The following is a 72,089-nucleotide window of genomic DNA, read 5'->3' on the forward strand; positions in this document are numbered from 1 at the left end:
GGTTAGGGGACTAGTGTATCACACCTAGCCGATCTCGACTAGCATACCAATACATATCACCCTTCACCGACACATTGTATCGGCAAAGGCTGGGGGACTGGTGTACCGGATCTGGTCAACTTAACCATATACTGAATAAAAGCTAAAGTAACAACAAAGCGGCCAACCTAGGACAGTGTGCGGCCAAGGACGACATCCGACAAGTCTGGAAGTAAACGGATCTTACCGCCATTAAAAGACTTAGTAAAATGGAAGCCCCCGCGTTCAATAGGCCTTAAGGGCCTGGATTAGGGCCTAAGCCCACTCACAGCCCAAGATAGAGCCCAAAGTCAAGACCCGACCCACAGGATAACCAGACATCATTAATGCTCTATAAATACGCATGGACCCCACGAATTAAAGGTACGCATTCATTAATAACATATTTGACCTTTTTGAGAGTTTTGACTCATTTGAGCTTCGGAGTCCCTTCTGCATGTAACCCCTTCTGGGTCCAATCCGACATGTATCAACCAGGAAGAGGCCAACTGAGGAGATAGCGGACTACATGGGTAAGGTGACTCTTGTGCCTAACTTATCTTGTTTGTTCTCTGCAGGAACAGTTAGTAAAATAAAATAATACAAATATAAGTAAAAGATAAAAAGATATAAAAAGCAAAGATAAGAAAAATTGATCAATTTCACTGCTTATTCAAAATAGATCCATCATCAGTTATCTAAATACTATTGCTCAATTAATTATTCTTGTAGATTTACAAATTAATCAATGTAAATTCTCAATTAATTTGTTGGCGTTCTCACTATTAACAAAAGTACATTCTCAATTAAAGTAAGAACTTTGTAGATTAATCATAGTAAATTTAACCAAAGTACACTCTCAATTAAATATTACTATGTCTAATCATGTCTATTATTTTACCTCTAATATCAAGTAAAAAGCTAATTAACCAAGGTACATTCTTGATTAATTCTTGTTAAAGTTTTCCCATTTAATCAAATATCTTTTAAGATAAATATCATTTATCTTTATAATGATTATGAATACCTAAAAATATTTGGAGAGATATAGTCAATTTTTAAAATTATTTGACAAATATAGTTAGTTTATAATTTCTGATATAATTAAATAAATTAACTACTTAAAGATATATAATAAATTATCACCAATTAATATTTGCATTAATTTTCCAAATTAACCCTTTGCAATCTCCTTCCATTATCTTCTAAAATAATCCAATATCTTCAAGATATGTTTGTTTTTTGTAGAGATCTAAAATGATTTAAAAAGATTTTGTCATATTTAAAAAGATTTGGTAGTTATTATCTTTCGATATTTTAGATATAATTAAATAAGATAATTATTTAAAAATATCAAATAAAATATCTAAAGATATATTTTTCCCAAATTATCTTTTATCATAAATATTTATGAATTAGCAGCTCAACTTAGTTGCAACTACACTAAAAAGTTATTTTTAACATATTTTTGTATATCATGCTCAATAAAATCAATTATAAGAAATCCAAATTAAACCAATCTTTTAAGAACAAAATTCAATTAAAAATCTAAAATTAAACATTAAATGAAGGCATAAATATGAACTCATCACAAGTCATGATATCTTACTTGATTCTAGGTCCAAAAAATTAAAGAGACTTTAGTCCTCTATATTTATTATTCCATGGGAGCAAAGTCCATGGAAATGTTAGATAGTATGACAGGTATAGAATATTTGAGTCAAATACACATGTCTTCAAATATAGAGTCGAATGTCTAAGTCTTGAGAGCCATGAAAGGTGAAACAATGGGTTGAGATTATATTCAGTGAGGGCATATGTTGTGTAAAAATTTGTACTTAATACCAAATTTGTAATACTTTAATTAATAGTGTAATTATACTAATTTAGGATGTTACATTAACCATTGAGTTTTAAACACCTTACACATACATCTTTCAAGATATATCATTAAAATAGTCAAAATAGAAAAAACAGGTATAGGGTTAATTCCTCTTGTGTAGAAAATAAAGATAAGGTACTATATTTATAATAAAAAATAATACTGGAAAATATTGACTAAGCCCAAATACACGTAATATTAAGTGAGATGGCCAACATACCCCTGACTCTTTAAGTAAAAGCTTAATGTATGATACTCAAGTCTTGTAATTAGAATTAATGACATCTAATTTGTTAATAAGTAGATGCGCATTACCATAATTAGTATAGACGATCAGACTAGATAAAGTATTAGCAGTAGAGGTAGAAGAGGAGGCCATTGAGGAAGAAAATGAGGTCATAGATGAAAAGGAGAGGGAAAACCCTAAAAATTAAGTTAAAGGAAACAAATCTAGAACGACGAGAAAACGATGATCACATGGTAAGTGGTGGCTGGTGGAGACAAGCTGGGACGTATCGCCATGCGTGGTAGAAAAGGAGACAAACATGTGACTTTGAGTGACACAAGAGAGTGTGTGGGAGCTTGATGACAACGATCTGATTAGGGTTGGCGATCTAAATAGTGGCCCTAATAGGAACAACAATGGCGTCGACGTGTGTGATTGTGGTGATCTGATTGGTGTGACGTGACAACAAATGTGGTTGCGATGGTGACAAAAAAAATGCACATAGGTTACTAATAAACCTCAACTCTTATACCATGTGAAAATAGTAAAAACTTAGATATAGAATTAATTTTCCTTTTGTAAAAAATACACACAAAGTACTATATTTATAATAAACAATAATATTAAAAAATATGGACCAAGTCCAAATACACATAATATAATAAGATATTATAACTAACTATATCTAACAAAAATGATGAAAAAAATTGTAAGTATAATTCGAGAAAATATTTTACTCCAAAAATTATCTAATACATGTACTGATTTAAAAATAAAAAGTATATTTTACCTTTAATAACTATGCTTTTAAAACTTTTTAAATATGTTGTTTTCCCTATCAATATGTATACATGAGAAGAGATTAAATTATTCTAGTAACCTTAATAAAGTTGTTCTTCATCCTCACAGATACATTATCATGTATTTGGATGAAGAATTTTTAAAATTCTAAAAATTTAAAGCACTTTGATTTAAAATCCCTACATGTTCAAAATTTAAATTCTTAAATTTCAAATGAGATAATTTAATATCTACTACAAAATCAATACCTTTCTATTAAGTAAATTTTGCAAATCCAACATATAAGTTATAAATATCATCATGAATATGCAAAGTTTTGTTAAAATTTAAAAATAATAAAAGGTGATTAAATCACTTATATTCTAGTACATTTTGAAAATAATATATATTGCACTTTTGTTATATATGAATTAGACAATAATTTTACACTATTAACGCCCTAGCGCTAGTAGAGCTAGTGACACCTCGAACAAACGAAAAGAGATGAGAAAATTTGAAATTCTATAATTTGATACATATGATCAAGTTTTTGATTTTTAATTTCTTTTAAACTTTCTATACAATTAACATTTGTCGTAATACATTATTAATTCTCTATAAAATGAATTAAAAGTGGACATTAAATTTATGAGAAATAAGTGCACAGGATAATATTATCATTTCCCACTTGAACTTCCTTCCTGTCAAAACCAAAACCATATCAGAGATCAAGAAACAACACAAGCAGTTCATGCCAAGTCAAAATTAAGCACAGTTCAATTCAACAACTGTTCGGGAATATCTTTCTGTTTTTGTTCTCTGATTTTGTCTCAGTTCTGTTTTGTATACGTGTTGCATGTTCTGTTATATAGCTTTGTGCGTTCTGTTAGGAATGGATGACGCATGTTATATATATATATATATATATATATATATATATATATATATATATATATATATATATATATATATATATATATATATATATATATATATATATATATATATATATATATATATATATATGTGTGTGTGTGTGTGTATATATACCCCACGAACTTTTTCTTTGTGGGCAATAAAAATGATAGACAATACTTTCAGAATATATTTTATTTCTAGATTTAATATTCAACAAGGTATCGTTGAATTCTTTTTCGAGATCCTGTCGTTATTTTTTTGTTGCTATCTTTGTTTCATGGGGACTATTTCCGAACCCAAGTCTACACTATTAGAGAAGCTCTCAGACACCAATTTCCTCCTCTTGAAACAGCTGGTTGAATCAGTCATCAAAGCCTACCATCCCCGCCGCAAGGTGGTAAATCATTAGATTCTCCTTCAGTTTCTGTCATCTTATCGCAAATCTGCAATTGAAAATCTTGAGTTCGGTGCTTGGGAGACTCAAGACCAACTACTCTTGTTGTTGCAGTCGTTTTCATCGGTTGCCTTCTTAACTTGTGTTATTGGATGCAAACACTCCTTTCAACTCTGGGACAAAATTCATTCTCATTTTAACTCACAAACCAGAGCCAAAGCTCGACAATTGAGAAATGAGTTGCGCACCTTGAAGAAAGGAGAAAAATCGATTAATGCGTTTCCCCTCCACATTAAAACTCTTGTCAATACCCTCAACTCCATCGGTGATCCTGTCCTTGAATATGAACAACTGCATACTCCATCTTTGAAGGTCTCCCGTTGAATACGAGTCTTTCATCTCATTCATCAACAACAAACTAGAATTTCATCCCTCTATTTATTTTGTTAAATCCTAGGCTGATCATTTTGTTTTATTAAAAGGCTCTCTTGGTTCACCTCTCCTTCCTCACTTTACCTAGTTGTCTCTCCTCAGTTGTCTCTCCTAAGTCGTCAATTCTACAATGTCTTGATTTCAATGACAAACATTTTATCTCCAAAGATGTTTTATTTGAGGAAAATACCTTTCCTTTGGTTTACAACACAGTTTCCTCCACACCATTGGTATCTCATTCTCGCTCCATTCCACTTGTAATGCTTCCTTCTATTAATGATCATTCTCCCATTTAATGATCACTCTCCCATTTAGCATGCTACCCCTTCATCTACTATTGTTTTACCTCTTGTCTCATCTCTTCCAACTGATACTACAGGTTCTTGGTCCACTCAATTTATTCACCAAGTTGAACATCCTTTTCCATCTACTTTTTCCACTCATACCATGCAAACTCGTTCCACATTTTGGGATTGTTAAGCCTAAACAATTTCCTACCCTTCCTGAACCAACTAACTATCAAGAAGTCTTGTTCTCTCCTATTTGGTGGCAAGCCATGCACGATAAGAATGATGCATAGATGGCTAATAACCTCACTTCTCTTCCTCCTGGCCACACATATATTGGGTGCAAAAGGATCTTTCATGTTAAAATAAATGTTGATGGTACTTACAATAAATATACATAAGAAATTTGGCTGTGATTATTTAGAGACATTTTCTCCCGTTACATCATTCTCACTCTTTACAAATCAGTGGTATATTCAACAAATTGATGTTAATAATGCCTTCTTGAATGGTATTGTCCAAGAAGAGTCTACATGGATTTGCCCCCTGGCTTTGAGAACCCAGATTCCAGTTTAGTGTGCAAACTTCATAAAACCATTTATGGTTTGAAACAGGTTTCGAGAGTCTGGTATGAGTGACTCACTTCCACTCTTATGGTTTGGATTTGTTCAAAGCAAATGTGATGATTACTGGTCTTTAACTCTGTTGAAAGATGTATCTATGTTCTTATATACGTTGATGATATCATTTTGACATGTTCTTCTTCTCTGCTACAAACTTTGCAAATTGTACTTTGTGTTTGCTCTAAAACAACTTGGTGATATTGATTATTTCCTTGGCACTGAGGTCAAATGGTTCTTAATGGCTTCTAATTTTATCTCAAGAAAAATATATCTGGGACCTTCTTGATAAAGTTGGCATGATTGGTGCAAAAGGTATATCTACTCCTTTTCAAGGAGGACTTAAACTGTCTAAACTTGGTTCTGGTTACATGGATGATCTTGTTCTTTATCGTTCCCTTGTTAGTGCTTTACAATATGTGGCTATTACAAGGACTGGAATCAGTTACAGTGTGAACAAGGTCCATCAATTCATGGCTCAACCTTTCTTAGAACACTAGAAAGTGGTCAAACGTATACTCCGCTGCTTAAAAGGCTCTTTCTCATGGTCTACAACTTCGCCCTGCAACTCTCTAATGGTTGTTACATTTTACATGCATACGGTGATATTGATTGGGCTTTGGATATAGATGATCATCGGTCCACCTCTGATTCTTTGTATTTTTTTAGACCTAATTTGGTTTCCTAGTGGTCTAGAAAGGAAACTTTGGTTGCTCGTTCCAATGTTTGAGGCTGAATACAGAAGTTTTGCTCTGAAATTCTTAGGCTGCATTCACTTCTCAAGGAACTCCACATCAGTTGTACTACACTAGTAATTCTCTTTGATAAGCAAAGCATTGTTGCTCTCAGCCATAATCCTTTTTGCATTGTCGCACAAAGTATATGGAGCTTGAGGACTTCTTTGTTCGTGAGAAAGTCCATAATCAGTATTTAATTGTCCCTCACATCCCTGCTATTGATCAAGTTGTTGATCACCTCACCAAACTCTCTCAAAGTTGTTTTTGTCCTCTGCGTGACAAACTCAATGTTTTCCATAACCTTAAGTTTGAGGGGAACTGTTAGGGAATATCAAGGAATATATTTTTGTTCTGATTCTCTGATTTTATCTGTTTTATTTTGTTTACGTGTTGCATTTTTTGTTATATTATTTTGTGCATTCTATTAGGAATGGCTGACACATTTTGTATGCATGACACCTAGCTAGTGCTCTGTTATATATATATATATACACACATGGTTATCAAACTTTAATTCCTTAAATGTGTGAGTTTATGTTTTTACTAATAACTTCTTTTTTAACTCGAAAGCAAACTCATTTTTTCTGTAAACTCAGTAGACTCAAGATTGAACTCGATGAATTCGCACAAACTTTAATTTGTTAACTCATCAATAAATGATTTTTTTAAAGTGAACTCTTTAGAGTTTACAATCCGAGTTTGTTAAACTCTCTCGAGTATGACAACCTTGAATATATATATATATATATATATATATATATATATATATATATATACCTCCTCTTTGTGGACAGTAAAAAATGATGAACAATACTTTTCAGAATTTATTTTTGGTTTAAATGTGTTTGTAATTCCTAAACTTGGATATGAAATTGAAATTTCTCATCTTAAATCTTGGATACATTTGGTCTTCATACTTAAAAAACGAATGGATATAATCCTCTTAACACAATGACGTTGATTGTTTAGAGTGGTAAGCGGTGTTCCAAGTTGACATTTGAGTTAAAAAGTATCAAATGGTGTAAACAGCTCAAATGCTAACTTGAAATGTTGTTTGACATGCCCAAAAAACTTAACACAGTTTGTTCAGGAGGACTAACTATTCATTTTAAAATTTTGGAAATCAAATTCTATCAAAGTTTAAGACAAGAATGACTTCGAATTTTGCATCAAAATTTAGGATCTAAAAACATATTTAACGTTATATTTTGTTTATGGTTTTCCATATTCAACAATAACTAAAGAAATTGAAAACTCTACAATCTTACCATGGAGGGTGAATTCGGATCACATTCCCAACTACAAGGTCAACATTGTTGCAAACCCTTGGGCTAAAGATAATGGTTCTTTGGCTGCTTTTGCTGCCACCAAACCCCATTCCTTCAGAATTATCTTGTAACAGAAAATTCTGCAAAAATAATCAATCACCTTCGATCAATTTTCTGATCAGCATTAAATATTGGATATGTCTGAAATGCAGGTTATCATTCCATTTCAAATAAAGTGATCCTGTCACATTATGTGCTCAAGTGAAGCAAAATAAATCAAATAGAATAACAGCTAATTCTAGCTTTTCCAAGAGCACATTGTCATATTCTACCTCTACAAGTAACATGTTTTTTTTACGTAACAGCAACAACGAAATCCTTATCCCACCAGGATTTGAATCCAACGAATATAGACGTTGGGAGTTTTTCCACCATACAAACTATTCATAAATGGCAGGAATTAGTGAGGCAGTCATTACCATCTTTTTTCTTAATTACCTTAATGAAATAAAATAGATTGACAATCAGGAAATCATTCAGGCACAGCTACTTGAAATTTTAAACAATTAATAAATGTAATTAATAAAACTAAAAATCTAAATGCCAACAAGTATTTAAAGAAAAATGAAGTTTTTTAAATGCAAATATCTATTAATAAAATTATCAGATTGGTCACCCTTTTAGGACATCCAAACCTTATACTGAGAATAAAGTATAAACTTTAGTGGATATATGTTAGACTCAAGAGATTGCATATACAAATAGGATAATTTTATCAATAACAATTCTGGATTGAAATATAACTAGAGCACAATCCCATAAACACTGGCCTTAGCCTAACAGAGTCCCTTTTTAAACATACATGCAAATTCTTACACAAAGACATACAAATATCAACTATCTAATTGTTGAGAATAAAGAAAATAGAATTTGAGATTAATCTCCCTTGTGTATAAAGCACACATAGGGTAATCTATTTATAGTAGAAAGAGGTACAGTTAAAAAAGAGTAACTGAAAATAAATCAGTAAATAGAAGATATTGTTTGATATTGTGATTAACAATATCTAACAATATCTTAATAATATCAAACAATATTTAAACAATATCTAACACTAATAAAGTAACTGCCAAATAATATTAAACGGCTACTGCACTCTTCTGACACTAAGTAATAAGTGCACATGTAGAAATGACGGGTTACTGTGGCATGTAAAAACAGAACTGTCTTGTAATAAATTATAACTGCATTCTATCTTGTTATCTGACATAAACTCATATGTCGCGGACTCCTATAACAAAGGTTTTATGAGAGAAAAAATAAGGGAAATGGAAATAGAGCTTTTGATGTAGTTACAAATATTAGGAATTAGTTATTGTTCCAATTCAAAGTTTAGGCCTCAAACTAGAGCATTCAAGTGTCCATGACTTTTGGACTATTCTCGTATTTACAATATTTGGTTTGTAGATTAAATCAGTTGATATTGAGAATACTGAAAAACTGACTTAATCATCTTTTATCTCCAAATTTTCGGTTATAATATAACAAGACTATCTTTTTTAATATTTTCCAAGATTATCGTATCAATCTATAATTGACAATAAGAGATTTGTGTAAAAATACCCCTGGGGGAGAGAAACGGGGGCATGAGAAAATATATGATGGCAGGATTGATCCGTTGAAGAACTAGGGTTATTCGTTTATGTAATATCTTCCACTTTGGAAATATACATTGTTTAGCCTTTCTGTAAACTTAGCTACAGCTATTAGTTATACAATCTCCCCTTTAACAATTGTCCACCGAGAATCGAACTCATGACCTTGGCTCTGATATCAATTGTTGGATCAAGAGCTTACCACTAGGCTAAAAGCTATAACTATTAGTTATGATACAACTCTTTTTACTTAAAGGTGTAACAGCTCAAACACCACGATTGGATTGTGATTCAGCCCAATTGGCCTTCGTCGCAGAACAATTGATGCCACATGTAACAATTACTAGAAAGAATTAATATAAAAGAAATAAGACTTTTATTCAATTGGTTGATTTGAAACAATACATTAGTCTCTATATATAACAACTCTAACCCTAAAGTAATAATTACAAGGAGATTTCTAGAATCTTCTATTAGCTTCTCATAATACATTTAATATTCCACCAACTTCTAGTAATACATTTAATAGCCTACTTAAAACACTTCCCCTCAAGCTGGTGAATGGATATCTATCATTCCTAGCTTGCATGTGAGATCATGAAATCGTTCAAGTAGGAAGACCCTATGTAAACAAATCTGCTAGTTGAAGCCCAAAAGGGACATAAGAAGTAATGATAAGACCACTATACAGTTTCCCTTTAATAAAGTGTCGGCCTATATCTATGTGTTTGGTCCTTTTATGCTAAATTGGATTTTGAGCAATGCTAATAGCTGACTTATTATCACAATAATGGATCATAGGTTCTTCACACACCCCTTATGCAATAACTCAAAACTCAGCCTCTGCATAGACCTTGTAACAACATTTTGTTTCTTACTTCTCCAAGTCATCAAATTTCCACCCAAGAACATGCAATATCATGTGGTAGATTTCCTATATGTGACAAACCCAGCGTAATCTGCATTAGTATACACTTCCATTTTTAATTTTACATTTCTCTTGAACAATAATCCCCTTCCCAGACTTGTCTTCAAATATTGAATGATTTTGTTTACAGCTTGTAAATATCTCTCCTTTGGATCATGCATGAACTGAATGACGACACTCACTGCATAGGCTATATCTGATCTAGTGTAAGCTAAGTAAATGAGCTTCCAACAAGTCTTTGATATTGGCCTTTATTAACAGAAAAACTTCCTTCCTCACTCCCAATTTTATGGTTTTGTTCTATAGGAACTTCAGTGGTCTTGCAATCAATCATACATATTTCTTTGAGAAGATCAAGAACATACTTTCTTTGGGAGATAAAGATGTCTTTCTTAGAGTAAGCTACTTCTATCTTGAGGAAGTACTTCAACTTTCCTGGATCTTTCATTTCAAATTGAGCAACAAGTTTTTCTTTCAATGTTTGTTTCTATTGTTCATCATCTCCTCCAACAATCATATCATCAACCTAGACTTAAAGTAGTGTAAGTTTACCTTTTAGGGAATGCTTGATGAACAAGGTATGGTCACCCTAACTATGACGATAGCCCATGAAGATCACAACATGAGTGAGTCAACCAAACCAAGTACAAGGTGACTGCTTTAGTCCATACAAGCCTTTCTTCAACTTACATACTTTACTCCCTTCTTCAATAGGCCTAAAACTTGGAGGAATTTCTATATAGAAATCTTAGTCTAATTGTCCATGCAAGAAATCATTTTTCACACAAAATTGTTGTAATTCCCAACCAAAGTAAGCAACCAACGAGAGAATGATTCTAATTGTATTCATCTTTGTCACTAGAGCAAATGTCTCATAATCAACACCATAAGCCTAAGTAAATCCTTTATCTACTAACCTTGCTTTGTAATGTTTTAATGTACCATCAGATTTATACTTTACATTATAAACCCATCTACATTCTACTGCATTTTTATCCAGTGGCCTGTTAACAATTTCTCATGTTTGGTTCTTTTCTAAGGCATTCATATGCATTTTTATGCAGTTGCCTATTAACAATTTCCCATGTTTGGTTTATTTCTAAGGCACTTATCTCTTCATTCACGGCTAGAACCCAATTCTCATCCTTTATGTTGTGTTTGGATTGGGGTGTGGATTTGAGAGAGTGGATTTGCATTGATTTGAAGGTGAGGATGAGGGTGTTTGGATTAAGGGAGAGATAGTGTGATTTAAGTGGATGTGAGTGGAAAGTTTGTGAGAATTTATGTATGATGTTATTGATAAAACTTAATAAATTTTTATTTTTGATAGATTAAATTGTATGATTACTACTTTACCCTTCATAATAAATATAATGTAAATAAAAAAAATGATGTTTAAATAAAATTAAAATTATTATTTAGAATTAGAAAAATATAACTTATTAATAGTATCATTAATAACTTGAAACACTTTATAAATATTTTCAATGATAACTTGAAATAATTTATAATATACACTATTTAATTTAACAAACAAAAAATATCTCTACTTCTATTTAAATTTATTTGATTTTATATATTTAATTCATTTAAAAAACTTTACATATAACATATTACAAAACCACAATTATTTTAATTTGTTTTTCTCACTAATAATAATAATAATAATATTATTATTATCATTATTATTATTATTAAAAAAAAAAGTTATATATATTAATCATATGTATATTATAATAATAATTTTATATATATATATATATATATATATATATATATATAACAATTATATATTAATTATATGTATTTTATAATAATTATTATTATATAATATATATATATATAATTATTATTATTATAACATACATATAATTAATATTTAACTATTATATATATTTACAATAAAACGAAATAATTATTATACATATAATGAATAGATTCGGTTATATATATATATATATAATGAATCGATTTGTTTTTATACATTATCTTACAATAATGTTTAAGTTATATTTAAAATTACAAAAATATAATTAGTTATTATTTTTATTATCTTGTAATTATATTATTTTTGTGTAAATAATAATAATTGTTTTTTTTTATTTTATTATATTATACTATTTTATTAGTTATATTTATTTTATATTTATGGATATTATGTGAAATAAGTTTATCCTGCTGCAAACAAAGTAGAAATATGGTAATTGTAAATTTTTATTAACATTTTATTATATTTCAGCAAGTTTCTTTGCGAATCTTTGCTATTATTGTGAAAAAAGTTAGCAAAGAAAATTATGTCTCATTTTTCGTTTTTCATTACCTTTTTGTTCATCGCTTTTCGTGCATTCTCTTCATTTCTTGGCTTTGCATCCATCTGCACAAATCCATCTCATGCACCAAAAACAACATTAATGTTTCCTCAACTGAAGTAGGGACTCTAATTGTATCAATGGCAGAGAGGAAACTTTGGTGCTGCATAGATAGGTTTTTAGTAGTCACAAAATGAGAAATTAGATACTTGGTACAAGACCGAGCTCCTTTTCTCAAGGCAAGGGCAAGTCATCAAAGTCAGGTTCACAATTAATATTCAAGGAGTTTAGACATGTCATGATTTACATATTCCCACCCATAATTAGAGCATAAACGTTTAATTGACATCCCATTTGGAAAATAAGGAAGGGAACATGAACGTTAGAACGGGAAAGGAGGGATGTCCTAGCGACAATGGAGAAGCCAAATTTGAGAGGACTCAAAAGTAGTGCAAGATTGGAGACAAGAGGTACCTGTATGGGCAGTAATACTATCTTTAGTTCCCAAGTTGTTAAAACAATACAACCCCCCTATTCCTTATCAGTTCCAATCGTCCTCCCCATGACAAGATCCTGGAAAACAAAATGAGTGGGAAAGAAGGTTATAAAACACTTTAGGTCATGGGTAAGTTTATTAACAGAAATAAGATTATTAGAAATGTTTGGAACATAAAGAACATCTTTAAGATTCAAGGATGCAAAAGGGAAACATTACCACATCCAGTTATTGGTCTATGAGTCCCATTGGCAACAGTAATGTAGTTTCCAAAAAGAGAAACATATGATGTTAAGAGAGATGAATGAGGGGTCATATGGTCTGTGGCACCAGAGTCGAGAACCCAAGAGTCCTTACATAGAGTTTTAGAAACATTAAAAGGTGAATTGAAGTTTTTATCGGTCATAGCTAGAGAGCTAGTACCAGAAGGTGACTTACTGATAGACTGTATAAGAGGTTTCAAGCGTTCAATTTCAACACGTAGAGCATGTATAAGAACTCCCATGCTTAGGTAAATAATAGGATTCCTTAGCCCCCTCTTAATTAAACGAGAACAATAAGACAAAAAAGCTCTAAATGTGGCAGTGGTGGCGACAACGACAACAACTCCAGTGAGGGTTCGACAATAGCTCCGACGAAGATCCAATGAAGCTCCGACGAAGATCCAATGAAGGTCCGGCGAGGTCCGACGAAGGTATGGCAACAACTCCAGTGGACAACAGTGTGGATAAAACCACGAGTTAGGTGCACTTTAGGCAATCCCAATATTTTAAAGGAAATGGGTGCACTTTAAGCAACTCTAAAAGGAACTGTAACTAAGACGGTAAAGAAGAAATGTGGAAGCAAGGCTCCCAAGATCAGGAGCTCTAATACCAACTAGAAAGAATTAATATAAAAGAAATAAGATTTGTATTCAATTGGTTCATTTGAAACAGTACATTAGTCTCTATATATAGACAACTCTAACCCTAAAATAATAATTACAAGGAGATTTCTAGAATCTTCTATTAGCTTCTAGTTAGCTTCTAGTAATACGTTTAATAGTCTACTAACTTCTAGTAATGCATATAATATCCTACTTACAACATATATGTTGGGAGGATACTGATCCGTTGAAGAACAAGGGTTATTCATTTCTGTAATATCTTCCACTTTGGAAATATACACTATTCAGCCTTTCTGTAAACCTCATCCTTCGTATGTTTCTGATCCAGTTTCTATAATAGACCTTCAAAGACCTACCACAATTTGGCCTATCACAATAATATAAGAATCTAAAACAACATATGGAGATCAAAGTTATGTTAAAATAAGTTGATTTTTAAAACTTCACCTCACCTCTCTGCACTTGCCAAATGAGCAGTGACAAACAGTCAGCTTTCCTTCGTGGTATCTTGAAAGGATTTTTACATCAAAGCAGCCAAGTTCACCTGGGAATTATTTTCATTATCAGCAAAACAAAGAAGCATACACACCTGTGTAAAATCAGGGGTTCATGTTCTACTTTATGCACCCCCCCCCCTCCTCCCCTCTGCTTCAAAAAGGATCAAAAATGAAATACTATTACCAAATGATTGTTTCAGTAATGAAATAAGTCTTAAATGGTGTTTTACTTAGATAAGAATGGAAAATGCAGAGAAAGTAAAATCAAAAGTTTTACTATCTGGCCTAGCTCCAGTTTTTAACTTTTTCCAGAAGTCCATGTCTGTTTCTTTTTCTTTTAGCATCATCTGCTGTAGTTTTCCAGATAATCCATCACTGCAGAATTTGGCAAGATAACCAGACATTGAATTCAGAATTAATACAAATTCATATTTAGTTGCATAAAAGTTCCAGGAAGCTACTACTATTTCATACCTCAATGAATTATGAGCTCCAACATGAATCCCTTCAATAATAACAGAGGATGTCCCAAGAGCTTCCAGAAATAGCTCTGTCATGGACTGCATTTTCTTTACAGGGAAGGCATTTTTTATTTGTTGATAACTTGCCTGTAAAAATAAGTAGATGTACAGCAAGTGTTAGGAACCACGAACTGAAATGAGAAAGAAAAAAACAAGAAAAAGAAGAGAACTCTTTGTCTCCTTCAAGGGTTTCTCCTTTTACAAAGAGCTAGTGCTCGATCAATAAATGAACATATATCAATCCCCTCTCCTACATGGGTTTCCCCTTCAACAAAGAGCTTATGCTTCTTTCTTTTATACAGTGTCAAAGTAATGAAAGACTAGGTATAAGGTTAATTCCCCTTGTGTAGAAAATACCCATAGGGTAATGTATTTATAATGAAGAATAATACAGGGAAATATGGACTAAGCCCAAATACACATAATATGGTAAATAACATAAGATATTGTGACTAACAATTTCTAACAATATCTAACAATCAGGAGAAACAAAGAGCTCATGCTTAACTCAGAATAACAACTCTGGATATTTTTTATCCTTCTTAACGTATTCATATCTAACTAACCCTTCTAAATAACTAACCAATTCATAAATATTCTAAGTATCTCAGTTAACTCATTAATCTGACTATCTTAACCAACTCCCCTTCTCCTTATATCCTAACTGCAAGTCATGACACTAAACTAAAAAGTAAAGTCATAGTGCATATATAGTTATATACCTCATTGTCACTTGATGATCCACTTTCCACGGGCTCTGAGAAATCTTCACTGTCAACAGCTGTCTCTTTTAAGTGGGGTCTACTACTTTTCTGCAAAAGCTGCACTAAATTTCCTCTTCTTTAAGGATCATTCAGAAAATATTGGAATATGGATGCAAGAAAGACCTCATACGGGAAACAAATCAATGGATAGGTCTAAGAGTACCGGAAGCATTTCAAAATTTCTACCCACCTGATTGGCTTTATCTTGGAGGTTATTAAAGACCCCATTCACTGAGGTGAGATTAAACTCATGCGGAAAAACTTCTGTTTCATCAGGCTCAGTGTCTGAATTTACTTCAATTTTGTCGTCATCTTCAAGATGATTTTCCTCTAAATTTCCAGAACTCCTAGGATCAACCGCTTTCAAAATTTCAGGCAAGCTGTCGATCTGGGGGACTGAAGGACCAATGCCCCCACATTTACGTGACCCTGATGCCAATAAAAATTTTGGTTTAGCTTTCCAAATCCGTGCAACTGCTATCAACTTGAAATAATACTTCAGGTATTAATTAACCATCAAGAATTGAACAGTTGTATTGTAATCCAGGAGACACAAACTTAAAGCTAGATAACAATACTACAACACCAACAAAGAGAAAAAACTTCTTTAGGGAACAACAATTATCTCCACAGTAGTCCACCAACATTAGGATGCATCTAGATAGTACAAAAAAAATCATTTATCTATCAAATGAGTATTTTCAACAAAAAGAAAATCATCATGAAACATTATGATGTATTACATGAAACGTTATGAACTCCGTTCTAAGAAAACACATGAATAAATAGTGAAAAAAGTACAAAAAATAATTCAAGCCCATACATGATACAGATTACATTTCCATGTACCACTTCCAAATGAATAGTCAACAAGATTCCAAATCCATACAAGGTATTTCTAAAGGAACATAAAAAATTAGACTACACAAATTCATATTCTGATTTGATAATTAGAGCTGTTGCAATTATACTAAAGATAAGCCCACAAGGGGGATAAAGGTCATCAAAAACTGCTCTATATAGTAAAACTATTGCAAGGAAAACAACAAACTCATGGCCCAGATAAAAAAAAAACCAAAACAACAAACACGTTAAAATTTCAGTTAGTTCTCCATACGGATGCCCAGAATCTATATAATGTGACAAGCAGTTCCAGCCTGGTGATAAGAACAGAGAGACAGAATAGATGAGAAGAAATAAAGACAATATCTGAAGCACTATTGTATTGAATCCTTAAGGAATACAGTTCCTTAGCAGTAACAGAAGAAAAACAAATTCTAACTATTAGTAAGATGACAGCTTAGAAACAAAACCTAAACTGTAACAGAAAGAAATACACTGTAACTAACTATCAATTAGTCAGTTGTAATTACACATAATATACTAATAATACTCTAGTCAGTTAGTTAGTTGTACTTACACACCAAAAAGACACTGACAAACTACTGCTGTACAGAGGAAAAGAAAATAAACTATCATACAACTGATGTACAGTGAAAAACACGAGTAAAACTACCCTCTAATAGTTCTCCCTATGGATGCTCATAGTAGCACAGAACCTATATAATGTAACAACCAGTGGCCTAAACTAAACTGCAGTTCTCTCATATCAGTTACAGGTTAGGAGTAAGGAGAACTCATAAATTCAACTTCTTTCTGATAGAATATTCCCTAACAATAGAAGTCCTTTGTTCATGCACACTTTATTTTACCCAAATGAGATGTAGCAAGGAGAACAGAATAAATGCCGAATGGTATTGCAAAAACCTGAAACTAGTAGCCCAGTATACGGATGAATCTCTTTGGAAAATGGTCTAGTTCAGAAAAAATTGTATTCTGTTTCAAACGCATACCAGATATATTTGCTTTGGGGCAGGTCACATGAGATCCTGAGACGCTTCCTTTGTAATGTAGCGATGCTTCAGAAATTCTGGTCATATCTCTAATGTGTTTGTTTCTGATAGATTGTGGACCATACTTGCGAAGCTGCAGGGCTGTTACGGCAGTGTTATCCTTTAATAAGAAAAAAATAAAAAATAAAGAATGAACAGTCAAATTAGCTCCTGGAAGATACACATTAACACCGTCAATCATACAAGATCACAAATTAAGGAAATTATACTCATTGTTCTTGAATATGCATTTAGTTGGTCAATGATAGTTTGGTATAGTATATATTAAACAAGAGTATGGTATAGAAAGATAATCATAAAACTGAAACTATATTCTTTATTTTCATATCAACAAAGAGTACAGAGAAGGTATATATAGGTCAAAGAGCCTATAGTGTTGCATCTCAAAACAGAAAAAGAGAGGAAAACAGAAAAAATAGAAAACTAACATCCCGTTGAATAACCGAATGTTATTACATCTCTCTTATACCCCCCTCAAACTCAAGGTGAGGGAGTTTTACAAACAAAGTTCCCGACATTGAGTTTGGAACATAAAAGCTCAAAGAGACTAGAGGACAACGACTTGGTGAGAGCATCGGCCCATTGATCGAGGTTTGGAATGTGACAAACTTCTAGTTGCTCTGTGAGAACTTGATCATGAACACAAAAGAAGTCAATCTCCATATGCTTTGTTTAAGAGTGAAAAACTGGTTTGTGTGTTATGGCCACAGCACTTTGATTGTAACACATCATGATAGACATAGCAAAAGAAATAGAGAGTTCTTTAAGGAGATCTTGAATTCATTAAACTTCAGCTAAAGATTGAGCAAGGCTGCGATATTCAACTTTTATGCTTGATCTAGCCATAATTTGTTGATTGTGAGACCACTAGGAAACCAGACGTTGATATTCTATCATCAACATCTAATGCCTACTCAACATCACAATGGCTGTTGTGGAAATGAACTTATCATTAGCAGTAGGTTGCAAATGTAAGTCATAGGAAATAGTACCTTTAAGATACCAAAGAAGTCTTTTAACAATTGTCCAATGAGTAAGAAGAGGATTTGCCATGAATTAGCAAACCTTATTAATTGCATAACTGATGTCCAACTTTGTGAGAGTAGCATATTGAAGAGACTCAACAACATATCTATATAAGGTTGGGCTAGAGAAAACTTTTGATCCATATTTAGATAGTTTGCAAGAAGAGGCCATCAGTGAAGAAATTGGTTGGGCTTCTTCCATCTTTGTCTTGTGTAGCAAATCTCTGATGTATTTACTCTGAGTCATCATAGTTGTTTTGTCTGCATACAGTTAGAATCATTCTCTCATTGGCAGCTTATTTTGGTTCAGAGTTCCAATAGTTTGATGTGAAAAATGCTTTCCTGCATGGACAATTAAAGGAAGAAGTCTATATGGAAATTGCCTCAGGTTTTAAGCCTAATGAAGAAGGGAATAAAGTATGTAGGTTGAAGAAAGTTTTGTATGGGCTCAAGCAGTCTTCTCATGCTTGGATTGGTAGACTCAATCAGGTTATGATCTCCATGGGGTATCAACAGAGTCAAGGTGACCATACCTTGTTCATCAAAGCATTCCCCAAAAGGTAAGCTTACACTACTCTTGGTGTATGTTAATGATATGATTGTTGCAGGAGATGATGAACACGAGAAACAAGTTCTAAAAGAAAAGCTTCCCATCCAATTTGAAATGAAGGATCTAGGAAAATTGAAATACTTCCTTGGGACTGATGTAGCTTACTTGAAGAAAGACATCTTTATCTCCCAAAGAAAGTATGGTATTGATCTTCTCAAAGAAAGAGGTATGATTAGTTGTTCTACTGTGAATAAAGATAGTTCTACTGTGAATAAACATTTACTTAGCTGACATTTACTTAGCTGACACCAGACTGGACATAGCTTATGATGTGAGTTGCATGATCCAAGGGAGAGGCATTTACAAGTTGTAAACAAAATCCTTCTGATGGAGCTCGAACAAGTGATGGAAGGTAGAAACTTCATAGGCAGCAAAAATGGAATGGAAACAAGTGTTTAAGGCCTTTGTAGCAGTGGTAATTGGAGTGGTGAAAGGTGAACTAGAACAGAAGCTAGGCTAATGGAAGGTGGCTAGAGGAAATGTTGTAAAGCTCTAGCTTACAAAGAGGATAAATTTGGTCTTTTGACTTTTGACAACGCACACCAAAATCAGGCACCAACCTAATTAACGCACAATAACATCAATGATGCCAATTTCATTTGAGCAACCAAATTGATGTTTTCTAATAAATATATGGTTGAAAGATGAGAAGTAAAACATTCTATCAGAACTTTAAAGAGTACCCTGTCTGCAGAATTGTTTTCTTCATCAGTTGAATTGGCAACAACCTCTCCCTCGTTGAAGTCAGGCATCTCAACCTCATCTTCAAGCGGTTTCTGATCAACCCAATAAACACATCAGTTATTTCCTTTTATTCACAACAAACTAATCCAAAAAACCACCCAAAGACATGCCTCAAATGAAGAACTGGTGCCTTTCGCAGACAAATTCCGATCACTGATTCCTGTATAGCAGTACCCTTCTCAGAATTGATCATTAATATTAATAATTAAGTTCAATTGGACAAGCATATCCAGAAATGTTTTTCAGAAATTATGGAGAAACCTGTTCAAATAGTTCCTTAATAACTAACTACATATCTGCTTTAATTGAAACTAAAACAGTTAGATAATGTACCTTTTAGAATATCGAGCCGCACAGCAAGAGGCAATTCTTGCTATAAAAATCAGAAGAAGAAAAAGACGAAATAGTGATAGTGATTGCATTTGCAAATGTGCAGAGAAAACGAAATTCAACTGGAACAAAATTTTTGGGTGTGAACCTTGTGGATGGTGTCTGAGGAAAGCGCATTGTTGGGGAAAACGGCGTCGTCTTCATCTGGAGGTAAATGAAGAAAGAGGTGATTGGATAAGCAAATTGGTGTGTGCACTGAGAATAGGATTTGAGACTGAATTGCAGAAAAATACCAGAAATGCTTTCGTCTGAGTCTGGTTTGTGCCGCGAAATTAAGCGAAGTGGGATTAGGGTTTTTGGTTGCCTTCGCCTTCTCATGTCTCAGCTTAACGTCTCAACAACACTGAAGGCTGAATGTTGATGGTGTAGAAAAAAAATGGAAGGATTGTTGTGATTGCAAATGTGTTGCATGTGTGAATGTTGGTTATGACATTCAAAACTTCATTGCATTTGAATTTCAAAAGTTTGAAGCAAAGCAACTTGGAGCAAAAGGAGTGGTGACAAGTCTTGTAGTTATTCACGTTTCAAGGAAAATTTGTGGAGTTCTTCTGTGACTTGCCTGCGTGCTTCATATTGCACTACCACGATACCCCTAATTTTGTTTGTTCTATATTTGAGAAAGGCTAAAATACTCCCTTGGTCCATGTTTTCGCTGGAAAATCTCAAATAGGTCCATAGATTTTTTTAATCTCAAATTGGTCCATAATTCTGCAAAATTGATTCAATTAAGCCCATTCCGTTATTTCTTCATAAACGGCGTTTACTGCTGATGACCTGGAGTTTTGTACATGCTTTGCTGTCAGTTAATTGTGAGAAGCAGTGCAAATGACGTGGTCTTCTCCTATTTAGTAACATCTAGTAGTTTGCCCTAGCATTTTGGGTTGCAGGAACTGAAAGGAGAGAAGAGAATAGTTTGTTTATGGCTTCTTCTCATTCATGGTCGACGTGCTCCTGCAATGGGTTGGGGGTGCAAAATCGAAGTGATTTTTGTCATGGAGGTGGGTCAAAGAGGTTGGGTTCAATGGTTGTTTGCTATTGTGGTGAGAAAGCTGTCTTGAGAACTGCAAGAACCCCTAAAAATAGGGGGAAACAATTCTGGGGATGTCCTAAGTATAAGGTAAGATCCATGGAACTTTGATTTTTTTCGTTTAAGTTAAGCAGGAGATATTTGACGACTGTGTGTATGGTTTTTGGACAGAGGGGTTCTGAACAATTGGTTGGCTGCAATTACTTTAGTTGGTTCAGTGGAGATGAAGAAATTGTTGGTTCAGTCACGAAGAATGAAGAAAGGGATCTTAGTGTGCTGAATATGGAAGAAATGTACGGGCAAAGGATGAAAATTCTTAGTTTAGAAAAATCTGTCATGAATTTGGAAAATAGGATAAGGGTGTTATTTTGGGGGGTTTGTTTTGTTTGTGTATTGAATGTAATATTATTTTCGTTGTTGATGAAAAATCCATAATGCATTGTAAAACTTTGATTGTGTATTGAATGAGAAAGTTTGTTTTAAGCACATAATTTTGGTGTTGTTATAACAGACCCAAACTTTTGGCCTCATACACCATATCATAATTGAATAAATAAATTGCTATATCAGACCAAATTTGACAACATAATATCAAACTGTTATATAGGTGTTGATCACAAATGTACTGCAAACATACATAACAGAGCCATGCTCTTAACAGAGCCAAAAAAACCACAAAACATCAATTCGTTTGACCATTACAGCACACGCATAAAATCAACAAAAAAACAGCACAGAGTAATGGCATTGGTTTGATCATTACAACAGATGCAGAAAATCAAAATGGGATCAACACTATCAAAACATGTCTTCTAAAGACGTCCCCTTCTTACTTGTAGCTTGGTCCTCATTGGTTGGACTGCACGTGTTGGGCGCCTATTTGGTGGCCCTGCTGTTTGTTGGCTTGGTGGAGTAGATTGTGGAGGAGCAGAATGTGTTGAAGCAGATTTTGGTGGAGCAATTGTTGCTGGCCCAAATTTTGATGGAGCAGAATTTGATGAAGCAGATTGTGGTGGAGCAACTGTTGGTGGCCCAGATTGTGATGCAGCAGATTGTGATGAAGCACATTGCGGTGGAGCAACTGCTGCTGGCCCAGATTGTGGTGCAGATTGTGATGAAGCACCAATTGGGCCAGGTTGTGATGGACTAAGTGTTGGGCCAGATTGTGGTGCAGGTTGTGATTCAGTCTGCTGTGGTCGAATAGGACAATAGTTCCTGTTGTGTCCAAGTTCCCTGCATACACTACACCTCTTACGAAACCCTCCATTAGACATTTGTGTATCATTTTTCTTTAACTCCCATGGCTCCAATCTTCTCTTCTTCTTAGGTCTTCCAGGCATGATACGTTTTTTTGGAGGCATGACATCTGGATAAGAAGTTACTTCCCACACTTGTTCACCATTGATAGGGTAAACAATCGATGCATATGTTTGTTCATAAGTACACTTTTTAAAGCAATCTGGAATGAAATCTTCTGCATTAATGTTCAAAAACTTGATTGCACATAGTGCGTGACAGCATGGAATTCCACTGACACTCCATTTCCTGCACGTGCACTCCCTTTTATCAATGTTTACCACAAATTGCTCTCCAAGTGCTGATGTGTGGCGAACTTCAAACAACTTATCTCCTGCCCACCTAATTACAATCACAAAATACACATATTTTGTAATGACAGAGGACCAACTTAAAAGGACAAAAAAAAAGGATCAAAGTATCAGTGTACCTTGGTAACCAATGCCTCACTAATTTTGATTCGTGTTTAAGTCTATCCAGAATCTTTGGCATGATTGACCCCTTATAAGCTGCAACTTTTTTTCTATTGCTGGCCCATTTCTTCATGATGTACACTCGGATATCCTCTAACATGCTTATGATGGGCTTGGTCCGAGTGTGAAGTAGCACACTATTGAATGACTCACACATGTTGTTGACAACAGTGTCACATTGAGGTCTTATAGTGAAGCGTGATCTTGACCAGAACCTAACATACTAGTACACAGAAAATGAAGTCATGAAATACTAAAATCAATTAACTAACAATGAATATTTGACTTACCTTGGGGGAATCGCTATTAAGTATTTGAATGCGTCCTCATTCAGCTCCTTAATTTTCAGCATTTCTTTCTCCCAACCTTGTGGATATGTGGAATATGCTGCCAGCCACATGAGACGCTTGAGATTTTTTCCTGGAAATTGCTTTCGAAAATTGGCATAGAGATGTCGGACACAATATCTCTGATCCACTCCAGGAAGCAGTTCTTGGATAGCTTGAAGCAGACCCTGTGAAGTACATAAACTTTAGTTATCAACATACATCTGACATAAAGTAGCATTTTTTATAATATTACCTTCTGCTGATCTGATATAAAGGTGCATGATGCACCGACTGTATCCCCACCCAAATCATTTATCAGAAGCTCCATGAACCATCTCCATGAGTCCTTGTTCTCCACTTCTACAACCGCATATGCTATTGGCAAAATTTGGTCATTGCCATCTCGTCCAACTGCTGTCAATAACTCTCCACCATACTTGCCCTTCAAAAAGCAGCCATCCACTCCAATAATGGGCCTACATGCGGCAAAACTATCTTTGCATGCCTTTAGGCATGCATAAAACCTACTAAATATGACTTCACCATCAATGTTTTCCACTTTAACCTTCACTGTGGAACCTGGATTTCCTCTCAAAAGTTCATGTGCATAATCGTATATTCTTCTATATTGCTCCGTGAATGAACCATCAACAGCATCTCTTGCAATTGCTTTTGCTCTGAAAGCCATATTTCTAGATATACTAACATTCCACTTCCTAGATACCTTGTCACGGATATCCATGACCTTCGTATGCGGGTTTTCTCTAACAGTCTTTTCCATCTTCTTACTCAACCATTTTGCATTCATTAACTTCACATTAAAATCTCTATTGCAGCTATGCTCATCAATTATTTTCCTAAGTTGCCAAGACTTCACTGCAGACATATATGCACAGTAAGCATACCAATTGCACTTTCCCTCCGCACCAAAACATTTTACAGTAACTCTACTCTTGTCATTTCTATCAAATCTTAAATTCTTTCCATTTGCCAATGCATATGTTCGAATAGCTTCTGTAAATTCCTTTTTCTCTGTGAAATAGGTACCAACTTCCCATTTGTATTGGTCCATACTTTTTGGCATTGAGAAGGTTGGAAAGCTTCCATAACTCTCTTTATCATTGTCTTCCTCATCAGTGTCGGTTGCAGTAAGGAATTCATCTGAGTGCCACTCAATATCTGAAAATTCATCACCAGATCCTACTCCTACAACCTCATCCTCACTTGAATTACTACACTGTGGTTGACTGCAAGAACCTGCTCCTCCAATATCTTCTGGAGTACAACCAACTTCACATTCCACGTGACCATCCCATGGCTCAACTTCCTCGTCAGCTTCAACACTAACATCAACAAGCCCTTCATCACAAAACTGCTCTGCAGCAACATTACTCCTTCTATCCTCACCATCTGCATCTGACTTATCTTCGGTTTCGTCATAAACCTCAACCACCTCCACCTCATCTGCCTCATGTAAGTTCTTTTCAACTTCAGCATGAACCTCCTGAACATCCTCATGCACATCCTCCTGCACATCCTCCTTATCAGTCTATTTTTCTCCATCATCATCCAACTCCTTTTCAACTTCAGCATCAAAAACCTCCACATCCTCCTTATCTGTCTCTTTTTGTCCATTAACTTCATCATCCAACTCCTTTTCAACTTCAGCATCACCCTCCACTTCTTTATCCCCTTCATTATCAACCACACCCCCTTCGATCATGTTAATAACCTCAGGTTCAGTCATCCTGTGCACCACATAAAGATGAACAACACCATTTATCATAGATATGGTGGCCATATGCATAGCGCCTTTGTCATCAACTAGTTGCACCAACCTATCATCTAGCACTGACTCTCCTCCAACAGAGTACCACAACTCTTTGGGATTAAGATGTCCCAATTCTCGTACTTCATGCAGAATCTCGAAATAGCCCCACGTATCAGGATCACAGAACCACGACACCCTTTCCCCACCGTCATACCGTAGCTTCCCATCACTGACAAAATGCCCACAGTGGTGGACCACCACTTCGAAACGATCTTCAGACATCCAACCTGAAACTAAAATGCCCACAAAAGGATACACATATTACCGTCCATACCACCGTCAAACCGACAAATTAATATGGGGGACCACAAATAATATAAACTACACTGCTCAAAGCAAATGGGGGACCACAGACCCACACACAAAATGGAAAATGAAACTCCTTAAACCCCAATCACACAACACTCCCACACTTCCATCCATGAAAACAAAGCAAACTAAAAAACCGAAGTCGAAAAAACCCTAAACCCCAATCAACGAAAATAACAAACAAAATTCCCAAATCCAACTTCTAACCTTCAATGTAGATGACCTTCGCTCAACAATGTCGTCACGATAAAGCCTGGAGATTGAAATCAACGTTGAAAAATGGCAGCGCCTTCCTCCGCCTTGCGTTCCTCCGCCTTGCCTTCCCAATCCCTCGTCGCAATCCCAAACCCTACTCGCAATCCTTTTTTCTCTTAATCCCTAATTTTAAAATCAACCCAAAACGACGTTATACTTACCAAATTAATAAACAAAACGACGACCATCAAAAACATTTCTGTTCAATTCATATTTTATTTTCCACCTTGTACTGTTCAAATTAAAAAATAAATCCACATCAGCCATCCATTGAAACGTGTACAGTGTTATACAAAAAATCGTTACTCAACTTAACGCCGTTAACGAATTGGGCTTAATTGAATCAATTTTGCAGAATTATGGACCAATTTGAGATTAAAAAAAAACTATGGACCTATTTGAGATTTTCCAGCGAAAACATGGACCAAGGGAGTATTTTAGCCTTTGAGAAATGATAATTTGAAAAAGTTTGGTTTGACATATTTTAATAAACAACCTTTGGTGAAAAAAAAACGTTTAAAATTTTATTACTTTACTTTTATAATTTTCATAAGTTACTCTATTCAGTAATTTTATCAAAATTTTATTTGTCAAAGTTCAATTTCTCTTTATATTTATGCCATTATGATACCCATGCCTATTGTAAATAAATTCGTTTCCGTGGATATTGCTTCAACTCGTCCCCGTTTTGACGGGAAATTCCCGCATTGACTAGGTATGGGTATGGGAAATCCCCACTTTTTCAATTGAGTACGGTGATGGATATGGGGATGTACATATCCCGCCATAATATATGTCCCCGTCATATCTTCGTCCTTTTTTTAAATTATTAAAATATTCACAATTAATTAGGTGACCTTATATATATATATATATATATATATATATATATATATATATATTTTCTATTTTTTATTTTTTTTAATTATTTGGTTTGTCATGAAACTCATTCGCATCTCTAATATATTTTTCAACTTATTATAACATTTATGTAATTATGTTAAAATGATGTATGTCAACAGAATTTTTTATGTCTCACATTTAAATATTTCTATTATTTTTTACTATTATTATTTATTGTATATTTTCCTTCTCACCTGAGAATGTTTAATACTCTCAATTTAAGTGTTTAATAACATAAACCTTTCATTTACTAGGTAATATACAAAAATTCTTTACTTATTATTATTAATTTTTGTTTCATTTGAAGAACTCTTTTGTTTTGCTAAAACAAGTTTTGTTATTTCTTAACCATTGAGTATATATGTTGATATTTGAAAATTTTTCTTAAATCTCTAATGTATTTTTCATCTTAACCATTGAGTATACATGTTGATTTGGACCCAAGAGGGGTTACATGCAGAAGGGGCTCCGAAGCTCAAGTGAGTCAAAACTCTCAAAAGGTCAAATCAGTGATTAATGAATGCGTACCTTTAATTACTGGGGTCCACGTGTATTTATAGAGCATTAACTATGTTTGGTTATCCTATGGGCCGGGCCTTGGCTTGGGCTTTGGGTTGTAAGTGGGCATGGGCCCTAGCCCAGGCCCTTAGGACCTATTGAACGCTGGGACTTACTGAGTATATTAGAGTAGTCGACCTAGGCCGGCTACTTTTCTTGACGGCTTATGTTGGTTATATGTTATCTTGTGCAGGTTGTTCCTCTAAACGTTTAGATTATCGGTTTGATCTGGTAAGGCTTAGGCCAACTCGGCCTAGGCTGAATACTTGATTGTTTTGGCATATATGTATCGTTTACTTATTTGGTCGAGTTTGGCTAGGTGTGGTACAATTATACTTATTCTTTTTCGCATTATGCGATTTTTTTCAATAGTCTCTCAAATTGTTTACAAGATACACATTTGTTAATTTTTTAATATTTTTATTTGTTGTTTATTTTCATCACATAGAATACTATTTTGATATATTTTATCTAGTTATTGTTTATTTTCTAACTCATTATCAATCATACTGTAATTTTTTCCCTATAATTGTATAAATAACTTTTATTTGCTATAACATAAAAATTTAATATAATTGCCATGAATATTTTTTTGTCAACATCCAACATATATTAGAGTTCAAAAGATACAAGATCTATGTTAAAATTTTATTATTATGATTATTATTTGTTCTTTGCGTCATTTTGATCAAGTGATGTATTATAACTTTTATTAGTGTATAAAACAGAGATTCATTAAAATTTAAAAAATTGAAATAAACAAACATTTAAAATATATTTGTTTTCCTTTTATATATTTTTTAAATATTTTTAAATTTTATTAACTAGGTTTCATTAACGTTTGCAAATTTAATATATGTTTTGGTTCTTATGAAATTTTATTTGATATTATAATCTAAAATGTAAACAATTATAATTTATTTCAATTTATTTGATATCGAATAAAAAAATATCCTCCTCATATTAAATATTTGATAATATTATGTTTACTTTACCATAATTTTTTATTATTTTATGAAAATTAATTAAAATTAATATTGAAGTAGTAAGAAAACGGGTACGGGTATGGGTATGAGATTATACTCGTTACCTAGTGGGAATGCGGATGGGATAAAAGTTTGATACCATTGGATATGGGGATGGGGATAAAATTTTTTTACGGGAATGAGTATGGGATAACGAAACTGGTACATGCCCCACCCCGTTGTCATCCCTATGTCTACGAAATTTGTTTTTTAATTTAGATTAAGAAGATTAATATTGCTATTGTTATGTTTGAATAAATTATGTATTTATATTATTATATTTTATTGTTATATCTATATATAATATTTAAATAATATAATAAAAATTAAATAATTAATTATTATTATTTTTTATGATAAATTAATTAAAAGTAGATAAAAGTTAATGTTTAAAATTTTAAATAGAAGCACATATTGATATAATGAGTTTAAAAGAAAAATAATATCAAAAGGTATTGATATATGGAAAAAAAAATTAAGTTAAACTTAAAATATTTTAAACAAAATTGATATAATGAGTTTAAAAGAAAAATAATATTGAAAGGTATTGATATATGGAATAAAAAAATTAAAGTTAAACTTAAATTATTTTTAACAAAAAGCAACATAAAATATGAATAAACTGCAAATATAGTGTGAAATGTAATTTTATTAAAAAGTTAACATGAATTTGAGGTTAAAATTAAAAAAAAAAATATACATAAGATATTGTTATCCATGTATACATTGATTCTATGATAGTTAATTATTGACGTACATAATTTTGTTTTTAGAAATTATGGTATTGATATATGAATTTGTTTGTATTAAATTATAAAATTGATTAGTGATTTGGAGTAAAAAAATATTGTTATATGATCAAATTTTACTCTTAGAATTTTGAGTTATATATTATATTAAAATAAAATGTATATGTACGTACCATTGTTAAAATAAAATGTAAGTATATTATGAACTTTAGACTCGTACAAAAGTAATGTTCACACATGAATAATCAACTTAAAGAAAAATGAAAACATATTGTAAGATAAGGTCCCTATTAAAAAAGTTAGAGCAACATAAAATTTGATGTTAAAATTCTTAAACAAAAATACATGCAGGTATTGCTATAGACATTGAATTTATAATAGCTAATTCTTGATGTATATAATATGTTTATAATAACTAATTATTGATGCATACATATATGATTCCTGCTATTCCATAATTATATGATCCCTAATATTTCATAAGTCCACATGTTAGTTAAGTTCACCAAATTCTCCTTATCAAAATGCAGATTTAACTAAGTATATAATATATTTAAAAATAAAATAAAATGAATAGTTTACATAATATATAATTCAAATAAAACCTCTCAAATTCAACATGGTAAATTGTATTTGACTATTTGGTAAAAGTTTATAGTTAAATAAATTATTCAATTACTCCAATTTTGTACAACTAAAACAAAATACTTATTCTCTCCAACAATTTGATAAAATTAATCTTATAATCATTAAGTCAATTTCAAAAAAACTCAATATTTGTCCTAAGAATTTTGGACACAATGTAGGAATCACATAATTCAATGAAAGATAGTTATTTGCTCTTACTTATTGCTTTAGTGTTGCAAAAACCTATTATATATTATGTGTTTTAGAAGTGTATTCCCTTTTTTAAAATTATGATTATGTCGTTTATTTTGTGATTTTAATTGTTTTGAAACTATATTGTCTTTTCAATTAAAATTATATAATGTATTATTTCAATAAATGTATTTATAAAAAAATTTAAAAAAAATTTAAAAAAAATCACAAAGTGACACGTGACAATCATTGTTCATGGTCGTTGTAAGGCCCACTTATATTTTATGCCCTTATTTTAAAGGGGCTGCTCCAAATCAGTTGGGTCTAGGACTGGCTCATGGGGTGTCCAAAGCCTCTAAGGCAGCCTAAACTCCCCCATTCTGCCTTTCTTGCAAAAATCAGTACCTTGCTTACTCTCCTTCTCTCTCCCTAGAGCTATGTTAGGGTTTGGAGTTCAATCAGATTCAAGATTTTCTCAACCTCGTTTCTGCTCACGTAAGTTGTTCGTTAATTCATACTATTCCTCTCTAGTCTAGTTTTCGTGGTCATTGTTAGGATTTCCGTAATAACCTCGCTTCTTCTCACTATTTCCAGCTCGCGAATCTATTCCTAAAGCTGTCGTGCTCCATTGTTTAGAGTCAAAGCCTTTTCTAGCTATTTTTCAGGTAAGGGAAGCTAGGGTCTTTAGTACCTTCCGTAAATCTACTTGTTTTCAGCCTTGTTTCATGTTTTGTATGGATTGTATGCTACTGTGAACGTGTGGAATGCTTGGTTATGCTGTTTGGATATGTATGTATGGCTGTTGTAGAGAGAACAATGACGAGATCTGATGTTTTTGCCCAAATGAGCCTGTCTTGCTTAGGCGAGACTAGAAAAAACAAGCACTCGAGCTCTCGCTTAGGCGGAGAGCTTTCGTTTTGAGCGAGGTGACATCTCGCTCAAGCGAGAGGGACTTGTCTAAGCGAGAACCCGTGGTAACTCGAGGTGTGTCTTTATAGTTTTAGCCCAGGCGAGGAACCTCACCTTTGGGCGAGGGGTGGTCTCGCTCAGGCGAGGAGGGCTCGCCTAAGTGAGAACTCGCGAAATTAGCATACCTCGCCTAAGTGAGAACTCGCAAAATCAGCAGACCTCCCTGTTAGCAGTCTCGCCTAAGCGGGGGCCTGTCGCTTGAGTGAAAGACCTCTTTCGCCTGAGCGAGGGTCCATGGCTTGAGCGAGGCTGGTGCAAGGGTTTGCTTTGTGCCTGTTCTTTCCTCTGTCTTTGGTTAGTGATTACTTGTATGATTGTATTACCCTGTTAAGGCATGAATTGGTTAAGTATGCATGTTATAAGTGGTTTATGGGTTGGAAATGATGAGTTTGGTATGGTCTTAGTATGAATTATGAATGAAGGATTGGTTATAAATGTTGGCATGATTGGTATACATGATAATTACACACTTGGTTGGTGGAACATGATGTTGGTATGTTTAGGACGTAATTCCATGATAGTTTCGTGGTGGTGCCTTACTGGTCAGGGCGTAATTCCATGAATCTCTAGGTGAGATCTCATGGTGGTGCCTCATTTGGTCAGGACGTAATTCCATGATCCCTATTAGTGGGAGTTCATGGTGGTGCCTCATTTATATAATTTAGTAAGGATTCAAGGTAAGGATTGCATCCTGATACTCTAAAGAGTCAGTTAGTCTCACATAGAGTGTACTAACTCGAGTGGTGAGAGTAGCATGAGGCCTGGAACACTTTAAGGGTTAACCTTCTGTGTGGGGGATGAAACACTATAACAATTAACTCGTTATAGCAGTAAATGTCACCACAAGTGCAAGCATCCGCTGAATCTGATTAGTTATATGTATCCGGATAGTCGTGTCTTGAGTCTTAGTGTATTGTTTGTAAGTCATAACATGATTAGTGGACGTGTGTATCTTGGATTATGAAATTGTAAGTATTTGTATGATAAATCATGTTTTCCTCTAACTTACCCTTTTGTTTGTTGTATGTTTTGTGCGTGTGGTTTTCTCTTTTTGCGATGATCATCAATTTATTGATGTGAGCATATGCGAGAACTCCTCGTGGTCAACAGGGAAATGGTGATTCCGCTGCATAGACTATCTGGGTTGGAGTCCGCTTGTTTATGTCTTCCTTTAGGGTTGTGGCCCTTATACGCCTCATCTTAGAACTTTATTTTGACATACTTTAGATCTCTTATTCTGTTTTTGTAACTAGCATCATGGTGTGCCTTAGTTTTTTTTCTGGTTTCTTCTGGATATCTGTAAGGAGTAACGCTATACTCCATGACTTTGTTTCTCATATTATCTGTGAGACCCTTTTTATTTAATTTTTGTTTTAAGAGGGGGTTTGGGCCTGGCCTATTTGTGGGCCCAAAGACAACCCACTTTGGGGACCCCCAAGACTCCCCTTTCTAGCCCAATGCCTCACTTGTCTCATTTTCGAAAAAATAGTTTCTCCCCCTCCTTTGTAGCATTTGAGAGCTCTGCTAGGACACATGAAACCTTCCATTTTTGAGCTAGTTAAGTCAGTTCTGCCTCCAAGTAAGTGGACCTTAGAACTTTCTTGCTCTTTCTTCTCCTTTTCCTGTTCGGGTACGTAGGTTTGGGTTAGGGTTCATCCTCATGCTCCTGTTTTATGTTTGTATACACGTTTCAGCTCACTGTTTGATTCCTAGAGCTGCGATGTTCCTCGATTAAGAGTTTGCCTTCGTTTTCTAGCGTTATCGAGGTAAGGGAAGCTAGAGTTTCATGTTTTTAAGTTGTTTTGCTTGTTCCTGTTTCGTTTAACAAAGTTTGATCAGTGTTTTGTGGAATATGAGACAAGATTGGGGAAAACGTTAATTTTTGGTGTATTTCCAAGTTAGGGGTTCAAATATTCATGAAACTGTGATATTTGACGTTATTTTCGTATTCTGGAAGCGTCAAGTGGTCACTAGGCGAGTGCCTTGGTTGATGGGCGACTATGTCTTTTTCTGATATGCACAGTTTTAGTAAACTTGACTTTCTTGACTCTTTAACCGTTGGATTGAGCTAAAATTTTAACAGTTGATCCTTAACACCTAGTTCTTGACTTTGACTGGTCGGATCTTGAATCTGAGCTCTGTAGTGAGAGTAGTTTTTATCGCAAGGTCCCTGTAGTTTGGTTGTTGACAACATTGACCTTCATTGCTTGTTTGGTGCATAACTTTCTCTATAGTTATTCAATTAAGTTTGTTCTTATTGCATTTGGTTCTTGATTCAATAATCTTTAATTTGAATATAAATACAAATTTTTTTGAGCTTTACACGAGCTGCAGTTTTATTTCTAAAATCTCAAATCGTTTCCATAATGTGTTGTTATGTAATGAGCCATGACTTGGTCGGGTTGGACATTGGTATGCATTTATAAAGCATGAGATTGAATGGGATCTTGTTATGTTGTGTATGAAATGGAAAACATGACTGTATGATTGGTGGTGGTTTGGCATAAGAATTGAATGTTTGATATGACATGTGGATTTTGTTGGTAAAAGAGTTTCAAGGGAAACTCTTGGTGATGGTGGTTAGTGTATACCTTGATATAGGAGATGTCTAGATAAAGGAAGGTATCCTGAACCAGTGACGGAGCTTGGTTGGAGCAGGCGGGGGCCACGACCCCCCCCCCCCCCCAAATTTTCAATTTTGTTAACCTTTTTTATTTTCTTAAAATTATATATATTTATAATTTCTTAAATTATTTATGTTTTTAAATTTTTTAAATTATATGTATATATTTTAAATTAGATAATAATATATTAAAAATTAATGAAAATAAAATTATGTATTTTTTATTTATTTTTATAAGGTACACCATTTAATGTTAATAAATAATAAAATATTAAATCAAATATAATAAATAAAACAAATTATTAAGATAGTTTTTATTTTTTATTTCTATTGTCTTTTTAGTTTTTCCCATGTTGTATTTATCTCTTACCCTTACCTGATTTCTTTTGTTACGTTACCACACAAGAAAAAAAAGTAATTTTCTCCTGTCTCACTTGATAGTGAATTGATTATCATAATTTTTGTTAGTAATTATGTCTCTCAATTATTAATTATATTATGATAAATTACTTTTTAGTCTTAAACTTATTTTTTAAATAGGTATATTGATGAAAAACAAAAGAATAAATTCATTTTTTAGAATTGATAAAAGAAGAGTGAAGATCAAAACATGACAATACGGTTGTTAATCGCATAACAATGAAATGAAATGCAACTTTTGAATCGATATGTGCATATTAGGAAAATGGGAAATAAATATTTTACAAATAATATGATTATTTATATTGAAAAAAATATAGCTAAAAAAATTAGTTATGATTAAATTATTTGATAAGTTCAAGAATATGAAAAAACGATGGCAATCCGTTAAATAATGTAGTTTGTTTTATAGTTATAGTTATACTAGAATATTATTTACTTTCATTGAATGAGTGACAACAATAATGTTAAATATGTAAATTTTAAGTATATTATTTTGGCTCCCCCAGATATTTTAATCAAGATCCGCCACTGTCCTGAACTCTAATAATTATTCACGCTCACATAGAATAGAATAATGTATGTGGTGAGAGTGGTAGAAGGTCCTAGTCTTGGGACATATTGGGCCCAAGACATTAGAGGATTAACCCTGTGTGTGGTTGGGTAATAAACCCTTGCGTCTAGACTCTACAGAGTTTAGAAACCAGCATAGATGCATACTTCCTTTAGAATTCTATATCAAGAGTATGATCCAGATATTGAGTTAGAGAGTCCTTTAATTTTTTGCTTTCACATGTTTTGGGTGCTTATTGCTTTGCTTGTCTATAACCTGTTTTATAATCTGCTTGCTCAATAACATGTTAAATATTTTACTCTAGCTTACCCTTTCTCTTTGTGTTTGTTCTCTTCTTTGGCTTTTTCCTTTTGCGATGATCACCAAATCTTCGGTGTGAGTAGATGTGGAGACTCTTGGTGATCGTGATGTAGGCAGGGAGGCTGCGATGTAGTTAGGCTTCCTAGATCCTTTATTACTCATTGTTGAACATTTCTTCTTGTGTACTATTATTTTGTAGTTTCTTGCTCTTTGAGCAAATTTCCAGTTTAATCTAATTTGTGTTTAGATTCTTTTCATGGCATTGTGTTGTGTCTTTGGGCTTCCATTCCAGTATAATTTGGGATAAAAGGTTAATTCTAATATACTTTAAGTCGGTGCTCGATTTTATACTATAAACATGATACATTCTATAAATTAGAATTATTCTACTAATTTGGGACGTTACATTATCTGTGTGACATTTCATTTAATCAAGGTTATTATTTAAATGAGTTGTTACAGTCATTAATGATTTAAACGATGTTAGTAAAAAAGAACCAAATTGAACAAAATTCATGAAAATTTTGACATAATTTAAACATAAAAACAAAATTATGACTGATTTGACAAATTTTGACGAAAATTGGGAAAAAAGTTAATTTTATAAGATTATAAATTAATTTTATAATTTTATAGTTTTATAAATTAAAAAGTTATATTAATTTTACAATTTTATAAATTAAAAATTATATTAATTTTATAAATTAAAAAATTATATTAATTTTGTAATTTTATAAATTAAAAATTTATATTAATTTTATAATTCTATAAATTAATATAAAGATCATATTAATTTTATAAATTAAAAACTCATTAACTTTATAATTTTATAAATTAATACAAAAATCATAATTATTTTGTAAAATTATAAATTATTTTTATTTTTATTTTATGAACATCACATATTTGCTAAAAGCCTATGTTTATTTAGACAAATTGAATATGTCTATTTGCTAAAAACTTACGTCTATATATACACATGAATATAACATCACACTACTTTTTATTATTATTATATCATTTTTATATAGAACATCACTTTATGTTATCATTGTTACTGAGTCATGATTTTAGAAGCTATCAATTTCCTAAAATGTCATATTAGTCTCAAACCGTATGATCACACACTACTTTTTCATTTTTTTTTCAATAACCATTATTATTTTACAAATTTTGTACACACATCAATTTATTTTATCATTATTATTAAGTGTTATTTTTAGAATTTAGAAATTTACTAACACGCTATATTATTTTCATACTGTGGAATTATTTTATATAATTAAAAATCCCACTTTTTCTCTAATAAGTTGCTTACCAACCTATCATCATCATTTACATTTTCTTTGTCACACCAAATCAAATTCGTGGAGTTTCCGATTCACATATTCACATGTCGAGGTACTTCTTCCTATCTCAATATCTTCTTTTTGTTTTATTTGTTTTAGATATTTTGTACTACTTTTGTTGTCCTATTTTTTCATTCATTAGGTTCTTGCGAGTCATAGGTTTTTTAATTTATCTTAATTTTTGCTTTAATATTTATTGTTTTTGATTTTAATAGATAACATACCCAAATGAAAAATAGTAATTCCAACAAATCAACATCAGAACAACAAAGACAAAGAGGGATAATAAATTATATAAATCTGTACCGTACCTAGCCAAACTCAACCAAGTAAACAAATATACACATCAAAACCGCCTAGCATCTAGTGCCCGGACACCACCAACACAAGACATCTAGGCAAGTGGCCGGTCAAGGCCGACTACTTACCTAGAAAGTTAGCTAACATCGATGTTCCTCCTTCAATAGGTCCCCAAGGCCAGTTTTGGGGCCCTGGCCCACTCATGGCCCAAGCTAGGGCCCAGGTCAAAACCCAGCCCATGCAATGGTCAAACGTCATTAATGTTCTATAAATACACGTGGACCCCATCATTTAAAGATACGCATTCATTAATTGCTGATTTGACTCTTTGAGAGCTTTGACTTACTTGAGCTTCGGAGATTCTTCTGCAGGTAACCCCTCCTGGGTTCAAGCCGACATGTACTGAATGTGAAGAGGCCAACTAAGGAGATAGCGGACTACATGGTAAGGTGACACTCGTGCCTAACTTATCTTATTTGTCCCTCTGCAGGAACAAAATCGAAGACGTAGAATGATTCCACAATAAAGGCTTATCCACCAATCTAAAAAAAGGAAAAATATTCCACAAAGCACATCCAACACTGTCTAAATGTCAAACAAAGCTCCACGATTTAGAATAAAGTCTATTCGACAATTGGCTTGATCATAAACTAATGCAAGTAATATCACATTTTTTTCATATATATATATATATATATATATATATATATATATATATATTATCCTCAAAATCTTTCAATCAATATAATGGTCCATGGTTTAACATGAGAGGTTGTATGTATGCACCACAAATGTTTGCAGGATATAATGTATATGAAGTAGGGTCAAGTACTTCCCTTATGTGATATAGATTGTGGTTAATACGCTTTTTCCATCAAAATTAAACTTAGGGTATTAGAATAATTTACTTATACTTTCTTTTTTTATTAAGTTTGTAATGCCATGGTTATTTTTAATATATACCTATGGAGTTAAAAAAAAATGCAGGTACACATGTTTAAAATAATGAAAAGTAGTGTGTGGTCAATATTTAGATGTGTAATAAATAAAGAACAATAATAACAAATAACTAAATAAAGTGTTACTCATTTCATCGTAATCTTAATTACTTTTTGCATTTAAACTATTTACTTTACATGTTTTATTTCTTTAGTTACTGTTCTCCGCCTTATCATCTCTCTTTACAAATTTAATGAAATCCACTTACTTATAAATAATTTATATGTTTTTTTCTTATTAAAGTTTATAATCTATAGTGTCCATCTTATAAGAACATGTTAAATCACAGAACTATTAAGCTTAAACTTTAAAACAGACTACATAAATTTTTAATTTTAACGTAGGTTTATTAATCGAAAATGATATTTCAACAAAAAATTTTGACAAGATTTTGACAAATCTAACGTGGCACCAATGTTTTAAAATTCTTATTAGAAAAAGCTTTACTAAGGGAAACGTTACACGTGCGGGATTGCTTTGTTTGGAAACTGAAAGTGAAAATTTAATTAGAGAGAGAAAGGGAGAAAGGGAGAAAGGGAGAAAGGGAGAAAGGGAGAAAGCGAGAAACAAAGAAGCGAAAGAGAGAGAGACAAAGCAACTGGCCGTCGTCGGAGTCACCAGATTCAGAGATGCACTGACCTGAAGTTGTCGTCGACAAGTATTTTGCCGTCCACACCGGAGGACACTTACAGTATTCCCATACACTATCCTTATTCATCTAGACCGTTGCATTCAGAGTTGGGAGTGGGTTTGCGGAGACTACGACCACCTTCCGTCGTCGACGACAAGGATTTCGTCCTCCTTAGCGTTGCATTGTAAGTTTGCTTTACTTCCATTAGACATTTCCCTACGGTGTTCGATGATGATGAATTTAATTTCGTTTTCGAAAAGTTTTGAGCTTCCATCCAAAATTTAATTTCTATTTCAGTATGATGTATGCAGTAACATTTGTGTTATTTGTTTGGCAGGAAGAACTACAACATATAAGACAACAATACATTTGGGATTGGATTCTAGATGTTGACAACATCCACAGGCATGACATCCTTCAATACTACGACGTCTTTGTTAAAAGTTAGTTGTTATCAAAGTTCTTTGATGATATTGTAAAGCACTTCCAAGAGCAAAATTTTGGATTGAACAGGAATGAAATGAATATGGTAGATCCCCTGATTTTTTGTAATGGGTGCCCACATGAAGGACATAAGTGTTGTTGAAGTTCGGTTGAGTATTAATTTAGAACTCAGTTGTTCATTTACATGTTGACAATTTTTATATATCTGCAACTGCAGTGTAGAAATTACAACAATACTTCCCACATTTGAATGCTTGAGTCCCCACTTATTTAAGCTTCGATGTAATTTATAATTTTGAAGGACCAAAACCACCAACGTTAGTCAATATACAATGTTTAGGTTATGGAAATTGTATGATGTAGAATGTGTGTAAGTGAATACATTGTGTGATCACAAAACCATATTGAATTTTTTTTTAAAAGATGCAATTGCAGTTCAAAATTTACAACACTAGTCCCCAGATAATAATTCTTAACTCCCCACTTACTGATGAGTTGAGGATTTTAACAACTTTCAAGCAACAAAAGCACAGACTATGGTGGATATGCAGTGTTTCGTTTATTGAAATTGTATGAAGGACAATGTGTGTTATGATATTTTAATTTTTTAACCACCTGTAAGAGCAATTAGGAATTTGCAACACTGCTCCCCACATATCATTAGTTGACTCCCCACTTACGGATTGAGTTAATGATTTTGACAATTGTCAAGTAAGACAAGCACCGACATTAGTAAATGGAAATTGGATGATGAAAAATTTCTTAAAGTGGGTGAATTGTGTGATCCCAATACCATATTTAAGTTACTTTTAAAAAAAAATCTGCAACATGGAAACATAATGTCCAACTAAACTCCCTACATATTAATTCTTGAGTCCCCAGTAACGTATGACTTAAGTATTTTGTCAATTGTCAAGTAAGAAAGCTCTCATGTCAGTGAATGGAGATTGGATGATGGAACATTTGTTTAAGTGGGTGAATTGTGTCATCCCAATACGATATTTAAATTAGTTTTAAAAATATCTGCAACCGGGATACATAATGTTCAACTTAACTCCCCACATATTAATTCTTGACTCCCCACTTAAGTATGCTTTGAGTATTTTGTCAATTGTCAAGTAAGAAGGCACCGACATCAGTGAATGGAGATTGGATGATGGAACATTTGTTTAAGTGGGTGAATTGTGTGATCTCAATACGATATTTAAATTAGTTTTAAAAATATTTGCAACCTGGATACATAATATTCAACTTAACTCCCCACATATTAATTCTTGAGTCCTCAATTATGTATGACTTGAGTATTTTGTCAATTGTCAAGTAAGAAAACACCCACGTCAGTAAATGGAGATTGAATGATGGAACATTTGTTTAAGTGGGTGAATTGTGTGATCCCAATACGATATTTAAATTAGTTTTAAAAATATCTGCAACCTGGATACATAATGTTCAACTTAACTCCCCACATATTAATTCCTGACTCCTCAATTACATATGACTTGAGTATTTTGTCTATTGTTAAGTAAGAAAACACCCACGCCAGTCAATGAAAATTGGAATATGGAAAATTTGTTTAAGTGGGTAAATTGTGTGATCCCAATACGATATTTAATTTAATTTTAAAAATATCTGGAACCTGGAAACATAATGTCCAACTAAAGTCCCCACATATTAATTCTTAAGTCCCTAGTAACATATGACTTGAGTATTTTCTCAATTGTCAAGTAAGAAAGCACCCATGTCAGTGAATGGAGATTGTATGATGGAAAATTTGTTTAAGTGGGTGAATTGTGTGATCCCAGTATGATATTTAAATTAGTTTTCTAAATATCTGTAACCGGGAAACATAATGTTCAAATTAACTCCCCACACATTAATTCTTGACTCCCCACTTTAGTATGACTTGAGTATTTTGTCAATTGTCAAGTAAGAAAGCACCCACGTCAGTGAATGAAGATTGGCTGATGGAAAATTTGTTTAAGTGGGTGAATTGTGAGATCCTAATACGATATTTAAATTAGTTTTAAAAGTATATGCAATTGGAAAACATAATGTTCAACTTAACTCCCCACATAGTAATTCCCTGCTCCCCAGTTACGTACGAGTGAAGTATTTTGTCAATTGTCAAGTAATAAAGCACCCACGTTAGTCAGTGAAAATTGGAAAATGGAAAATTTGTTTAAGTGAGTGAATAATGTGAACACAATACCATATTTAAATTAGTTTTACAAAAATCTGCAACCTCGAAATATAATATCCAACTTCACTCCCCACATATTAATGCTTGACTCCCCACTTATGGATGACATGAAGATTTTGATAATTTCAAACATTCAACAAAGACCAAGGGTTAATGTTTTGGTCATGCATTTTGGTAGATAGAAAATTTGTGATAATTAATGCATTGCTTGATGAAAAATGAATTTTGTACCTTTTTAAATATCTGTGACCTTAGAACATAATTTCCAACTTCACTCTCCATATATTAATGGTTCACTCCCCACTTATGAATGACTTAAGGATTTTGATAATTTTAAAAAACCACAAATATCCACCATGGTCAATATTCAGTGTTTTGGTGATTGCATGGTGTCATCAAATTACCGCAATTATATTTCTTTACAACCTACAAGTGTAGTCCACATTTTCTACCAGTACTCCCCACATGTTAATGCTTTACTCCCAAAATATGGAAGATTTGACGACTTGAACAATTTGAAAGAGCCACAAACACCCACGACAGTGAATATTCAGTGTTTATTAAATGGACATTGAATGGTGCAAAATTTGTGTAAGTGACTGCATTATGTTATCACATATCCATATTTCAGTTCTTGTAAATTTTGTAACTTCGCTCCACAATTTGTAACTTGACTGCCCACATATGTAGTCTTTACTCTCCAGTTACAGATGACATGACAAATATAACAATTTGAAACTGCCACAGACACCTAGTTTACTCAACAACCAATTTAAATATTAAATGACATACAGTAGCAATAAACTCCTTTTGTTGTAGACTTAATCTATCATTCATAGCACCGATAAGAGTTGTAATGGTCTCAAAGAAGGGTTCAATGGTATGGTGGGCACGATGAAATGGTTGTTATTGACGACTTCTGCTACGCACTGTCTCCGGTAACCCACCCAAACGGTTGCAATGCGTCGAACTTTCCACCACTACTCTGCAGTGCGTCGAACTTTCAACTACTAGTCTGCAGTGCTTCACTTCTCTCACTCTCTTGCAGTCTTCAATGATTGTTCCTCTCTTCTTCCTTTGCAGCACTCCTTTTCTCTCCGTTTTTGTCTCCACCACTGTCTAAACTCTCTCTGTATTTCAGTGTCTCGCTCTTTTTCACTTTCTGCCCCCAATGCTCCAAGGGATTACTGTTTTTCGCTCTCTCGGTGTCTTTGGTACTCTGGCGACTCCAGTGCCGGAACTTACTTTTCTCTCTCTCTCTCTCTCTGTCTTTCACTTCTCTCTCATTTCCGTTCTCCCTTTCTCTCTCCAATTCACTTCTCCATTTCAGTTTTGAAACAAAACAATGTCGCACGTGTAAACTTTCACTTAGTAAAGCTTTTTGTAATAAAAATTTTAAAAGTCTGGTGCCATGTCAGATTTGTCAAAATCTTGTCAAAAATTTTTGTTGAAATATCATTTTCGTTTATTAATAGAGGTTCCTCTAGGGAGCACAAACATATTAAAGGTTTTGAAAACCTTCGCGACAAGTATCAAGGTTTTTTCTTCAAACCCCAGTAAAATTAGAAGCTTTTTCCAGTGACTTTCCATTTTCCCTCTTTTTATATTTTTCTCTCTCTCTGCCGCTCGCCGTAAAACACTCTCTGCAAACATCATCTCCCATAAATGTCGAACTCCATTGTCCTAATACTTTGAGAGCTTCCATTGACAAAGTCTGTCGAGCATGTGCTTCCGTAGCAAGAAGAATTTCAAGCTCTCTTTCTATTTGTGCGTGGTACGTGTTTTCGTGCCTCTCGTATGTTATACAGTGGAAAAACGTGAGTCTATTTTTTTGTTTTGTTTTAGGGTTTGATTTCTGGTCGTAGGTTATAATTTAGCTATGTATTGAGGTTCGTGATCAACTTGAGACGTCGAAAATTGTTGTCTGAATTCGAAAGAAGACTATTGTTGGGAAGTAACGAGGGTCTTTTTGGGGATGAATTGGAGAAGGAGATAGGCATGTTGCTTCATGAGCAACAACGACGACTTAATCACGGCAATTGAGGATTTTTGTTCTCGTGAAGCTTGGTGTTGTGTGTGGCACATGATTCAGGTATATTTTATTTTCCTGATCACATTTATATGTTATAGTAACATTGCTAGATGAACAACAAAATCTTCTCTTGCATGATAGATGCATAATCTTAGTAATTATAGTGATGACTTTCCAATTGTCTATTGTAGTATGATCTAGTGCATGGATGAGGGCTGGACTTTGCTTTCAGATGATGTTTAGACGTCAGTAATTTTATCTATTTACTTTTAACTCTCCCTGCTAAATATGCATTCAGGTGTGATGGCCTTCTTCTAAGGGACTCCATGAAAACGCAAGGTGGAAGCTCCATGGATGATGAGAGGTTGCGCGGAAGCTAAGGGAAGGAAAGGAAACTGTCTCGGTTTGATGGTGTGGTGTGGTGTTTAGTTAAGGTTTACCGAAGAAGTTAAGCCATCTCTAAAGAAGGAAGCTAGAGTGATTCTAGAGAGAATTCCACTCTAAAGTGAGCTCAAACAAGAGAGGTGCACCAATTTGGGCAACATTTCATTTCTCAAATTAAAGCTTGATAATATATAGGTAGTGACCTCTATTTATAGGAGCAAGTTGTTTTAAATCTAGATGAGCAAACCCATAAAAATGTCATCTTGGAAAACTTGGAGAGTAAGCTTGAAATCCTCCACAATGAGAGATGGACATGTGGCCACTACATGAGAGAATCCTCTCCACTCATGGAATGACACATGGCCACTCAAGCCTTGCTCATCAAGTTTCAATACTTATTATTTGACCCCTTGGTCAACCTTTCTATGCACTACCTTTTAATCAACCTTGGGCTGTGACCCAAGTTGACTTTGGTTGACCCACTTTCTTATTCTATTTTGGTCCATTATACAAAGTCCAAAATGAAATTTTCTATACTACTTGGCCCAAAATACAAGGCTCAAACATTACTTAAAAACGAGATAAAGAAAATGGGATAACGTGTTGGCCCAAGCTATAAGGCCTTGGGGTGATTTCCATCATCCCCTCCTTCTTGAAGAGGATCTGTCATCAGATCACAAAGGTTCTTTATGGCTTATAGCATTGAATGCTTTGTTATCTTTTGGATCAAAAATATATCTACAATAGTGATCAAATAAAATTTCATTAAAGTCTTCTACCCTAAACTTCCTATAATTCCACCACTTTCTTGGATATCCTACGAAACTAGAAATGCACAAAGCAAGCTCGTAATATTTACTATATCTTACATGGAATGGATGCAACAACTCCTCTATTTCCCTTTCCCATGTTATGTATGATAATGCAATTATGTTCTTACCAAAGAAAGGGAATGTACTGTCACATGTATGATGCATCTCATTCTCACGATGACTACCTAAATGCAAACTTCTATAAGCATACATACATGAACTCATTTTGCAAAACACTTTTAAAACTAACACTTTTATCAAAGCAATTTTCACAAAGAGACTTTAAGAATTTCTAAAGAGAATATAAAGGAAAAGATATTTAGAGATGCTCACAGGAAAGGGAGTTGAGTCTCATGGACAGGCTTAGAAACCAAGCCTTTCCTAGCCATAAATCTCTAAATGACTTTCACATAAACTCTCAATGAAAATTCTAATGAAATAAAATTTTACTTGTGGAAACAATTTTGAAAGTGTGTGAGATCCTATGCCAAAGAAGGGTAAACTAATTGTTTCATATTGCACTTAAGTATCACAGAGACCTAAAACAGAAATATCAGCATGCACTTTAAAACAAGCAAAAGATAAAAGAAAGCAAAACAAAACTAGTCGAAAAACCTAAGTAGAAGGATTAAGTACAATTTTACAACTCAAAGTAAATACAATCAAAGTGCACTAAAATTAAATTGCTTCATGCCACTTTCTCCCTTTGGGTTTATGGTTTTTGTTCCTCATGAAGTGTTTCACTCTCACACTTCCTCTTGTTGATTTTACCAAAGAGAAGTTTCCTTCAAGGATAGATACTCTCTTTCCTAGGATGCTATCTTAAGAAATTTAGTTCACCTCCAAAAGAAAAACTACATCAAATATGATAATCAAACCAAAAGAGGGCAAGAAATAAAGCTAAAAGGTTAAGGATGCAAAACTCAAATGAATGAAAGTCGTGACATACTCAAAGATAACCAAAGAATTGACTAGCAAAACATTAAGGCATAGAAAGAAAGTAAGCACATCAAAATGAGCACCTAAAGAAAGGTTCTAGAATGGATTGACAAATTAAAAACAAAAAGCAAAATCTAATAAACTGCAAAGAAGTGTGTTCTAATCTCAATGTTAGACCCAAAAAAAGTGAATTAATCCACCTTTGTTAAGCCTAATTGAAAATAGACTAAAACAGCCTAAAAAAATTGCACTTTAGTATGATTTTTCACAATGCTGTCAGCCAGAAAATGGAAACAGATGCCTTCACTTCAACTATTTATCATTGGTTCATTTTTCAAAAATTTTCTTTGATTTTTTTTTTTGTATTTTTCGTGAATGTCTCATACATTTATAGTTAAAACAGTTCTGAATTTTCACTTCTTAATTAATTGTGATAAATCAAACAAAATAAGTGCACAGTTTAAAACAGATTACTAGAACAGAAAAAAAATATGCAATTGCTAGTGATGATTCTAGTGCACAATTTTGGCTACTTTCTTTTAATCTTTTTCCACACTTCTTTTTGGCACTTTTTCTTTGCTCTTTTAGTGCTCTTTTCTTTCTTTAATCTCTCTTTACAACAACACTTTTAGGCACTAAAATAAAATCATCACAACCAAAGCTTCATCATGTAACATATAGTTGGAAAACAAGAAGCAAAGTAGAGTGGAAGGAAACTTAAAGGAATCAAATGTGGAATGACTCAATAAAACCCCATGGAAACTTAACTCTGAGATGTTGATAAGATCTAATTAGCGAACAAAACTCAAATTTAAAAATAGAAAAGCACACTAAAGTACAAACCGAATTGAAGTTTAGTTGATGTTAAGCAAGCACAAGGAAAATTTCCACTGGACATTAAGATAAGATAACCAAGGTTATCTAGATGTGAAGATGCATTTCGAAGGCTCTTAGAGAGAAGAGAGTGTTCATTTCAAACACTTAAGGTGCAAAATTAAAAATACATAAAGAGAAGAAAAAATCAAAATGCTAAACATGGAATTGATGACATATATGAACTACACATGACTCTAAACAAAACATATGGATTAGAAAATTAAAATGACTAGAAATAGAGGAAATAGAAGATGAAATAAGACCCGAATGAAACATAAAAAAGGCACACAAATTCACCATGGTAGAGTTCTTAAGCACAATGGTCGAATGGTTCCAAAGGAGCAATGGAAAGAACCATATAACCAATGAGGTGAATGGAAGAGAAACAACAAGAAAAGCAAAGAAAATAATGGAACAACACGAAAATGACAAAAGCAAAAGGAGGACAAGGCCTTATTGTAACATCCCAGTAGGATATTACTTAAAACAATAAATAAAATAACAATTTATATAAATAATACCTCATTTATTATCAATTTATTTTCCCAAATATGTGGAAAATTTTAAAACCTTTAAAGTTAATATCCACTAAAAATCCACAAATTCTCATAATTAACTTTTACAATTAAGAAAATCCAAGGTAATGAAAATCGTAATCAAATACATGAAAATTAAATAAAAGTCTTTATACAAAATTCCCATGTACTCTACTCCCACTCTTCGCAACTAAGCATCTCCTGGCTCACCTGCAACATCATTTGCTCCTAGATAACAAGTTACCCGATCATCGCCACACAGAAACATATATGGTGAGCTATGCACAAAGATAAAAATAAATATTAAGTAATCCCACCCGACCGTCCATAATTATTCAATCATTTATAACAAAATATCCATTCCCCACTCATAAATGTTATGAGTTCATGCATGCATTATTAATTATTGGGATTTTATGTGCTTCCACTACCCTCCTCGCTCGTGGTCCAACCTACAAGCCTATCTTGCTTGTAGTCCTACTTCACGGACTCCCTCGCCCGTCATCCAAACTCCTCGCTCGGACCCGGACCGCATACCTGCCTTTCCTACTATGAACTCCCTCGCTCATAGCATTCTCAAGTCGAGCATGAGATGAACTCCCTCGCCCACTCATCCCAACAAGAGTACCTCCGGTGAACTAACTATTCACATTACGCATGTGGTCCATCCATCACGAACTCCTAGCTCGCAACTCAAACCAAGCACATCCCAATTCCTATGGACTTAGTCCTTCAAGCCCAACCACACCAAACATGCATACACTTCCCATAATTTAAGGAACATCAAGCAAAACAACTCAAGCAGTACCCACAAGCATGGATTCTCAGCATTCTCGCCTAAGCCAAGGGTCCTTGCCCAAGTTAGTCCCTCGGCCTCGCTTAAGCTAGCCCACCTCACCTGAGCGAGTGTGAAATAGTGGCTTCACCACATCATCTCGCTTAGGCAGGCTCCTCTCGCCTAGGCGAGACCATCGTTCGCTCAAACACACATAACTCCTCGCCTGAACAAGGTTTCGCGTTTAACATGCACAAGTCTCATCGTGACCTTGCTTGGGCGAGCCATTCTCGCCTGAGCAAGAGAACCTGTCGCTCAACACTGACATTGGTCGCCTAAGCGAGAAATGCGAACCAAAACTAGGAACGAGATTCTGCAACTCTCGCTTAGGCGAGAGAGACTCGCTTGGGCGAAACTTGCAGAGTTTCGTCTCTCTTCACACACCCAATTCACCAAGACCATGCCAAATACAGTTTAATCATTCCCATTCATTCTATTTCAACAATCAAACCATATGAACATGCTTTATATCCATTTAAACAACCAAAAGTCGAGGTTTAATCAACAACAACCATCCAATACCCTAAACATTCATCCCCAAAACCACATAAAGCATAAGAAGGTTTTACAACCCACATCAAACAACCAATTCTTACTCTCATCACCCATACACGAAATTTCCAACATGCAAACTTCAAATGTGAATGACAAAACACAGAATCACATCACAAAATTTATACACATGCAAGGAAAGCTTCCCCTAACATGGAATTCTTGATTAAAAACGGAAAAGGTGAAGGTTCCTTGGTTCACCAATGCTTTGCTTCAGCCTTTCTCCCAATTCAGCCCCTTGCACACCCAAAACTCACCTCTCATTAAAGGCTAAAACGAAAAATAGACTTTATGGTAGTTTTAATTCCTATTCAATGGTCCTTACATAATGATTTTCAGCCCCTCTTGGCTACCCCTTCTGCTAGGGTTTTCTTTGCCCCTTCACATTCAAGCTAAAACTGATTCTATCCAAAAAACAATTAAGGTTTAATTCATGTTTATCAAGGTTTGAACTCGTGACCATACCAATGCCAATTCAATACACAACCATTCAACCAACTTATATTTCGTGATAACCATCAAAATCCTAAGATTATACCATCACTTAACAAGCTCAAATATATTATCAAAATAATAATAAATTAAAAATCACACAAATAGCATACATAGGACTCGAACCCAAGTCCTTTCACACACAACCAAGTACTCTCAAACACTTGAGCTAGTACTTTTCCACGTCACACCATTTAACCTTTAATGACATCAAAGTTCCTACCACCCGCATTTATTAATTAATTAACTATTTAATTAATTAATTTCCACGTGTCTTACACTTATCTCTTGAAGCATCTTCAACCAAGGCGCATGATACCAAATGATGGCCTTCCTCCAAGGGACTCCATGAAAATGCAAGGTGGAAGCTCCATGGATGATGGGAGGTTGCGCGAAAGCTAAGGGATGGAAAGGAAAAGTGTCTCGATTTGATGGTTTGGTGTGGTGTTTAGTGAAGGTTTTCTTAAGAGAGCTGAGGCCAACTCTAAGGAAGGAAGCTAGAGTGATTCTAGAGAGAATTCCACTCTAAAGTGAGCTCAAACAAGAGAGGTGCACCAATTTTTGAAACATTTCATTTCTCAAATTAAAGCTTGAAAATACATTAGTAGTGACCTCTATTTATAGGAGCAAGTTGTCTTAAACCTAGATGAGCAAACCCATAAAAATTTTATCTTGGAAAACTTAGAGAGTAAGCTAGAAATCCTCTCCAATAAGAGGTGGACATGTGGCCTCTACATGAGAGAATCCTCTGTACATATGAAATGACTCATGGCCACTCAAGCCTTGCTTATCATGTTTCAAGACTTATTCTTTGATCCCTTGGTCAACCATTCTATGCACTACATTTTAGTCAACCTTGGTCTTGACCTAAGTTGACTTTGGTTGACCCACTTTTCTTTTCTATTTATGTCCATTATACAAAACCCAAAAGGAAATTTCCTATTATAATTGGTCCAAAATACAAGGCCTAAATATTATTTAAAAACGAGATAAAGAAAATGGGCTAAGGCGTTGGCCCAAGCTACCATCAAGGTGTCAAACTTAAAAGAAAGCTATGTGAATACATCATAAAATTAAAAAAAATCTAGTTACAACATAAATTATTTTTTTCTTTTTGAACTTATTTAACATAGTGATCCTAGTTTTGTAAGCTAAATGTGTTTGTGTTTCTGTTCAATATTAATGAATTTTGGCTTTCTCTTCTGGCATGAATATTGCTTACAAAGCTAACAACATTATGACCATTATTGGTGGTGGACAAGGTCAACCCAAACAGGTAGATTATTTTTATAATACAATTGAATAATATTATCAGTTTAACTTTCAAGTTAATTGAACTGTATTGCTTAAGTGATATTCATGTATACCTTACAATAAGAAAGAAAAAGCCAAATTTTGTTATAGAGGTCCATGAATATAGGCAATGAAACTCAATGGCTTTGTCCTATTGGAGAATGTCTGTTAAGACCATGTCAGAGCAACAACCTTTTCTAAGAAGAGTTTCCTAACAATGTCCTTGAAAGATTTTATCTAGCTTTTGGCTCACCTAATATCATTTAGTTTATTAGTTAATTTTATTCCTTATCTCACTCTCCTTTTTATCATAATTTACTGTAGTTATTTGTGTTTGTTAGAAGTGGGCTTTAAGCCTAACTCAACCCCACAAAACTGGCTTGTAAGGTGAGGTTTGCACCTCACTTATATTTATGAAATGACCTTATCTCTAGGCAATATGTGACTTCCAACACCCCCCTCACGTTGAGGCATATTCATCTCGTGCGTGGGACAAGAAATTAGTGGGTGGTCCATTAGCGACCCGATATCGGATGGAACAGAATGTCCAAGAAAGTTCGCAAGGATAGACTCTAACTTGACTCTAACATTATTCCACAGACTATAAGTTACATGTTAGAACGCATTGTTGGACAAGGCTCATTTGGTATTGTGTTTCAGGTGGCATTAAATTGATAAGTTGTAGTTTAGATTAGTTGCTCTAAGATAGCTAATATAAAGCTGATTTCAACATATTTGTTTTGTAGGCTAAATGTCTTGAAATTGGAGAAACTGTAGCAATCAAGAAAGTTTTGTAGGATAAAAGATACAAGAATCGCGAATTGCAAACAATGCACCTTCTTGATCATCCCAATGTTGTATCAGTAAAACATTGCTTCTTTTCTACCATAGACAAAGATTAACTCGATCTTAACATGGTACTTGAATATGTACCTGAGACTGTATATCATTTGGTGAAGCACTATAGCAAGGCAAATCAGCAGATGCGCCTAATATATGTTAAACTTTACACATCAGGTTCTTTACGTATTACTTTTATGATAACATACTTGTGTTAGTTAAATCCCTATGCTGATCATATAAGAAATGTGTATGATATTGTGAGCATGAAATTTTGTATCATCGATTACTTATTGATTTAAGTAAAAGTCACAAGAGAGTAACCTAAATTTGGTCCTTTGTGAATTCGCATATAAGAAAATAGGCCCTTATTTTGTGTCAATTCTGTGTAGTTCTTTCTATTCTTGTTCACTTGAATACTTGAACTATAGATTTATTTTACAATCAGAGTACTAAATAGCATGCTAAAAATTAAGGATGGCAAAAAATCTAATTTTTTTATCCGATCTACTTTTGCTCCGATCCAATCTATTTAAAATTCATTTTATTAAAAATTCAATCTATTTAAAATCCATTTTAATGGATATGGATTTCAATATAATTTACATTTTATATATTTTATGGATTGAATATCCATTCTCTAAAACAAGATTTTCAAATATGGATAATCCAAAAAATCCAATCCAAATTTTCAATTTAAATTTTTTGTTGGGTTAGGCTAAAGGTTGAGATGGACTAGGCTAAATTCAGACTCAAATGGGCCTTGCTCGACGACCTGTACAGACCGACGACCCAGACGGCTAAGTCGGCATGACGACCCAGACAGGCTAAGTCGGCCCGACAACTTGGACAGGCTGAGTCGGCCTGACGACTTAGATGGACTGTGCCAAAAGACCCGTAGGCTCGATGACCCAAACACACTAGGCAGGCCCGAATACCAGGATGCGCTGGGATGGTTCGGACCGACGACTCAGACAGGTCGTGTTCGACGACTTGTATGGACTGGGCAGACCCAACGACCTTGATGGGTCAAGTGGGCCCAACGACCCAGAGGGGTTTAGTCGTGTTAGTCTTAAGGACACAAGTTTTATAAAATTTAATTTAAATTTCTTTTATAAAAAATAGATTCTGGATTTTGAACTTGATCCAAATATTTGGACTGAATTTAAATCTTGATTCAAATATTTGGATCTGGATTTAAAAAAAGATATCCAAACTAGTTTTGTTGAAAAAATTGATTTGGATCGAAAATCTAATCCAATTACTTGGATCTAAAATGGATGTGGATTTGATCATTAAAAATCCAATCTATGTCCCCTATTAAAAATGATGCTATAGTCATTGTGCACCGGAATGGTCCAGCATTATTATGGTGGAAATTGGGTCCATTAGTGCACAATAGTGATTCAATAACAAGGTTAACATCGTAAGCGTAAGGCATAGTTTGGTGGGCAATATTGATTCCAATAGTCATATTTTTTACTTTCATAACCAAAACTCAGTTTTACTGCCTTGACAAAGTACATGATTTATTGTTGATATATTTTAAATTTTACATTTGAATGACTTGAATTAATAAATTTAAGATAACTAGGTTAGTGTTTATATTGTAAGTTTATAATATATATATATATATATATATATATATATATATATATATATATATATATATATATTATGTGTATGTGTGTTCTTAATATCCTTAAATTTTATTAGTTGCTATTGTTATTATTATTTATTGCTGTTTTTTGTTAAAACTAATAATGGTATTTCCTTTGGGTATGTTGCTTCTTATTTTAATTAGGATTTAGGAGTGTATATTGTCGATAGTTGCTTATTTTTTACATAACAAAATTAATACATTAGGGCGTTTTTGCTTAAGGGTGAACTTTACCTCTCATAGTGGTTATATTACACTATATCTTATTTAGGACTTGGGTATTTTTTTCAATAATAATCATACTTTGCTAGTGACATTTCATATAGTATGACTTTACCCAATACGATATAACAATTAAGTTATAGAGCCATACCATACATATGGTATTAAAAAGACAATTCTAAAGACTTTATTATTCTCATTTAAGATAAAGAAACAACATAATGAAAGGAATATCTTGTATAATGAATGAATGACACAGTACAATGCAAAGTAGCAAGGTCAATATACAATTAGCCATAATTAGAATGAAAACGTGAAATGTTAATTTTTAACTATCTTATGTATGTTAATGGCAAATGTCTTTTCTTCTTATGAAAGTATTATCAGGAAGGAACATTTTATTGCAGTTTCATCACCCTCCAATCATGTTTCTGTACAACTTGTATTTGTATATCTTACTATGGTAATGTGAATTATATGAACGCTAATGCTGATGAATAAGAAATTTGAGATGAAGACTGCTATCATGCATATGCTTGAAGCAATTGAATACGGTGTGAATGAATCATTACATCATTTTCTCAAACTTATCAAGTTTCTTCACCCGTTGCATAGACCTTAAAAGTAGTGCCGCAAAAATGCCTGCAGATGGACAAGTTCATACCAATCAATCACAAGAATAAAGATGATGTACACATGATCATGATTAAGAGTCTATTTTGATAAAATTTTCTGTAAGTACATATAGAAGAAAGAAATAAATAAATTTCTCCCTAAGTTAAAACTGATTTATGCCTAAGTCAACAAGTTTTTGGAAAAGTTAATATGAGAGAGCATCTATAAATTAAGCATAAGCTAATTTTAGCTGATAAAAAAGTCAATTTCATTTTTCTCTCCAATAAGCACTTAAGGAAAATTTGTCCAAACAATATTTGAAGGAAGTTTTGTTATAAATCTCACCTGCACCAAGGAATGATCCATTTGCAAAAGTTTGATTGCCTTGGCTACTCAAAGTGATACCAAGATTTAGCAAGGTTCCCCCCAATACCGAATACATAGTTGCCATTTGTAAAATTGTTGCTTTCCTGGCAGCTCTTTCAGACTGGCAAATCAAGTTACAACACCAACTTCAGTTCAGTGAGAAAATGTTGCAAAATGTCTAACCTACATTGGACAATTTAATGACCTCTAAATTTAGGGTCATAACCCCTTGCACTGAAATTCTAAAGATTTACAAAAATTAACCTTGGTCGGAAATGGTTTATCTGCATAAGAAAACGCAAGATCTAGTATGATCTGATTTGGACACAATATATAAAAAAGCTAGGGACATGCTCTTTCTATTGAAGCAAATCCATTTGAAAACACAAAAAATGTGGTTTACACATCGTATTTAATGATATCATAATAAATTATGATCAATAAGAGTTTGTTAGAAGAAGTGTGTTGAAAGGATTAGAGACAAAACAGGTCCCAGTGGATGGTACCGGTCTGGTACCATGTTTGAGAAGAGAAAAACTTAGAAATATAATGAATTCTATGTATTATGTACACGCATGAGTATTTTTATTTATAATTAAGAAGATATTTAACAATAAGGAATAAAAGCAATATATAATTTTGAAAAATATTTGGTAAGATATCTCCCTATCAAATTTTATATCATATCATATATCTAAAGACTCCTCCCTCAAGCTAGAGTATATGTATCATGACACGAGACAAGTTTGTTACAAATGTCATGTGAGAAACTTTGTAAACATGCCAATCAATTTGTTGTTTGTTGATATTGAGAAAGTAAATAATGAGAAAGCTAGTAGATATTTTCTGGACATGATTTTCTCGATGTCAAAGTGACAATCAATCTTCAATATGCTCCATAATATTTATCACTCTCCGTCAAGTTAGAACATTTTATGATGAGTCAAGCTTGCTAAAAGTGGTTAGAGGTCACACTAGCTGTCAGAGAAAAAATACACATATGACATGGAAGTTGCCAGAAAGCAAGAAATGGTCAGAGGTGCACAACTACTGCTGGAAAGCAAAAATGGACACCACACACACAGCAAGTTGGAGGAAAAACGTTGGTGGTAAACAGCACTCATTGGAAAAGCATCAACGATTAAAAGTAATGACGTTGGTATACCATGACATTGACAGCAGCAAAGAATAGCGTATCCCACGGGAGCAGTGAAGCAAGAATAAATAACAGAAACCAGACAGCATATATAGTTTCTAAAAAAGTTACTCCTATGAGCAGTGGGTCCATACTTGATTTCCCTTTTTATTAGGCACTTGATGTCATGTCAAAAGGATCAGTGACTAAACAGGTGATGAAGGATTTTATTGTTCTGGTACCATGTTTGAGAAGAGAAACCAAGAAAAAATATAATGAATTTCGTGTGTTGTGTACAACGAGTATTATTATTTATGATGAAGAAGAAATACAATATAAAGAATAATAGCAATATATAATAATGGGAAATATTTGATAAGATATTTCCCTATCAAATAATATCATATCTCTCTCTATTTAATGTAATCAAATTATATCTCTACATAATGAAATCATATTTCTTGCAAATTATGCTGCTAGCATTCCCCTACAACTTGTACCATGTGAAGAAAAATAAATTGCTCACCTCCAGAACTCGAACTCGGAGTTTCAGATCTCCTGACTCAAGTTGCTTGACAAATTCCTCTATTCTTTGAACTCTATATGGCATTGATATAGAATTGGTTCTTGCCTAGAAATGTTCCACAAGACTTGTTAATTTAAGTGAATACATAATGCCATAATTAAAATAACAGAAGTTTTAAAATATGAAGAAACATCATCTAGAACGAAAAGCTAAAATGGAAGTTCCAAGGTGGGGTACATCATCAGCTTGTTTCCTTATCTCCTCCACAAGTTGTGGCCCAGTGCGCTGCTTTTGCCTTATATCTAGAAGTTCCTGTATGAAAAGTTCAAATTAGCACTAAATTTTAACATAGAATAAAAACGTAACTGGTCATGGATTGTTTTGAACCTGTGCATAAGGTGCGGCAATCTTCACAAAGGAGAAATCTGGATTGAGTATATAACCTAAGCCTGCAGAGAAGCAAAATGTAAAATAAAGATTAAACACGAAGAATCAAAGATTCTTGAAAAATATTCTCATTCTCATGCTATTCATGCAGTATGTTTTATTATCATTTGAATGGAAAATTTAATTGCACGTTATTTCTGATAATTATTCTGTAGCTATATAAACAGACTTGGAGTAATATTATAGTGTCTCCTAGCAGTCAAATCCATATTTAGCTACTAATCTTACATATTACCAAACCACAATACCATGATAGTGATATTTTACTATGTAGATCCACCTTTACTGTAAACCAATTCTGGTGTCTTGGTCTTTGGTAGGTTGATCTTATCTAGTTTACATAAGGTACCAAGGAGGTGACAGATCACATGCACAATAAAAAGGGTAGCCTCAACTGGCTTGCACATTGGTAACGGTTCAGGAAGCAAACATACAGACAAATTTCACAAGAAGGAGAGAAGGATTCAAAGAAGTACTAGGCTTTTGGAATACTATCCCGGTGAACCTAAGGATGAACAAAGAATGACATCTTTGAAAAAGGGACATCCAAAGAATGACATTCTATCCTGTCTTGTCAAATGTGTAAGTCAATAGAACCCAATTGGTAGCATGAGGATTAAGTTCGTTCACAATGAAAAGTTACAGTTGAAATAATAGCAAAGAATAGATGAAAATCTAAGGAATATAGCTTGGGATCTGTTAGGCATGGAAGTAATGAGAGGGTTAGGAAGAAATTTAAAGATAAAAATAGTAAAATGGTTAGTTGTTAAGGGGGGAGACTTTCTAGGAAAGTCTATATATTCTTATCTTGTGGGATGTTGAGGTGAGTTTTTGAGAGATGTCTGTGAGAGGGAGAACCTGAGAGAAAGGAAACCAGTTTTCCTTTGGAAGCTTTGGCTTTTACTGTGTGTAAAGTGAATAATACAATGGAAGACTTCCCTTTCCTTCTTTTTCCGTCTTGTTAGTTCAACACTATTTCTAGGTGCCTAACAATTTGGTCAGACTGGCCGAATCCAAAGAAAAGGGGAATTTTAGAAAGTAGAGTGAGTTCTCTAGGAAAAGTTTGGCCAGTAAGCAAGGAAGAGTTATGGCGGAGACGAAGATAGAATTGTCTATTTGCAAAGATATCATACGGGACATAAAGGAAATTAAAGAACTTCATCAAGATATCAAGAAAGGAAAGAAAGAGGTAAAGACGGGTTTGGATATTGTGAAAGATAGTTTGCAAGACATGAAGAGAGTAAAGAACTTCTTCAAGACATCAATATAGGAAAGAAACTTTCAGATGGAGGAGAAAATTCAATGAATCGGGATAAGAAAAGAGAAGAGGATGCCTGATAGAAACTAGGAAAAACTGAAAAAGATAGTATGTATTATTCAGCAATTTATGCAGTAAAACAGTAATGGGCTATAATTCTGCAGCAACACAATAATTCCAGAGTCATAGACTCCTCCAGAGAATACCTCTCCTTCCACTCCAAAAGACTAACTAACCCCCCTCCACCACTCTCCTCTCTCTCATATACCCAAACCCACCAAAATAGAATCTTTTACACGTCAGCCCTGCTTCCTAACTAATTTCTCACTCCTTCCCCATTTGGCCCCACTTTCTTTCTTCTGGTATAAACATTCCATATCTTGGGCCTAGTGTCAATAATTGTGCCTTGTTGAGTAACTAGCCCATGCTCCTTTCTCACTGTATGACTCTTATTTGGAGTCCTATCATTACCCTCCTCTGCAACTACAGCCTTGTCCTCAAGGCTGAATAAAGGAAATTGACTTTGCAATAGCACTTCATCTTCCCATGTTGTCTCTTCCTCGGTTCTTCCCTTCCACTTCACCAACCATTGCTTGATAATAGTACCCTCCTTCGAAATTTCCCGAACTGCTAACACTGCCTCGGGCTCTTCCATCCCTTCTTCCTCTATGCCCAATTCTGGTGGCAAAATAGATTCCACCACATGGTTCCCAATGGCCTTTTTCAGTTGAGAAATGTGAAAAATTGGGTGTACTCTGACTGATTCTGGCAGCTTCACCTTATACGACACTGCTCCAATTTTCTGAATTATTGGGAAAGGTCCATAATACCTAGGTGCCAACTTTTGATTAATACGGCGAGCTACGGTCTGCTGCCTATGTGGCCGCAATTTGACAAACACCCACTCTCCCACCTCCAATTGCATGAACCTACGTTTTTTGTCTGCAAATTTCTTCATCTGCTGTTGAGCTCGCAACAAGTGATATTTCAATTGTCGAATGGCCTCATCTCTATCAACCAAGTCAGCTGCTACTGTTTCCACTCGCGTTTCCCCTTGTATAAAATGCACTAATGGAGGTGGTGTTCTCCCATAAACCACTTCAAAAGGAGTTTTGCCAGTAGATCCATGAAACGTAGTATTATACCATAGCTCCGCCCACGGTACCCAATATGACCAGCTCTTAGGTTGTTCTGACACAAAACACCGCAAATAAGCTTCTAAACATCGGTTAACTACTTCCGTTTGACCATCAGTTTCCGGATGGTAAGCTGAACTCATTTTCAATGTTGTTCCCTGCAACCGAAATAATTCTTGCCAAAATAGGCTCATGAAAATTGGGTCTCGATCACTAACAATTGATAGTGGAATACCATGAAGTCTCACAATCTCTTTAGCGAACAGTTCAGCAATCTTTCTTGCGGTGTAAGGATGTTTCAGCAAAATGAAATGACCATATTTAGACAACCGGTCCACCACCACCAATATCGCCTGAAACCTTTTTGATTTGGGCAATCCTATAATGAAATCTAGGGAAACATCTTCCCAAATCCTGTCCGGAATAGGTAAGGGTTGAAGTAATCCTGCTGGAGAAGTTGCCTCATACTTCTGGCGTTGGCAGACCTCACATGCCTTAACAAATTCTTGAACCATCCCCTTCATACCAGTCCAATAGACATTGCCTGCAATACGTTTATAGGTTCTTAGAAAACCCGAGTGACCCCCGGCTGGTGACGAATGAAACTCAGTTAAAATGGTTGGAATTAACGATGACTTTGCTGATAACACCAATCTGTTTTTGTAAAATAACACCCCTCGATGTATGCTGAAACACGCGATCGATGAGTCCCCTTGTTGCAACTTCTGCACCACTTGCTGCAAGAAAGGGTCCGATTTAACTTCCTTTTGGACATGTTGTTCCTGCAGCCATATTGGAAAAGATTGAATCTCCTTCAATTCACCATCTTCAAACATTCTTGACAGTGAGTCGGCAGCCTTGTTATCCGGACCAGGTTTGTAAATCACCTCAAACTGATATCCCAACAGCTTTGCCAACCAATTTTCTTGAGCTGCAGTGGTGATCCTTTGATGTAAAAGGTGTCCCAAGCTTTTCTGGTCAGAATACACCTTGAAACTTCTTCCAATCAGATACGGTCTCCAATGTTGGACAGCTAAGACTAACGCCATTAACTCTTTTTCATAGGCTGATTTATTTAAATTGGTGGGTGACAAAGCTTTACTGAAATAAGCTATTGGGTGACCGTCTTGCATCAACACTGCCCCTATCCCTGCTCCGGAGGCATCACACTCAATTGCAAATGGCTTGGAAAAATTAGGCAAGGACAATAGAGGAGCGTGAGTCATTACCTTTTTTAATTCTTCAAAAGCCAACTCTGCTGCAGGACCCCAATGAAATCCGTCCTTCTTTGTCAATTCCGTGAGAGGTCTAGCAATCTTACCATAATTCGCAATAAATTTTCGGTAGTACCCCGTCAAGCCCAAAAAACCTCTTACACCCTTTACATTATGAGGAATAGGCCAATTCAACACACTTTTAATTTTTTCTGGGTCCACTGCCACTCCCTTTTCAGAAATTAAATGACCCAAATATTCCACTTGCCTACTCCCAAAAACACACTTCTTTCCATTTACCTTAAGGTATTGTTCACGCAGCAACTTCAACACTATAGCTACGTGTTTCAAATGCTCCCCCCATCCTTTGCTGTACACTAGTATATCATCAAAGAATACTAGAACAAACTTTCGTAAATATGCCTTGAAAATATTATTCATGGTTGATTGAAAAGTGGCCGGGGCGTTAGTCAACCCAAAAGGCATCACCAAAAATTCGTAGTGACCCTCATGTGTCCTAAAAGCCGTTTTATGAACGTCTTCCTCCGTCATACGTATTTGATGATATCCCGATTTCAAGTCTAGTTTTGAGAAATAAATCGCTCCATGTAACTCATCTAATAACTCTTCTACAACTGGAATGGGATATTTATCAGGAATTGTGACCCTATTTAATTCCCTATAATCCACACACATGCGCCAAGATCCGTCCTTCTTCTTAACAAGAATGACAGGGCTGGAAAACGCACTTGAACTATGTCTAATAATTCCCTGCTTCAACATCTCCCCAACCTGTTTTTCAATCTCCTCCTTATGGTGATATGGGTATCGGTAAGGACGCACACTAACCGGCCCCGTTGTAGGCTGCAATTCAATGGAATGAGTAACAGCCCTGCATGGTGGTAGTCCTTGTGGCTCCTGGAAGACAACCGCAAAATTTGCTAAAATTTGTCGAATATCTCCAACTTGTTTATCAGACAACCCTTGTTTCAAATTGGACTTTTCATCAAGACTATTCCCTTTAACCAAACTCTGGAGGGAAGTCACTGTTTGCCCTTGTTGTCCAGATTTCTTTTGTTTCTGACCGTGTAACTCTATCTGTTTGCCATGCCAAACAAAACTCAAAGTCATCTCCTCCCAATCGAAAGTGACCTTCCCAAATCTCTGCAACCAAGCAACTCCTAAAATCATGTCTACATCTCCCAACTCTAACACATATGGCGCTACTACAGTAGAGAATTCTCCTAATTGAATTTCCAGCTCTTTACATTTTCCCACAGTTGACACCTTGTGCCCATCTCCCAAACGCACCCCCATCGATTTCCCTTTGTCGACTTTCAACTCCATTGCAACCACCACATGAGGAGAAATAAAATTGTGGCTAGCCCCACTGTCAATCAACACCCCCAAAGCTACTCCATGGAGACGACCCTCTAAACGCAAGGTTGAAGGACGATTCCGACCCCCACACGATATTTCGACTTCCGCAAACAGCCCCATAGACCCACATTCCAAGGTACGATCAGCTTCCTCCTCTCGCAGCTCAATCGCGATAACCTCCCCCTCTTCATTAATTGTTTCGTCATCTGCTAACACCACCAATCTCAACTGGCGCTCCGCACACTGGTGTAAAGGGTGGTATTTCTCACCACATCGGAAACAAAGCCCCTGAGCCTTCCTGTTCATCAGCTCAGAATACGGTAAGTGCTTCGTACCACGATTGCGATCGGTGGTCGGAGTGCGGTCCGCGGATACACGACTACCCTGCGGTGTCACAGATCTTGATTCGTGGGGACTCGAACTACTCACCGAAAATGATTTGGATTTTGTCCCTTGTGTTGGGTCTGGTCCAACTCCTAACCTCATTGGATATGGGCCTTGGCCTGACCCAGATCCAAACTTGTCCACTTGACCCGTACCCCAATCCCGATTACTTTTCCAAACACGTGTTCCTCCTCTTCTTTGAAATCCATCACCCTGTAATTCGATTTTCACATCTCTAGCCAGACGCATGGCTTGTAGACGGTTCACAGGGTTGAAAGTGCGAACCCTCCGTCGAATCTCTGATCGCAGTCCTCCAATAAAATAGCCTAGGTATTGCTCCTCTGGTAGCCGCGATACTTGAGACGATATGTATTCAAACTCTGCCAAATATTCTTCAACGCTACCCGTCTGCAACAAATCTTTTAATTCCTCAAAAGGATTATTGCTGGTACGACCCCCATAACGACCTATCAACTCTCGTTTCAGCTGGGCCCACGACAAGTCCTTCTCGGATTCTTGTAGAAGGTTGAACCAATGAATGGTTGCACCTTCCATGCTCAACTTGGCTAAACGAACCTTCACCTCCTCGGTCGAGCCTTGCACCTCAAAATATGTCTCTGCCCGTGTAATCCACCCCACAGGGTCAATGCCGTCAAAAGACGGCAACTCAACCTTCTTCGCCGACATCTTATACTCGGCTCCAGACTCCATTCCCAAAAATGGAGATGTTTGACAAACCTCACGTCGTTCTGTATGCAACTTAGCAAACTCCTCCAAAATGGATTGGCGAAATTCCGCCAATGACTGACGTACTGATACTTCCATTGCTGCCATTTTCTCCTCCAATGCTTCGACTCGGTCAGACATTTTTGGTGGCATGGACAACAATACTAGGTCCCCTCGTAATCCGGCAGGTCGGACCAATGATAGAAACTAGGAAAAACTGAAAAAGATAGTATGTATTATTCAGCAATTTATGCAGTAAAACAGTAATGGGCTATAATTCTGCAGCAACACAATAATTCCAGAGTCATAGACTCCTCCAGAGAATACCTCTCCTTCCACTCCAAAAGACTAACTAACCCCCCTCCACCACTCTCCTCTCTCTCATATACCCAAACCCACCAAAATAGAATCTTTTACACGTCAGCCCTGCTTCCTAACTAATTTCTCACTCCTTCCCCATTTGGCCCCACTTTCTTTCTTCTGGTATAAACATTCCATATCTTGGGCCTAGTGTCAATAATTGTGCCTTGTTGAGTAACAGGCCCATGCTCCTTTCTCACTGTATGACTCTTATTTGGAGTCCTATCAATGCCATTGACAATAATGAAATTAATAAGGGTGTGGAAGAACCACTTTTCCCTTGGGACAATAATGAAATTAATAAGGGCGGTAGCGGCTGCAGTGACAGGGGCAACAGAAAAATTTGTGAAGGAACCCTAGGCTCTAGATACCATATTGAATATAGTGAAAAATAGGTATGAGATTAATCTCCCCTGTGTCTAAAATACACCTAGGGTAAAATATTTATAATGAAGAATGATACAAGTATATATGACAACCAAACATAAATATGGTAAATATAAGATATTATTATAAAAAATATTAACAATATCTACAAATATCAAACAAAATCTATGTTTCCCTAATTAACATGAAACACAATATATCTAACAACCACAATAATAATACTAAAGTTGTCTGCTATTCAGATGTTGACTGGACATGATCTGTTTCTAATAGAAGATTTACTTCCGGTTACTGTGTTTCCATTGGAGATAACTTGATTTCTTGGAAGAGCAAGAAACAAAGTGTTGTGGCAAGATCTAATGCATAAGCAGAATACAGAGCTATGGCCTCAACCACTTATGAACTTGTTTGTCTTAAACAATTACTTAGAGAGTTTCAATTTGGAGATGTCACTCAAATGACACTTAAATATGACAATCAAGCTACTTTTCATATTAGTTCTAATCCTGTTTTTCATGAGAGGATTAAGCATATTGAGATTGATTGTCATTTTATTCAAGAAAAAATTGTAGCTGGAGACCTTAAGACTTAGTTTGTTAACTCAAGTGATCAGTTAACAAATATTTTCACTAAGTCTTTACGGTGACCTAAAATTGATTATATTTGCAACAAGCTTAGTACATACGATTTATATGCTCCAGCTTGAGAGCGAGTGTTAGATATTGGTAGGTACAATACTATGTGTATTTGGGCTTAGCCCATTGTTAGAAGTGGAGTTTAAGCCTAACTCAACATCACAAAATCGGCTTGTAAGGCGAGGTTTGCACCCCACTTATATATTGTGAATTGACCTTATCTCTAGTCGATGTGGGACTTCCAGCACACCCCCTCATGCCAAGATATATTCATTTCGTGTGTGGGAATAGAAAATAGTCGGTGGTCTGTTAGCGGCCCGATATTGGGTGGAACAGAATGTCCAAGAAAGCTCGCTAGGATAGGCTCTAACCTGGTTCTAATACCATGTTAGAAGTGGAGTTTAAGCCTAACTCAACCCTACAAAACCGGCTTGTAAGGTGAGGTTTGCACCCCACTTATATATTGTGAATTGGCCTTATCTCTAGTCGATGTGGGACTTCCATCACCCATATTTTCCTTTATTATCTTCATTATTAATATGTTACCCTATGTGTATTTTCTACACAAAGGGAATTAACCCTATATCAAATTTTCACTATTTTCACATTAGGCATGGAAGTAATGAGAGGGTTAGGAAGAAATTTAAAGATAAAAGTAGTAAAATGGTTAGTTGTTATAAGGGGAGACTTTCTAGAAAAGTCTATATATTCTTATCTTGTGGGATGTTGAGGGTAGTTTTGTGACAGGGAGAACCCTATGAGAAAGGAAAGCAATGTTCCTTTGGAAGCTTTGGCTTTTACTGTGTGTAAAGTGATTAATACATTGCAAGACTTTGTCTTTTTCGTCTTTTTCTATCTTGTTCTTTCATCACTATTTCTAGGTGCCTAACAGAATCTGTCCTAACCATATCAAACGTCCAAATCGTCATACAATCTACGATGATTACATATTTATTCTAATTGTGGAGTCTTACATAACTTTCCCTAGGAAAAGTTTGATTATCATCTTATAACAAACAAACTAATTAAATTAAAGACGTACTATAGGATGTTAAAAGAATAAAAATACTTTGGAAGAATGATCACTGATTCAGGGAAAAGAACAGGGAAGAGAAAGGACCAAACCTTCAAGCGTAGAAAATGCTCTAATGACAAAGGTGAAGGTAGATGGAAAACGGAAAGGCTGATCTTGTGCTATTGCAAATAAATCCTGCAAAAAACTCCATCAATAATAAAATTATATAGTAGAAAATCCTATAGATACTTGGAGCTACCTAGAAATCCAACGATTTTCCATCATTTACAAACAATCATGCAAAATAATTGCAGATAAATAATTACAGTTAAACAAACTCTCGCACTATGGAGGAACTGCAATATTGATCCAATATAATTAAATACTAACATACCTCCCCAATTGCAGATAAAGTCTGTTGTTGATCAGGTGTCTGGCTTAGAAGATTGTCCAAGAAAAACTGCACAGATCTCCTCACCTGTAAGCCAAATTAAGAAATTTCTATGATTAAGATATGTCATAATTTCAAACTGTTAATGATAATATTGTAAGAGTACAGGTACTAAATATCCTTACTGATGACAGGTCACCAGTGGGTTGGAGGGCTCCAAGATCTATAAGGCATTGCATAACCTGCACCATTGTCAATAGAAAAGTTTAAGTAGATGTGAAAGGGCCCTGGAAATGGGAAGTTCAAGTTCAAGTTCAGAGAAACTTCATATTCCTTATCTTGAAAAGTGTCACTGGTTAATATATTTCTAATATGGTTAGGTACTACATATTTCTAATATGGTATCAAAGCCTTATACCTTAAGGGTTTAAATTTTTATCCTTGTGACCCCAATGTTCTAATAACCAATTGATTTCAACAAGTAGTGGCTGAGCGCATTTGGATAATTGGTTTGTGACAAACTATCATGTTACTAATTGACAATTAAAACTTAGACCCTTGGAATATTTAAGCTCCTTATTTGGAGAGGTTACACAAGTAGGTGTTAAGAACAGAAGAATAAATCAGCTAAGTATGCTTCAAATAAAGGATGTTAGTAAATGGTTGGTACAATTATTATGTTTAACCTTACAAAGGATATTATTGAATTCCTTTGTTTTGCTATTAGCATTTCTTTTTTGGTTGTCATCCCTAGCAAAGTAGAAATCTAGTATAGGCTACAATAACAAAGTCTCATGTGAGATTTGTTACATGAATCACACAACTCCATTTGGTACTGTTAAAAACCAAAGTTTCTGGAATACTATTTAGCAAGAAAACTCCCTTGAGAACTTCCTCCAAAGTCCTTTTTGGTATTATCCCTCTTCCTTTCACAATATTAAATATCATGCAATCAAATTTTTTGACGGATATTTCTTATGGTCTTCTATGTACAACCATTGTTGGAGATCCCATATCAATTAAGATAAATGTTAAGTATATAAGTAGATTCAAACCTCACCTTACAAGTCGGTTTTGTAGGATTAAGTTACGCTTAAAATCTACTTCTTAAGAACTCTCTTAACCAATTTTCTATTATCTTTTCCTCAATTCGTACTACACAAATCTTTTCTTGTTTGTACATAATCATTTTCTATTTTATCCTTTCTTGTATGCCCACACATCCATTATAAAATTATTATTTCTGCTACTCCCCCCTATTCACGTTCTCTCATAGCCCAATATTCACTACCATATAGTATAGTTGGGCATATAGTTGTGTGATAAAACCTGCCTTTGAATTTGATAGTTACTCTGCCATCACAAATAACCGATGATACCTTTCTCATTTTATCCATCTTACTTGTGTCGTTTGTAACATTATCATTCATTTTATCCATCATTTTTTATGATTGAACCCGACTTTAAACTCAAAAACCTATGGTATGATGTATTCTCCCACTTTACTTATGAGTCATCTTCCTCCTATGTCTTTCTAAACTTGCACTGCATATATTGTCTTACTCCTACTTAAATGAAAACCCCATGTTTCCAAAATTTGCCTTCAAAGTTCAAGCCTAATGTTGATTCCCTTGATTTCTCAATCAAGACTATATCATGCACAAAACAATACAAAAATAAGGAAACTCTTTTGTATGTCCTTGATAAGCACGTCCAAGACTAGGTTAGACATGCAAGGACTTAAGGTTGAACCTTGGTGTATATTTAAATAGGAAAGTCCTTAGCTCCTCTTGGAGTTCTCCCACTTCAAGGGTGAAGTTTTCCTAAAAGGAATAGAGGACGCTTTCCTGAGAGCTAAGCTTTGGAAATTGGTGTGGAAAGGTTTGTTAATCCATCATTGTTTACCTTGTATTAATCTTTTAAACAGCACTAAGTTTCTCCCTAAACATTGCACACAAATTAACATTCGCTAACATATAATTCCTATACAAGTTTCATATTTTGATATATATCAAGCTCCATGTAATCTTACATGTCTATACTTTACAAAAAGAAAGATGCATGAAGAGACATTAGAAAACAATTTTTGATATTAGTTTATCAAGATATCAGATGGGAAGTACTTGTTATGATAATGTCTCCCATGTTTTCAAAGATGCATCATAGCAGAAACTAGACCTTTTTGGCATCCTTTTCATATACAGCATAGAATAGTTCAAGCAGTCTCTCTCGGGTGAAAGATTTTATCTCCCCCATCATACCAAAGTCATAATAAATAATTGCTTCATCAACATCAACGGCAAGATTTCCAGGATGTGGATCAGCATGAAAGAAACCTGTTTTTAATATCTGCAAAACAAGCAAGATTTAATACTCAAAATACCTTTTATTTACAACTATCTCGAAGCAAAATTTCTTTTCTATGTTTATCAAAACATAGGCATATATAGGCTATGAAACATTCACATGAACCCAAAAGATGACAATATTGAATATTGATAGTTTCAGTGCGAAACAACAATGTGGACCTGAATCAAGTATGCCTCAATAGTGCGTGATGAGATTCGTAATCGATCATAACCACGCGAAGTTAACATATCCACTTCATTTATTTTGATACCTATTTTCAAAAAGTAAAACCAAAGTTCAATGATATAATAACATACAACCCTTGAAGGAAAAAAGTTAATTATTTTAGCTTCCACTTTTAAAGAAAAAGAAGAAAACAAGTAAGCTGCACTGGTCAAGTTGACAACCTGGCACATACTCCAATGCCAATACCTTTGATGCAGTATAATCCCAATAAACCAGCTGCAAAGGTGAAAACGAAGGATGTAGTAGTAAAAATTAACATTAGCACTAGACATTAGTGATTTATATGTGCTACATACATGTTTAAAGGAGATTAGGAAGATTGGAGAGGTAAACTAAGTTTCAAGGAAACTGAAACTATCTGAATAAAAATATCCAGCAGGGTATAGTATAGCAACAAGAAACATACAGGTACTCGGACCCACTTTATGTTTCGAAAATCTCGGCGGAATCTATCAGCGTTCTTTCCTTCATTTATATAATCAATTTCTTGATACAAAATCCTGAAAAGTACAATGTGCAGGACAATATAAATTACGTAAGACATGTTAAGGACAATATAAAATTCATAAGGGACAATTCCAATGACAGTAATTAATGATAGTAGGTATAGTGAAGGCCAAAACAAGTTACTAAGAGTCTAAGATTTTAACGTGCAATGAGGGAAGAAGAAATTTGCTTCAAACACAATGTTTGTATTACTTACGTTGCACATTCTTCATATATACCAACCCAATCTCTTGTTGGACCCCCTAGAGTTTCACTTCTCTGAAAATATTCTGCAATCAGCTTTAAGTTTCCTGGACATTCATGAAAAGGAAACATGTTAAAGTAAAACAAAATTTCAACAATGACCAGGCTTTAATCTCACTAATTGACCACAATTGGAATTACTACTCAAATCATGTGTAAGAAATAACTCATTCAGATCATTGACCAGACTCGATTATATAAAGTAAAGCTACCTAAAACCAATATTTATATTTATTAGACTTTTTACTAGCATAAGCATCACAATGAGAAATTTGATCCCAACTAACTACATTAGCACCGTAGATCAACGGCTTGGGTAAACTTCAATATTTTATTAGTGTTGAAAGGATTAGTGATAAAATATGTCATAGAGGATGAACTGCTCTGGTACCATGTTGAGAGAAAACAAGAAAAAATATTATAAGTTCCATATATTGTGTACACACATTAGTATTCGTATTTATAATGAAGATGAATTACAATAATAAGGAACAAAATCAATGTCTAATAATGGGTAAATATTTGGTAAGATATTTCCTTATCAAATCATATCATATCTACTTATTAATGTAATAAAATCATATCTCTAACATAATCAAATCATATTTCTAAAATTTGGTATCAAGGATTTAAGCTAGCTCAGTTTGGGAATGCTATTGCAATTTCAAATAAAAATATATGCCTTAGATATATTGTACGGAAACAGTTTGATTTGACACTCCAATAGATCAAAATAACAAATTATTACTAAAACTAAGGAACCTTATTCAGACCTGAGCAGGTACAGTTCAAGAAGTTAGTTGAGATACTAAACTATCTTGCAATAACCAGACTAGATATTTCCTTGACAGACAATAGATGAGTCATTTTACACAATCTTCATGTGTTGATCATTGGAATGTAGTCCTTTGAATCTTGAGATACATTAAGAATGGGATACTTCAATGCAGATAGTGTGATTAATCTATTGATGGGTAGTCTACTTTGGAATATTTTATTAGGCAAAGTAAGAAGCAAAAAGTAGTTGTTGAAGTTCACAGAGACCATGTATTGAGCCAAGAAAATGTTCACGTGTGGTCTTACAAGAGTAAACAACTACTTTGTGTATTATAGTTTGGAAATGTTGGGCATATGAAGCTTTATTGTGGATAGTCAAGAGACTTTACATATTGCTTCAGTCCAGTCTTTCATAAGTGAACAAAGCAATAAAGAAAATGACCATCACTTGATCAAGGAAAAAAGTTCTCTGACGAAATAACTGAGGTTTGTTAAGTCTAGGGATTAACTTGAAGGTATCCTTTCAATGTGCCTGAAGCCACTGTGCAAGTTAAAAGCTGCATTTGATTTTGTATGCGCTATTATGAGAAAGAATATTAGAAAGTATAGAATTGTATATGTTCTGAATGTATTGTGTGTCTAATGCAGACCACACTATGTATTTATACTATTGAATAGAATCAATTACAATAAAGACACCTAATAATTAAGAATCAATCATACTAATTTCTGAGATTATGTAACGGTTGATTTTCTAGAAATCTGTAACAACTGATTATATTCTAACAGAAAGTATATCCTATTTAGAGAAAATGCCTTTTATGTTGGGGGCCTTATATTTTGTTTTGTAAATTATTAGGATTTGACACCTTGTTTTAAATTCCCTAATATTAGAGATTGCAAATCAAGTAGAGTTTCCTCAAATAATTTAGAAATCCTTAGATCCATCTCAAGTGTGATGACAATAACTATATCAAAATCACAAGACGTAGCAAATGGAAGAAGCAAAATGACCACAACTTACGCAAGTCAATGTCAAAAAGCTTCTTTAGTCCAGGTCTTTGGACTTTGACAACTACTTTTTCTCCATTGTGTAATATAGCTCGATGAACCTACAAATAGGGCCCCCAAAAATGGAAGTAAAAAAAGCTGAGTTATCTCATCCGATTGTCCCTACTGCCAAGAAGTTGTGTTCAAATTTAGAGTTCTAGCACTACAAAGGGCATCACTAACATCAATGCATTAAGATCATTATCTTGAATAGAAGAAATAAAAAAAATATGATTGTCAGCATAGGCATAATTCACCTGACCAAGACTAGCAGCAGCAATGGGCCGATCTTCAAACTCTTTAAACAATACATTAATGGGAGCTCCTAATTCACTCTCAATAAAGCCTCTTGCTCTCTTGGGAGAAAAAGCAGGTACCCTGTCCTGCAGGATTAAAAACTATTAAGTATTGGAAATGAGAGATATAAAGAACAGATACGAAGAACAGAGAGAGAACTAAAAATATGATTCAAAATTAACTGTGATTACATCAGAGATAGCTATAAATAGCTATGAGCGTAACTCAATCCTGAGTCAGCACTGTAAGCATTTGTAAGACTGTAACTAACTTGTAACTACATTAGAAAAAAAAAGTGAAATGTAAAATTCAAAATACAGTGAATTCCTTGCTAAAAGAATTTCTCTAAAAATATGTCAAACAGGCACCCAAATTGAGCACTAGACCCTACAAATGTACCTGCAATTTCGCAAGCTCATCTACAAACTCCCGAGGAAATAGATCCGACCTTGTTGATGATAACTGTCCAAGTTTAATGAAAGTTGGGCCAAGTTGTAATACACACTCCCTTAGCCATGCAGCAGTTTTCTGCCTTCTTCTTTTCTGAAATACAATGTCAAATTACTTTGAATCAGCAAAGGAAAAGCATAACAGAAACTTAATTAGAAAATTAATAGGGATGAGGGCTGAAGAAATGTTTGCATTGGCAACGACATAACATCCATACCTACCTGCTTTTCTTCTGTAAAGCCACCCAAATATGCCCATTTTGCATTGTCCAACAGAACTCGAATACGTAAAGAAAAAACAAAAGACCAAACATCAATAGATCTCTGCACGGAATTGTAATTTTCATTGGCCCAACTGAAGCCTTCATCTGAAGGCAAAACTTTTAGCTCTTCCAGAGGTGGAAGTTCTTTAGAGGTTCTAGATTTCACTGTCTTTGTCAAGGCCGGGCTTGGGTCCCTTCTTACTAAACTTGCTCCATTAACAGCTTGCTTTGAACTGCTCCCCATTTCCACTTTATTCTCTGACATTGTCTTTCTTTTCACTATCTCATTTGCTGGAACCATTTTAGCAACTCTACCATTTGTACCATATTTTGATGGAGGCAATTCTGTCTGTCGCATTTCAACCAGGAATCTAGGAAATTTATCATTTTCTAACTTATCAGATTTTGACCTTCTATTATTTGGCAATTTACGAACTAAAATTGAGCCTGGAAAACTGAGATTGTGTAGTGCTCTTCGCTGATTTCCCAACTTTATATTGTTGTAACAATAACCATGCAAAGCCATTATTACTGCCATTCAAGATGATGATACCTTGCAAAACATCAATATAAAAAGAAAAGGAACCGTACATGTCAAGTTGGTACTTAATTCAGAAAATCAATGGAATCTCATAAAAACAAGGCTTCAAAGAAGACTAAAGAGAGGACAGGTTGAGGCTGAAGGGTGTGATCAAAGATCTGAATAGTATAAAGAATTTCAAATGAAAAACAACAAACAATTGAAATGCAATCAATCAGGCTTAACAAGGCTTAACAGAATCGGTAAGACAGCAAACTTGTCATGTTGAGTGGTTAAACAGGGTCAACACAATACTGGAAACCAAACCAACTAACAAAACATAAATTTGATGAACCTCATCTCAGATATAATTTTTTGTTTATTTTCTCAAACCACAGTGATCAATCTTGCTCGTGATTCGAACAAGTACTAAATGTGGGTGTCTCTCCCATCATAGACTAGCCCCGTTTGCCAGAACACCCCTCCCGGTTTCATCTTAGGTAATTCATTATCATATATCAAAAATATGAAAAAGAAAATCCTACGGCCAACTATCAAAAGGATTAGAGTTTCGTATTACTAACTCCCAAACTTACTATCAATCACCAATTAATCATCATCAGAAAAACAAAACGTAAGAACATCGTACAGACAAAGCAACAGAGTAACTCAATACTCCAAATGACAAGGACAATTTTACTGAGAAATTTAAAGCAAATGGAATCAAAGCATTGTAATTTAATTGAACCCTTTGACTCTTACTCTGCAATGAGACTGCCAGAAAGATCGAGTTCAATCATATTTGCAAGAAAATCAGGTGCCCAGTTGAGATAACTCGCAGAACAATAACATTACCAATTGAAAGAAGCAATTCAGAATGGAAGTGGAGAATTGTTGCATACCTGGGACAACAGAGATACCCTCAGAGAACCCAGAGGTACTAGGATGTTCTGGCTTCAAGTAAGTTTCAACGTTGAGGGTGGTGGTGGACTTGGAACATGTAGCATTATACAGATTTTTTTAAACAATTTGCTACTTTTTTAATTTAAATTCGGTGGAAAGGACAAAACAGAAGTGGAATCTTTGAACTTGCGCCATTCACAGGGTTTTGGTGCACGTGGGTTTCTTTGCACCGCATGTAATGTATATTACTCTTCGATCACAAAATATTTGGTACTCTTTGTGCTCACACATGTTAACACAATTGTAATTTAACTCGGTAATGATTTTGACTTGAATCATATAATACTTTTTTTA

At 34.4% G+C, this 72,089-nt stretch overlaps 3 protein-coding genes across 20 annotated transcripts; 1 reads left to right on the top strand and 2 right to left on the bottom strand.

Annotated features, from left to right (window-relative positions):
- Positions 1-3,443: 3,443 nt before the first annotated feature.
- Positions 3,444-20,886, bottom strand: LOC114186532. Of its 15 annotated transcripts, none has more exons than XR_003605097.1 (16): positions 20,534-20,886; positions 20,389-20,444; positions 20,244-20,283; positions 20,021-20,070; positions 19,850-19,942; positions 17,472-17,631; positions 15,809-16,047; positions 15,577-15,675; positions 14,808-14,941; positions 14,611-14,708; positions 14,284-14,380; positions 14,034-14,203; positions 12,929-13,027; positions 12,466-12,617; positions 7,563-7,702; positions 3,585-3,607 (listed from the first exon to the last, which is right to left on the bottom strand). XR_003605097.1 is itself a non-coding variant. In XM_028074459.1 (13 exons), exons 1-13 carry the CDS (start codon positions 20,616-20,618, stop codon positions 3,553-3,555), a joined length of 1,341 nt encoding a protein of 446 aa, XP_027930260.1. In that variant the 5' UTR covers positions 20,619-20,886; the 3' UTR covers positions 3,444-3,552. The 15 variants fall into 15 exon arrangements, 7 of the variants coding, with proteins under 7 accessions (XP_027930260.1, XP_027930264.1, XP_027930262.1 ...); XR_003605104.1 differs by having other exon boundaries at positions 3,586-3,607; positions 14,289-14,380; XR_003605098.1 differs by having other exon boundaries at positions 3,586-3,607; positions 12,466-12,519.
- A 260-nt stretch (positions 20,887-21,146) lies between these two features.
- Positions 21,147-21,792, top strand: LOC114186746. The gene is made up of 2 exons (XM_028074742.1): positions 21,147-21,417; positions 21,499-21,792. Exons 1-2 carry the CDS (start codon positions 21,220-21,222, stop codon positions 21,760-21,762), a joined length of 462 nt encoding a protein of 153 aa, XP_027930543.1. The 5' UTR covers positions 21,147-21,219; the 3' UTR covers positions 21,763-21,792.
- Positions 21,793-52,456: 30,664 nt separating this feature from the next.
- Positions 52,457-71,859, bottom strand: LOC114186559 (protein ACTIVITY OF BC1 COMPLEX KINASE 7, chloroplastic-like). 4 transcript variants are annotated; one of them, XM_028074496.1, is made up of 18 exons: positions 71,735-71,859; positions 70,272-70,865; positions 70,000-70,143; positions 69,561-69,686; positions 69,278-69,365; positions 67,430-67,523; positions 67,133-67,226; positions 66,888-66,942; positions 66,660-66,751; positions 66,310-66,480; positions 64,317-64,373; positions 64,135-64,218; positions 63,851-63,935; positions 55,186-55,247; positions 55,036-55,110; positions 54,799-54,903; positions 53,117-53,258; positions 52,457-52,798 (listed from the first exon to the last, which is right to left on the bottom strand). In XM_028074496.1, exons 2-18 carry the CDS (start codon positions 70,848-70,850, stop codon positions 52,725-52,727), a joined length of 2,127 nt encoding a protein of 708 aa, XP_027930297.1. In that variant the 5' UTR covers positions 70,851-70,865; positions 71,735-71,859; the 3' UTR covers positions 52,457-52,724. The 4 variants fall into 4 exon arrangements, 3 of the variants coding, with proteins under 3 accessions (XP_027930297.1, XP_027930296.1, XP_027930299.1); XM_028074498.1 differs by lacking the exons at positions 52,457-52,798; positions 53,117-53,258; positions 54,799-54,903; positions 55,036-55,110; positions 55,186-55,247 and adding an exon at positions 61,424-61,560; XR_003605112.1 differs by lacking the exons at positions 52,457-52,798; positions 53,117-53,258; positions 54,799-54,903; ... (11 more) ...; positions 70,272-70,865; positions 71,735-71,859 and adding an exon at positions 58,869-61,508 and having other exon boundaries at positions 55,048-55,110.
- Positions 71,860-72,089: the final 230 nt, after the last annotated feature.

This window comes from Vigna unguiculata, chromosome 6, assembly GCF_004118075.2.
Source record: "Vigna unguiculata cultivar IT97K-499-35 chromosome 6, ASM411807v1, whole genome shotgun sequence".
Lineage (NCBI taxonomy): Eukaryota > Viridiplantae > Streptophyta > Magnoliopsida > Fabales > Fabaceae > Vigna > Vigna unguiculata.

Coding starts and splice junctions, on each gene's coding strand:
- LOC114186532 (XM_028074459.1), bottom strand. CDS start 20,618: ATGAGAAGGCGAAGGCAACCAAAAACCCTAATCCCACTTCGCTTAATT. Junction 7,703..14,288: donor CATTTGGCAAGTGCAGAGAG/GTGAGGTGAAGT, acceptor TTATTTTTGCAG/AATTTTCTGTTACAAGATAA. Junction 3,608..7,562: donor ATCCGAATTCACCCTCCATG/GTAAGATTGTAG, acceptor TGGTTTTGACAG/GAAGGAAGTTCAAGTGGGAA.
- LOC114186559 (XM_028074495.1), bottom strand. CDS start 61,496: ATGCCACCAAAAATGTCTGACCGAGTCGAAGCATTGGAGGAGAAAATG.
- LOC114186746 (XM_028074742.1), top strand. CDS start 21,220: ATGGCTTCTTCTCATTCATGGTCGACGTGCTCCTGCAATGGGTTGGGG. Junction 21,418..21,498: donor GGGGATGTCCTAAGTATAAG/GTAAGATCCATG, acceptor GTTTTTGGACAG/AGGGGTTCTGAACAATTGGT.